The sequence below is a fragment of the Callospermophilus lateralis genome, chromosome 6 (assembly GCF_048772815.1).
Source record: "Callospermophilus lateralis isolate mCalLat2 chromosome 6, mCalLat2.hap1, whole genome shotgun sequence".
Classification (NCBI taxonomy): Eukaryota; Metazoa; Chordata; class Mammalia; order Rodentia; family Sciuridae; genus Callospermophilus; species Callospermophilus lateralis.
In genome coordinates, this window is record NC_135310.1 from 39,300,336 (window position 1) to 39,372,424 (window position 72,089).

Below are 72,089 nucleotides of genomic sequence, written 5' to 3' on the forward strand. Positions count from 1 at the left end.
TTTTTTAAAATACAGATCTAAAAAATCTTGAAATCTGAGTGTAACTTCTATGTATTCAAGGAAAAGCTGAATCTCACTTATATATATTTCTCCAACGTAATATTTCCTCTCAGAAAATAATATTTAATTGTTATTGCTTGCTTGTAAGTGTCATATAATTTCTGAAAACTCCTTACAAGATTTTGCCTAGTAAGTCATTTCTGTAATTAATTTTTCAATTGAAATTCTTGGGTTTTGTTATCAGTGGCCAAATGTAATGTATTTCAAGAATGTATTATCAGCAGGCAATTAAAACTGACTTTAAGATAATCAACAGTTATCTTCCAAAACAGAAAAGTGTAATACAAAGTTACCTTCCAAAATATACTATTCTCCTCAGGGACCTGGACTCTACATGAAAATATACAAGACCCGACCTACCTAGAGCCCCAGAGCATAATGTTAACACTGGACTTCCGATTCCGGGAGCTCCATCTGCTCCATAATTAGAGACCATTAAAAGTACTTTTTGAGGAATGAAATCAGTCATAGGTTCTAGATAATAGATAGCTGTCCTCCAGAGCATTATTTTAAAATTCAAGAAAGTTAGGAAATATATTATACTCTAATAAAAAGTAAAAAGAAAATATATCTTATGAAAAAATGGGATGGGAAAAAAAAACCCTCTATATTTGTCTAAGTTATTTGATTACTTTGGAACTCAGTTAAAAGGATACAGTTTTAAATTCAATTTGTTGCATCACTTTTTTAACCATATCCAACAGAAATTGAGTTGTACTTTGACAGATACCAACTATCATCTGGTTGAATAAACATAGATATTCTCCTTTAACTTTTACATTTTTAGTATTCACCTATAACTTATTTAGATTCCACTTCCACAGCATAATCTTACCTCATATATTTGTATGTTAGAAAGACTTTTATTGATATAACACTTGGCTAACAAAAAATATGTATATAAAGAAGAGGTAATGACATCTATTTCCCTTGTGTTCAAATTCTTGAAGATTAAAAGATAAATGTTTTATATTGATTTGTCAATATTAATAGATGGAATCTGCAAAATATAAGCATACTTATGAGTTTTCATCAATAATTATTACACAAAAAGGAACGCTTTTTGAGGGCTGGGGTTGTAGCTCAGTGGTAGAACACTTGCCTAGCATGTGTGAGGCACTGGGTTTGATCCTCAGCACCACATATAAATAAATAAAAAGTAAAGGTCTATCGATAACTAAAAAAATATTTTTAAAAAGATGATTTTTGAAAATTACCCTTACTGTGACAAATGATACAGATTTTTAAAAATTGATTATTACCAATATAACTACCATTTTTCTAGGATGAAATAGCGCATGTCATCAATTCCATCCTATTTTTTCACTTTTATAAATACAGCATTGGAGAAAACATTCATAAAATAAGGTGATGGGACTAGTGAGACTCCACATCATGCACAACCACAAGAATAGGATCCTAACTAGAATAAGTTATACTCCATGTATGTATGTCAGAATATACTCTACTGTCAGGTATATCTAAAAAGAACAAAAAATTAAAGTGATGGGAATGAGTAAGTTATTTTCATAGAAATGTCACAAAATTTTTGAACTCCATCATCACTTCATGCCAAAATTTACATGATCATCTACCATCAGAACTTATCTTTAATGGTTTATCCATTAAAAACAAGATTAGGGTTTTCTTCAGTTTTTATCTGTCTTGAAAAAAAATAAAACAAACAAAAAGGGTCTAATCATGTAAAGGAGCCATGTGACCAATTACAAAATTGATATAAAACCAAAAGATTCATTCATTCATTTATATTCAAATTCAAAAATAAAGTCTCCTATATGTTTCACCCAGAGAAAGGAAAAATAATGTTAACTGCAACAATAGTTACAGAAACAGCAGCATAAAAATATAAGCCAAATAATGTCCAATTATCTGCTTAAGTTAATAGTGATTAAATAACTTATTTAAAATCTTTATCATTATGTGTAAAGTATAACCACTGTTATATTGAAAAAAGAGATGTCTTCATGAAAGCATTTACATTAAGGAGGAAATGTATTTTTATAACATATTTCTAATTATAGCTGTGTTTAATTTAGTCCATTTTTTCCCCAGGAAAACATAAATCACAAAATTACCTCTTTTTATTATAGAAACAGTGGTTTACAATATGCAAACAAGATTCTTTTATGAAATTCCTTTTTTTCTTTAGAACTACCATGGGAATTGAAAGTAAAAGCAAACCAAAAGTTACATAGCTGAGTTGAGCCAAACTAATTCCAAGATGTGCTTGAAACCTAGAGCTGACAATTTTTTGAGTGAACTTTTAAAGTTGGCAAAATTACTTCTCTTCCAATTAAGAACAATGAAATTTGACTCAGGCCAATATTTTCAAATATTCTTGTTTTATGACTAATTCATATTCGTTTACTTCCACTTCACTACTAGAATTATTCATCTTATTGATAATTAAAAGCACTTTTTTTTACAATATTTAAGAGGGAGGACAGAGACTCACTAGAAAATGGAACAATAAAGAGACATTTTTAAAATAAAATAAAATATGTCAAAGAGAAGTAAAATCAGAAGAAATGTGGCAACATGAAAACCCATTTCCTTCTATGCCATTGTGCTCAAATTTCTCAAATTAAGAGCCCTTTGTGTTATCTTCCAATTAAGTTCAAATCTATATGATTAATTTTATTGAATTCTTTGCAGAAATCTAATAAAATTCATGTTGCAGACTCCACTAGAATTTTCAGTTTCTAAGATTAATAAAATAAATGATAAAAAGCAATAATTTATTATTAATTAGTGATTGTAAAGTCCACATTTTAAGAAATTGAAACTTTTCCTCTGAACTGAAAAGCAACATAATTGATAACTTGGGGCAGCAGTAGTGGTGTATTTCTTATATTGTTTATGTACTTTCCTGTAACTGGTTAATTTTAAAGGAAATTTTTTAAAAGAAAGAAAAATACACTGCTTTTCTAATACTTGAACATATCTTAAGACACACCAAGCACACATATGCATGCACACAAATACATGCATAAACACACACAAACACACATTGAAAATAATACAAGAAGAAGAGAAAGCTTTTAGATTTGGGGAGATAAAGACTTAATTTGATAAATTTTCAAATACTTCACCATAAACCTGTCTAGGTTTGTATCTGTCTATAAATCCATTTGATGTTTGTAATTGTGACACTAAATGGTGTTATCTCAGCAGAGGCTCAAAATTGTTTTTTTTCTGGGTGATACATGAGGAAGATGTTAATTAGATCAATGTACGGAGTGTTGAGAGATATATTAGAATAATATACCTTTGAGAGGTAGAATAGAAGAAAAAATAAATAGTTGTAAAAAGGAGACATAAAGAAAGATCAAGGTCGAAAGATTTGAATTCAGAAATTCTTCAAACTTTTCTAGATGTGTCGCTCCCTAAGTCAGTCTTGTTACTCTCAAATAACCTGTTACTCTCAAATTCCTGGGAAATCTGTAAATCTACCTGTGCACCATTAATTAAACCCCAGTAATCTGAACAAGTAGAGAGAGATGATATTTTGAGAAAACTATAATTTAGGGGACTATCCAGCACTATCTATTGATCTGAGAGTGAAGACCACATCAGCTTGAGGATCCCGACTGACCACAACAACAGAAACCATCTTGAGATCATCAGAGTAGCATTCTGATGTACCTTGCCATATCCATCCTTCACCACGCTTTCTTTAAAAGAATATCAAGGAACCTCCAAAAGGCATCACTAATTCTCCAGTTGGCAGTGTTCTCCCTTGAATGCATATTCCTTGTCTTACCCCAGAAGGCATTTGTCTCTTGAGATTACCCACCTTCGCTCTTTAATATGTATTTACTTTCCTAAATACATCTCTGTCCATGCCATTACAGCACATGCTGAATGTCTTTTCTGTCAGGTATGACAAAAACTCCACTGGGCCTGAGAGGAGTTCCCTTTCTCTACGGGAACTCCTTAGACCCCTCTTCAGAGACACCTCTTCTTTCATAACATATTGGAGACTACCTTTTTAATTGATCAATTTATTAACAGAGGGAACCCATTATATGTAGCTACTATTCATTTGACGTGTGGAAAACTAAGAAGAATAAATTTGCCCAAAGCTCATTTTAAATTTCAGTTGTTGGAGAATATTTAATAGTCTCAAAGTACTCAGAAATGTAAAAGAAATGAATGACCTGTTACAAAAATTACATTACTCATAGAAATAGTTAATGTAAAATGTAGAACCCAAGTATGAACTAGAATAGAGCAGGAAAGGTACAAATGTAACTAAATTTTGGACTTGATTTCAGAGTAATCTCCAAGAGTTTACCTAATTTCATTTTCAAAACTCATAGCCACAGTCTGGAGATGTGGCTTAGAGGTGGCATACTTTCCTAGCACATGCAAAGCTCTGCATTCCATCTCTAGTACTGGGGGGGAAAGAAGTTTACAAAATTCATAGCCTCATTTCTCTTCACAGATGCATACCCCACAAAAGAAATCATTGCAATTTTTCTTACCAAAAAAAAATGAAGAAGAAAGAAAAGAAATATCTCACACCACAAAAGAGATCCAAGGGCCTTTCAATGATTACTATATTTCAGAAGTCATGAGAAGAGAGATGGATTTAATTAAGCAAAGTAGTTCTATGTGTTGACTGGCTCCACCAATCTTCTGTAAGTAGCCAGTCTTTAATGTTTCCAGAAAGAAAAACAAAAATCTGTTCAGTCTTCATGAAAATACATTCAGTTCTGTGTATCTTGGTAAGCACTCTCAAAATATTTAAGCTTGATGCCCTTCCAGACACTTTTTGACCTTCTCTGCTCCATGGGCTTGATGGATTTAAACATAGAGGCCTAGGAGCAAAAGGAAAAGGTTTTCAAAGTTATCTGAATTAAAGCTTTAAACTAACCAAGGTGAGATTATTTAGCTTCTCAGAATTATTGTGAAGGATAAGGTTTGATATCATTATGTTGATTTTTATTGTTGTTCATAGTTTTTCATCAGTCATAGATTATGGTAGGAAAAAAAAAAACCCTGATCATGTTTTCCTGCAGAGTTCTAACTCATGTCTTCAATAATCCATGTCATATGAATAAAACACATGCACTAATTGAAAAATAACTAGGACAATATCATTAAATTTTTATATGAAATAATTTCTAGCTGATAACACATACTTCATGTATAACTCCAGACTCCCACCAAACCAAAGAGATGTCCCAGCAGGGGATGCTTGCTTAACAGAGAAAAGAACACTTTAATGACAGCACATAATGCATACCCCATGCACAACCCACAGGGAAGTCTGATTTCTTTTAACCCCGTTAGATAACATTCACTGTCAACAGATAAGTTGTTCTTGTATGCTTCTGAATTGAGACTTCTCTTAATTTTATCCTCTTATTGACTCCAACTTATAAATATTTTTCTGTCTATATTTTATAACTCTACAGAAATTCCAAGCATTTAAATAATGGAAGACTTTTACATGGAATTTTAAATCCTAATAGCAGGGTATCCCCATTTACTTTACTCTTTATAAATGTTTTCTATTTCTTTTACTCTTTATTTCTTTTACTCGTATTTTATTATTTGTATAAAGAGTAAAACACACATGCACACATATATGAAATAGAAGAATATCAAGATTTAGCTTCCACAGTGTCGCAATTCTAGGTGTTTAAGAATATAGGTTCAATTTACAAACATTAGTTGGACTCTCGCTTTCTTCTTCCAAAGCTGCTTGACCCTACATAATTAAGTTAAAGTCTCTACATCTTAGTTTTTGTGTTCAGTGCTGCCAGAATAAATAAAAAAAATGACAATATCTATATAAAATGACCATCATAAAATTCAAAACGTAATAGAAGTTTAATAAATATTATATGTATTACAATCATTAGTTTAAACTTAAAAATATTATTACTCGTTAAATGTATACATTATTTTATTTAGTAATAAATATTAAGGTAACTATTCCCACAATTATTTCTATTCTGTTGCTACAATTAGGCTATACTATGTTCAAGGTATAGTTGATAATTCTGCTCCCATAACACTATCTGCATGAAGAAGTATCTATTTTCATGACTCTAAAATATGCTGGTGAGGATACAGAGGAAAAGGAAAACTATTGGTGGGAATGGAAATTAGTATAGTCATTACTAAGAAAATTATGAAGTTTCCTCAAAAATTAAAAATAGATCTACCCAATCCAGCAATCCCCCAGGGTATATATCTGAAGGAAATGAAATCAGCATACTAAAGAGATATGTCCATGTTTATTGCACTATTCACAATAGCTATGATATGTCTTCAGTCTAGATGCCAATCAACAGATGAATGGACAAGAAAATGTGGTCTATATATACAATAGAGGATTATTCAGCCATAAAAAGTGAATACAATGCTAATTTTCAGCAAAATGAATGGAACAGGAAAACATTTTGTTAAATTAAATAAGCCAGATACAGAAAAACAAGTACCTCTCTCATATATAGAAGCTAAAAAAATGTTGACCTGAAAGTACACCAGTGATTACTGAGATGGGCAAGGGTATCCTGTGATGGTGGTTCGCTTTATGTTTATATGGAAATACCACATGGAAATCCACTAACATGGATAATTAGTAAATGCTAATTTAAAATGATGCCATCATAAAAAAGATTAAAATAAATAGAAAAAATATATAGATATAGATATACATACACATAGTTTGTCTGGCTTATTATTTGCTATAATAAAAGTCGGAACAACTGACTTCTCTATTCTAGTTGACAAAGTGTATTTGGCTACCATATGTTCTATTTACCTTGCAAAAAAGGCCTGGGGTAGAATTGGGTGTGAAAAGAAAAATGGTAATTATCACACTGTGAAGAGTTAAGACTACATTCCAAATCCTAAAAATGGTAAAGTGGTGCAAGACCTGATTTAAAATGTCACAATTGTACAATATGTTATCTTTGGTACCAGAATGACACCACCATAAGGTTACTTAGCTGTAAACAATTTCCTCATTTGCAGGGTAGTTGACTTGAAGATATGAAAATCCTTTAGTATTACAAAGAAAAACTATTTATCTTGAATAAAAACTGGCAAGTAGGACAGCTTTGAATTTGAGTTCCACTTTTGACACTTAACACTACACTTTTTATCTCAGTATTTAAGTACTTGTGAAAATACATCATTGATACAATGGCAAATAGTAGAGTCATTGGCAGCCCTATGAAAAGGGTTATAAGAAAAGCAGAAGAAGCCTATCCTTGGTACTTATCTCTCTCCCAAGGACTTTTAAATGCTTTCTGTCTTGTTCAGGACTGTGGTGTCTGCTATAATGAAGAGCAAATATTTTGTCAAGTGTTTTGAAGGCAGACCTATTAGATCACTCAACTCAAACCAGAAATATCATATGACATTATTAAGGGTTCTTCTACTTTTACTACCATGTACACTGAGTTGGACAGACATACAACCTTCAAAAGTTTAAGTTATATCCCTAAACGGTGGCATGTTACTAACAGCTTTGAATTCACCAATGGTGGCTTCAAATGGCTCTCAGGAATATCTTAGGAAATGGCTCTTAGGAATATCTTAATTATATGATTCTGTTTGATGATAAGGAATGACTAGGCAAACAAGAAGTGCCACTGTGGTGAAATTCCACATTTAAGTAACCTTGCACGCTATCATCCCTATTACCAAATGTGATGGGCCCCTTCTTAGGGACAATGTTCTTTGAGAATATCCCCTTTCCTTGACCATATATCATCTATCCTATTAAATATGCAAAAAAGCAACAATGAGTTATTACATGAGGAAAATTTATCTGAGTACACACACTATTCTCTATACATATAAGACTGAAAATCATCATACTACAGTGACACAGCAACATCAATGTTTGTAGAGCTCAATTCAAAATAGCTAAGCTATGGAACCAATCTAAGTGCTCTTCAACAGATGAATGGATTAAGAAAACATGGTATATATACACAATGGAATATTACTCAACCATAAAGAAAAATGATATTATGGCATTTGACAGTAAATGGATGGAGCTGGGGAATATCATGCTAAGTGAAATAAGTCAGTCCCCCAAAACCAAAGGCCAAATGTTCTCTTTGATATGTGAATGCTGACACACAATAAAGGGTGGGGGGAATGTGGAAAACAGAAGTTCATTGAGTTAAACAAAGAAGAAGGAAAAGAAGGAAGGGGGGACATGAATAGGGAAGACTATAGAATAAATCAGACATAACTTTCCTATGTTCACACATAAATACATGACCAGTCTAACCTTACATTATGTACAACCACAAGAATGGAATCCTAATTAATATAAGTCATACTCCATGTATGTGTGTGTATACATTATATATATATATATATTATATATATATATAATATATATATATATTCAAATACACTCTACTCTCATGTATATCTAAAAAGAACAAATAAATAAACTTAAAAAATTGAAATGGAGCCTATCTATGTCCTGGTGAGATGTTAAATAACCATCACAGCACTTGGAGTTCCTCTTGTTCTCAGTCCAAACTTGTCCTTGTATAACCATACCAAAAATTCTCATTCTTCCAAAACTGTCCTTGTTTCTATTCTTCCACTCCAGTTATTTCCCTGCCTCCCTCTTCTCCTTTTCTTCCTCCACAACACTGTACATTAAGAAATTAACCATTCCCTTCATTCTTTTTTTTTCTTCCCAACTTTCATCCTTCCCTTCTTCCATCCGTAAATTAATGGATATAGCTCTAGATTCTATGGATAGAGAGAATAGCAAACACAGAAATTTCCACTTTATTTTCCTGGCTGGTGTTAACTCCCCGAGATTTTCACAGACTTCTCTAACCCAAGATTCTAAGGCTAGATGAAAGCATGGAGCCATAATTCTATTGGACTCATCACCATCCTCGGGCCTTCTTTGAGTATTAACTATGTACCTGGCTCTCCACTGTACGCTAAGTATATAGAAATTAATACCATACATCTTTTCCCTCAAGAAATTCATAGTATTATAGAAGAAACAGGTACTATGTCTAAATAAATTTGTTAAGAACTATGGAAAATTAGATGAGAACATGTAGGTATTAAGTAGGGATCATGCATACATTTTTAAGGAGATAATTATTTGATCTAAATCTTAAATAATAATAAACAATTAAATTGAGAATATTGAGTTGAATGAGGAAGTAATAATATGCAGGAGCATTATCCACAGAGAAGATAGCATGAGTGACAGCATTGTGGAAGGGAAAAAAATACCACAATGCCAGCAATCAGAGAAGTAGTTGGGTATTACCAGTGCAGGTTAAAATTTGATAAGCCATGACCCACTCTGTTTAATATTTGTCTTATTTTTTTAATAAAAACAAAAATGAATTCTTTAGATGGAGTTTGTACACTTAAAATTACTACATTCCCAGACCCCCTATTTCTTCTACTGGAACCACTTTTCTTGTTTAAATCTAAGGACCCTGTCTAGGCCCTGAAGGCAAGTATTTGTAAACTTGGAAAAATTTTAAGGTAGGAAATGGATAGAGATGAGGTTGGAATGATTGACAAGAGCCAGATTTGGGAGAGTCTTGCAAACACTGAAATAGTCACTTGATTTGATCTTTTAAGCAATGCAGAGATTTCTCAGATGGTAAGTGATATGAATAGATGGAATAGAAAATTTGGTTGATTGTAGAAAAGATAGACTAATGATAGGGAAACTAAGATTCCATTGACTTTGCCTCAACTGGAGAAAGGTATGACCAGGGTGAGAATTAAGGCAATGAAAGGAGATAAAGATAGGAGGATCTCTATTCAAGGAAGGTATTGAGAGTTAACTTTGGCAGACTTTGAATGAAAAGGGAGGGCAAAAGAGAGTCAATTAGAAGAGAGAATAGGAAATTAAGAAGTAGTCACCATGGTCAGTTTCATTAAAAGGAAGAATGCAAGAATCAATAAACAGTATAGATTCAAACTAAAAAGCTTCTTCTCAGCAAAAGATACAATCAGTGAGGTGAAGAGAAGGAAAAGAAGGAAGGGAGGACATGAAAAGGGGAGACTATAGAATAAATCAGACATAACTTTCCTATGTTCACACAGAATGGGAGCAAATTTTTACCACATGCACATCCGATAGAGCACTAATCTCTGGGATATGTAGAGAAAGCAAAAAAAAAAAACATGGAAAAACAAACAACCTAATCAATAAATAGGCTAAGGAACTGAACCATTGAGGTCCTGAATAGAATAAAAAGTTCAGGAAGGGTTCAATTCATTCATATTCTGTCATTTTCTCTCCCCCCTCCCCTCTTCCCCACATCTGCCCCATGCCCTGCCCTTAAGCTAAAATGTCTACAATCTCCTGTCCTTTGACATCAGAATTCCTGGTTCACAATTCTTCAGACTAGGATGAAATTATACTTCCAGTTTTCCTGAATCTCCAGCCTGGATTCTCAGTCTTCATCATTGTATGAGACAATTCCTATAACAAATCTTCATATATATGATATATATATCCCCCATTGGTTCTGCTCCTCTGGAGAAACTAACATAACTGCTTTGTTACTTATCAAAGCTAGCTTCCTCCAACACACATTAACTTCTAACTTCTCAGTTTCATCTTTTGCTTCACTAATAGTTACACAAAAACTTTGAGCTTTGAGTTTGACATATTGTTCAACTGACAGAATTCTTGCCAAATGTATACCTATTTCTAGTTATCATACACAAACACATTCACTTTTTGGGGGGGAGGGATATAATTAAAGACAGCACCACAGAGATGTACCGTGACTAAATCCGGCCTGATAGTTGAATAATCACTTCAAAAAGTTTTACTAAAGACCTCCACAATTATCATATTTTAACAGCAGACAAATAGGTAATAAAATAAGTCTAATGCACTTCTAGGAAGTTCTCTTTTAACTTACAGTGATAATGTGTTGCCACATCTGATTAATATTACCAACCCTCTAAAGAACTCATTATAGTGTTAAAAGAGAAAGTCAAATAGTTCCTATTTTATATGGAGATTTCAATCCTAGCCAAAAAAAAAAAAAAAAATTAAGTGGGAGGTATTCACAAGTTCATGCTGGATATAGCTCCATTTAACCATTACAAAGTTCATAAAAAGTACAGGAAGTGAACTACTTATTGCTTACATTGAAAGAATCCTTGGTATACTCAGTCCCCTCCCAGATAGATGGCTAAGCTGCAGAGAAAAGGAAATAAAGCAGATATTTCTAATACTAATTAGATGGGGCTATATAAACACTTCATACTGAGAAAGGACTTTGTCATTTGAATTTAGGGACATTTCAAATTTAAGGCTCTTATTTAAAAACTTATTAAAGAGAACAGTCTTTGGCCAAATACCACTATTTGTTTCATCCTTTCACTGAGGGTTTTCCTGTGCGGGGCTTCATGACTGATGAGTGGTGTACCACCCTCTGTGAGGAACCAGATTATTCATACTGAATATATAAAATTAAATGGAAATGTCATTAATATCCATTTCTTTGAAAGATGGTGATCCCTAGGACTTGCAATTAATGATCCTCAGAAAGTGGAGGCACACTCCTCGTGTTGCTAAATAGGTTTCTCATCCAGTGACAAATGGCAAAATGCTGATTAGTATGACCTATGCAAGATCAAATTGCATAGCCCAGATTATTCAGAAAGGCAAGAGAGATTTTCCAGGGCAGGAGCAGCCTTTTTCCTTTCACAGACGGTTCTAGCAACATTGTGATAAATCCACATTTATTTATAAACTGTTGATACAACCTCATGTTTCTCTCAAAGTACTGGACATCTCTTGAGATAGTTGCTGGAGCTTGTGAAATGTTAGTTTCAACTACTGTCCTTATCTAAATCCAAGCCAATGTCTTCACGAACTTGATCCTTAAATCTGTGAACTCTGGGCAGCCATTGTCTAGTTACATGACTCTCAGTTTCCAGGTCAAGTCAGAAATACTGATATGAACAAGCGCCTCTGTGTTTCCTTCATTTCTGGCAAGAATTTAGGATGAAAAAAAAATGGACAGGGTAAGATTAGAGTCCCTTTGAACCCCAGTATGATCTGGGACTCTGGCCTTTGGGTGATGATGTCATTTACACATCAATGTCTGTCTGTCTCTCCTGTTATCATTGTTCCACAGGGACTGCTGCTGTTAGAACTTCAAAAAGTCCATATGGCACAAAAGTATATGGAACCTATCAACAGCCAGTTTCCTTATTTGTCCTTTTCTCCCTCAGCTTTTTTTTCTTGTCTTGTCTATTACATTAACACAGATGAGCTCACTGTGTAGTTTGGTTCTAATCATGCTAGCACACTCTGCTGTACACTGGTAACATCACAACGTGCTCAGTCACTGAGTGCTCTTGATCTAACTTGGAGCCAATATTCATCCTTTCTTCTACCCCAGCAACAGTAAAGCTGTTCTCCCTTTCTCTCTCCCCTCCCCCTGGCCAAATAATTAAGTTTCATAACATTCCCAACATGATTTCTTGGACATTTTCCCCAACATGATTTTTTGGCATTAGATATAAAAATGAACTCAAGTCACTATAGGCATTTAATTCACCTTATTTGTTTCATCTTCTTAATAAGATATACTACCAACCAGCCCACTTTTTGTTTTATACCTCCTTTCTTTCATCTATTTTTTAGATTCCTCATCCCATCCAAACCATTTAAGAATTCCTTACTAAAAGAATGTCATAGCTGGGTGTTTTGATGCATTGAATTAAATTCTATTAAAATTCTTAATAATATCAAGAAAACATAATCTAAAATATTCAGGTCACAAAAAAAAAACAATTTTTTGTTGCCAAACAATTATTAGTTACATATTGAGAATGCCTATTGAGTTTTTCAAGGAATACAGATCTTTCATAGAAATTACCATAAGTCGTTAATAAACACATCTAAAAATAATCCTTCAAAGATACTGACCAGTACTTCAGTATTCTTCCCTCATACTTCTACAGGTTGTGAAGAAGAAAGTGAGAATGAGATAGAAAAGATGTTGTGAGAGACAGCAGACCAATGGAACCATGATTTGGCACTTCTGAAGCACTATTCCTGGAACCAATATCATCACAGTCTCATTATACTTGGGAACAAGATCTTTGTTTAAGGATGCTGGAGTAGAAGGGAGTGTGGTATAAATCCCTTTGATATGAGGTCACTCTACATAGAACAATAGCATATATGCATTCTTATTGAATATTTTAATACATGAGTTTCAAAGAATAAAATTCAAACTACTTGTTTAGAAGAGGTAAGACAAATAACAAAATACAATGCATCAAAAATTATTTTATCTAACAATCACCAGCAGGCAGAGGAATCATTGCTGAGTAAACTAAGGACTGCCTCTGCTGTGGCTTTGACAGTGCCATGTAGTACTAATCTGAAGAGGAGATAAAGATGTTTCATCGCCTCCTTCTGGAAATTCATTACAGTTCATCTACTAAGCATTCTCATCTGCAGTAGAATAATATTTTAATTTCTTACTTGCCATATTAAAACACATGCAGTATCAAGGAATCTTTTGTTTTTCAAGTAACAAAAACAATTATGACATAAATAGGTCATTTACGATCATAACCTCAAAATTTCACCATAGATATTTATAGAATTAAGATACTAAAAAGATTGATGGTAATTCACTTGTAACCAGAAGAGGTAACAAAAAGGGCAGAATTACTCATGCCTAATCAGTACTGTCTGAGTTGATATATACACAGAGTCCTAAACATGTGCCCTGACTTAAAATCTGACTACCCCCCTCCACCATCTGAAACAGCTCCTAAAAAACACATATTAAACTAAGAAGAGATTAAGTAGGTTTGTTTCTTCCTAGTCCAATGAAATTAAATAGCTTTCATGTTTTGAATTATTTTTTGAACATAAGGTTTTCAATTTAAAAATTTGAATTGAGTGAAACAACTGAAATATGACCTCATTTATAACAGTTAGCAATTAGAATATAGTTTATTCGCTGAGAATTAACTCTAAGCTCCTTAAATGACATGATTTACTCTTTACCTGTAAACTTGGACTTAAATACATAGAGGCCTCAAAGATTAACAATTGTGTTAAAGTAGTTAAGAAGAATGATAGGTAAAGAAATGAGGAAGTTTTATAGGAAGTTAGACATTTCTTAAAACTGCAATAGAGCTTTCCATTAACAGAATGCATTTTGATAAGAATCTCAGCCTCAGGCAAATTGAACCATGAAAAATCAGCTCCCTGAGCGTTCCTGTCAGAGGCCAGTGATGGAGGGATCCCTGTAAATTCTTAATCTGCCTTTTTTTCAGGGCAGGACAATATAGCTCTACTGAAAGGAAGGTCGAGCTGCTGAACCTCCACAGTAGGTAACCCAGAAAGCAATCAAGCTGAGCTGGCAGGGAGTAGATTCCAACTGAACTCTGTAGTGAGGTCTTTTCTCTCCCTCTGCAGGTACCATACAGAAGGGAAGATTCCTCGGACTTGTGGCTTAATTTCTCTGGCTACCACACTAATCGCACGCATCCCATAATTACTGTCTTTCTTTCTTCCTACAGACTGTGATTCTTCTGTCTCTTAGCTCCATCCCACAGGCAGACAGTGTCCACACAAAGGCGAGCTAGTTAGCCAGCCACCTGAGGGAACTCCATGGCTCCACTGTGCTTCCCCCATCCCCTTTTTTTTTTTCTTTTTCCCCTTCACTTGTCACCCCTCCCATCCTCACTACTAAAGAATATTTAATTTGCATTCTTTCCCAGATAAAGCGCAGTAAAGGGAATTGCTTCATTAAATGAGAAGCCTGTCCCGAAAAGCCTAAGAAATCTGTGAACCAAATCCTAAAGCCTATAGAAATCATCACACGTACTCAAGGTATATTCAGCATATCACAGAGAAATACCCTAGACACTCTGCATCAGCATCAAAGCTGCCGCAGCTAAGTTTTAAATATCTTTACAGGTATGTGACAAGTAACTCTCTCCCCAGACCGAGTGCTTGACGTTTTCTGGCATCAATTTTTGGCTTTTCAATTGCTGTGGTTAAGGTTGTTGAGAAATCTCTAATTATATGGTCAGTATGTATAAAGTTTAACAGAAGAAGAGGACCAGTGTCTTGCCCACCAACCTTGGTTTGAGTATCATGAGCATCCTTTGAAATCCCTGTAAACATATAAAGAAGCTAACAAAAGAATATTCAAGAGGCTCTGCCTTGGAAAGTCATACATATCTTTTAGTATGTCTTCCTAGGACCCTGGGGTAGGTGTACTAACCACTTATGTACAAGATTGATTGGTTTCCAGTCCTGGAGCATCTGGAGGCATTGTGGAGACAGTTTATGGTCACCCTGGAGGTGCAAAGCACCTCCTACCATGCTGAGGTGACCCCATCAGTAAAGTGTTAATTGGCTCTGAAGGGAGCCTCATCTGGTCAATCCAGATGGAGATGCAGATTTATCTCCCAAGATTGAGAATACCACAAAAATGCCAAGCCACCTTCTGAGAAGAATGGAATTGATGCTAGGCAATAACAGATTGTCAATATAATGAAAGGTTAAAGAGCAATCAAATGACTTGTACTTTCCTCATTTACTATAATGAACAAAGCTGGACTGCTAACAGAGCATAAAAGCAATTTAACTTATCTGTTTTGTTTAATTTTGAAAAATATTTTAAATGCCCATGACAATCAATTATTGGGTTGCAGCCAAATTAGTAAAGTATATTCAATAATTATGAATAAGTCAGAAGGAAAAGAAAAGCATGCAGATATAGTTCAGTCATTGCCTATATGTCTTAGGTCAGCAATGCAGTCCTCTGTTAGAATATGTGTGTATCTTCAGAAAATTAATTATTAAAGTGCATTAACTCTGGTTCCCCCTAAAACCAAGCCTAAGAATTAATGACTGTTTTTTTCTCAGTTTTATATATTGTCATCTTCTTGTTAAACATCTAGATCCTCAGGTGTGGGAATTATATAATAAAATGTCTGCCATATTATGAATAAAAAGGAATATAAAAGAGTGATATGTGGTACTTGCTCAGTATATGAAAGCTGCCATCCTGATGCTTAAAAAGAAGTTATAGGAAATAGGTAACGATTTTTTAAAAACATCTTCTTTCATTGATAGGATAATGCATCTCATTGTGCTCATAAGCTTGTTATCATGATTTGTAACTATTTTTATTGCTTATTAGTCACTGTGCCTGGTATTTTCTGTAGGTTTATAAAATCCTTCACTTCACAAACATTCTGAAGAGTGTTATTAATCAAATTTGGCTATGTAAGTGTCTATAAGGGATGAATATAGAACAAAATGTTTCAAAAATGTATATCTTTAAATAATTTGTTAATCTGGATTATATGGAATTATTATCTATGACTGTACAAGTACATGTCTGTTTTGTTTTTTTCTTTATTAAATTTATTTTAACTGCTACATTAAGATGTAAATTTTTATATATTAATGGGATACCATGTAATGTTTAAATCAATTTAAACATATCTATATCTGAAAATACTTACCCTTTCTCTTTAGTAAAAGTTTTCAAAATTCTTTTTTTCTAGCTTTTTGAAATATACAGTTGTTACCGATAGTCACTCTACTGTACAATGGCACAACAGAATTTCTTTCTCCCATCTAACTCCATTTTAACACCAGACTGAATATGTGGGAAAGGAGCCACAAGTTTAATCTTTACTTAGGTGACTTGTGAACAATACTCACAATAGAATAAGCTACATTCAGCTCTTGGAGACAGATGGGATCAGCCACCACAAAGAGAATAGAGACAAGTTGGGACACAAAACCTCCACTATCCCTTTGACCCCTTTGATGTTCTGTGCACTCCAGCTTGGATTTACACACTGAAAGGGCTGCTACAATCATGTCTATTACTGCAGCTTCAATATGCTTAAGGCAGGCTGGAGAGGAAATTTTCCTCACCTTGACTACTCCATTGAATAAAAATAAGTGGAGAAGTTCTTGCTTGAAAAGATGATATGAAAACTAGATCAATATGTGAGGCTCACCACAAAGGCTTAATTATTTTGGTTTTCTGGTTGTTTCTGTGAACAAAAATATTTTTGTCACTTTTTCTCACAAGACAACCTCAAAAGCAGAATAATGACTTAAGAATGGGAGAAAGGAAGGCTGCATTTTCTACAAACTCTTTTCCCCTCATCCTTTTAAGAACTTGTTTTAGAAACAGTTTTGTACTTCTTTCCAGAAATAAAGTGTTGATTCATTCATCTAAGCAATCCTGAGGAAACAAGTATTTACCATCTAGTTGAGTGTTTTACATAATTAATGCTTACATCCATTAAAGTCAAACTTTCTAAAAGCAGTTTTGATCAACAGTGTTCTAAAATCTTCATCTAAATAATGAAAACTTTTTTCAAATTAACTTAAGTAAAAAAAAGAATGCTTATAGATGATGTCATATTTTTGTGAAGAATTTCTAAATTCAAATTGGATAAATTGAATCTACTTTTCTCAATTAAAAAATAATAAAACAAGGTAGTTTTACATCCTTTATCAGAGGTGTGCTATTAATTGAGACAGAAACATAAGCATTATATTTATCAAAGATTTAAATGTAAAACCTGATACTGTGAAACAAGAAAAAGTGGGGGAAACATCATTAGTTTGGGCAATGATTTTTTTTATATGAACCCAAAAGCACAAACAGAAGTGAAAATACACAAATAGGATTACATAAAAGTAAAATGCTTCTTCTGCACAGCAAATTTAAAAATCACCAAGTGAAAAGACAACCTACAAAACGGGAGAAAATATTTGCAAACCATGTTTGATATGAGGTTAATATCCACAATATATAAAAAGCTTATCTCAGTAGCAAGAAAACAACTCAATGAAAAGATGAGCAAGGAATTGGAATAGACATTTGTCCAAAAAATATATGCATATTACTAGCAAGCCTATCATAAAATGTTTAACATCACTGATGATCAAAAAATTCAAATAGAAAGCACAAGATATCAGCTAATACATGTTGTAATGGCTATTAATAATAGAATGAAAGGTAAACGTTAGCAAGAATACTGAAAGAAGAGATCCTTACACACTGTTAGTGAAACTATAAATTAGCACAACCATTAGGAAAACCAATATGGAGGTTCCTCAAAAAAATTAAAAATAGAACCACCATATAAGCCAGTGAACCTACTACTGGATATATACCCAAAGGAAAAAGAAATCATTGTTAAAGAGTTATCTGCACTCCCACATTCATTGCAATTATTCATGACAGTTAATATATGGAATCTACCTATGTACCCATCAATAGACTGATATATTAAAAATATGGTATATATACATAACACAATATTATTCAGCCTTTAAAAAAAGGAAATCCTGTTATTTGTGATCATATATATGAACCTGCAGGACATTACACTAGTGAAATGAATTATGCATTAAAAAGATAAATATCACATGATCTCACATGGGAATTAAAAGTATTGAATTCATAGAAATATTGCAAAGGTGAGGCCTTACAGGGTAATGAAAACTTCAAAGTACTGACCCTGTGCATTGTAGATATATGCTGTTTCAATTCCTACACAAAACTTTGGACAATAGATTTTTTACTTATTTTTAAGCACCGAGAAAACAAATAACACAATCAACAAATGGGCCAAGAACCTGAACAGACCCTTCTCAGGAGAGAATATACAATCAATCCACAAATATATGAAAAAATGCTCATTGTTTCTAGCATTCAGAGAAATTCAAATCAAAACTACTCTAAGATATCATCTTATTCCAGTCAGAATGACAGCATGCTATTATGAAGACAAACAATAAGTGTTGGCAAGGATGTGGGGGAAAAAGTACACTCATACATTGCTGGTGGGACTGCAAATTGGTGCAGCCAGTATGGAAAGCAGTATGAAGATTCCTTAGAAATCTGGGAATGGAACCATCATTTGAACCAGCTATCCTCTCCTCAGACTATAACCAAAAGACTTAAAAAGAGCATACTACAGGGACACAGCCACATCAATGTTTATAGCAGCACAATTCACAATATCTAAACTGTGGAGCCAACCTAGATGCCCTTCAGTAGATGGATAAAGAAAATGTGGCATATATACCCAATGGAATTTTACTTAGTAATAAAAGAGAATAAAATCATGGCATTTGCATATAAATAGATGGTGTTGGAGAAGATAATGCTAAATGAAGTCAGGCAATCCCCAAAAAACACAAATGCTGAATGTTTTCTCTGATTATAAGGAGGCTGACTCATAGTGGGGTAGGAAGGGGGAACATGGGAGGAAGAAATTAATTCTATATAGGGAAGAGGATAGGGAGGGAAAGAGAGGGAGCAGGGGATTAGTAAGGATACTGGAATGTGATGGACATCATTATCCAAAGTACACATATGAAGACACAAATTGGGTGTCAAAATACTTTATATACACACAGAGATATGAAAAATTGTGGCATATATGTGTAATAAAATTGTAATGCAAAAAAAGTACATGTATAAAGACATGAATTGGTGTGGACATACTTTATATACAAAGATATGAAAAATTGTGCTCTATATGTGTAATAAGAATTATAATGCATTCCACTGTCGTGTATTTAAAAAATAAAATCAATCAATTAATTAAATAAATAAATAAAAAGAAAGAAAAAAATCCATCTTTTTGAAGATGGTACATGAATATGGAAAAAATTTACTCTAATGATTCTTTTTTTCAAGGAAATAAACATCCTTAAATACAAAGAAAAAAATAATCCAAAAAAATGAGTAACAGAAAATTGAGAATTAGAAAGAGAAAATAAGGAAAATTTAAACGTTTGAAAGTTGAGAAATATTAAATTATGACAAAGACAAAAAACAGTTGAGTAACAAAGAGAAAGGATATGACAGAAAATTTCTAGGCTCAGTTATGGTAAAATATAAGTTCTTCATGATGTTATACTGCTAGAAATCCACAGTAATGTGGAAAAAAAGTGTTAACATAAAAAGAATTATGAATATTTTGCTGAGATTTCAAGAAATTAAAGTTGACATCTGGAGGAATGGGAACGAAAAAAGAACCTGAACATGTAGAAAATCTTTAGTTTGTATAAGTGGTGAAGTTAATTTTGAAATAGCAGTAAAAAAGAATAACCCAAGAGAACTGGTGTTAAAGTTTATATGGCAACAGAAAGGATCATGGGCCCTCATGGGAGGGAATTTAGAACACACCAACTAAAGGACACACCCTTAGTGTAATGATGAACAAGAGGAATATTTCTATCACCACAGGAAAATACTGAGTTTTTTCAGTCATAATTCTGAATGACCAAAATCAAACAACAATGGCAAAAGCTTGCTTGAGAATTCTAACTCTGTGCCTCATGTCAATTTCAAATTTGAAATCATAATCTCCTTATAATCTGAGAAGCCTAAAATGAAGATGTTAAAAATTTTATTTAGGTTTGATGATACACTTAGGCACCTGGTAGAATATGAAATCAATTCAGAGAGGATTTAACTCATTAATTCAGGTCACATATGATTCCCATTGATACAGTCATGCTAAAAAATGAGTTCACAATTAAAAGTCACAAAATTTGGAAGGAAATAATGAGAAGGTAGAGTTAATAGTAAAAACAAAATACTGGAAACTCAAGAAGTTAATAAGGAAAATAATCAGATATTATAAAATGTGTTTTAAGCAAAGGTATAAACAAATGAATTGCATAAGAAAGTGCACAAGTACACACAGCTCAAATAGGAACAATAGGAAATGAAAAAAAAGAAAAGTACTGCAAAAGAAATACATCTTGTTGAAATTTTAAAATAAATAGCAGTATAGATATGGCTGAAAAGAGGATTAATGGACTAGAAAAACAGTTCAAGGAAATTATACTGATTGAAGTATAGGAAGATTAAGATAGAGTCAATGAAAAGAAGAATCCTAAAGATGTGGAATTAAATTGAAAGGGCCAATTTACTTCCAGTAGAACATACAGAATGTGGGAAGAGATAAACAGTAGAAAAGACAATATGCAATGAAATTATGGCCCAATTTCAAGAAGGACCACAGCTCTAAATAGAAGAATTAAAGTTAAATTGATTTCTAAATATATTGTAGTGAAACTACTGAACAACAAGGGGAAAGAGATCTTAAATCTGAGGTAAAAGAAAGATTATATATTACACTAATAAACAATTCCTTACAAAAATAGTAAATAACCAAAGGCAATGGAAAAATAGCTTTAAAGCACTTCTGAAAGTACTTGCCAACCAAGAATTCTACAACTATATAAATTATCATTTACTATTGAAGGCAAAATTGAGATATTTTCAATGAAGACTGAGTTTGCCCTTAATTTTGATCACTAGAATTTATTAAAGAATTTAAAAATAAACAGAATGAAAATTCTAATTATAAGAATACAAAATGAAAAACTGGGAAGTATCTACAAACACAGCAATTAAAATAAATTCTATGAAAAACATGTGCTCTAAAATTGATTTTGACAAATCCAACAGAATCAACACAGAGACACAGAAAACAGTGTAAATTTTCTAAATTTAAGAAAACTTACGAAAATTAATCATCTCACAAATATTACTATTCCTCTCCATCCTAGGTAACTATGGAGAAAACATAATAGAAAATAATAAGTTGCTATTGTGTGTAATAAAATATAAATCATCTACAAATTAATCCAGCAAAAATTCTCATAAAGAAAAAATTTTAAATTTTTTAAATGGCATAGTATTGAATCTGGACAAATGGATGATATACTGGTCATACAAAGCTATTTATTTTTTCTTTCCCAATAGCCTGACCCTCTGCTTTGTATTTTTGTGAGTGTTCAATAAATGATACTATTCTTCAGCTTGATATTTAAATTTTTACCGGGCTTTATAATTTTATTATTTACCCATGTTGAATCTTACAACTTGCATACATTAATTTTAACTGATGTATAGCATTCAATTACAAAAAAAAGTACTTCTAATTATGAACCACCAGCCTCAACTCAAAATCAATGTGTTAAAGTTAACTTGGGAAAACTGACTTAATTCTAGGTACATTTGTATTAGGTAAATTAGTATCTTACTCTGACTATAGTATGGTCCACATTCTTTGCCAACACTTTAAGTTTACAGACTTATTTGTTTTGCCAATTATTCAAATAGTGTTTGTTTGATTACTGGTGAAATTAAATAGCTTTTCACATAATTATTGGTCATCTAAATTATCTCTTTATGAATTGCTTACTTATAACTTTTGCCCATTCTCAAAAGGAGATTTCAGGAAGCATTCTTTACATATCCTGTGTAGTGGTCCTTACTTGGTCATATGTAATGTAAATAAGTTCCTCTAGTTTATGGCTTATCTCATAGTTGTGTTATTATATTTTTTATCAAATAAAATTTTTTAATTTTAAAATAGAACTCAATACCATTTTAAAGCTTATGCTTTTGTATTTAAAAGCACTCAATATTAAAATATTATATCCTAGAGTTTGCCTAAATTATTGTATTTTTATTTTCACATTTACTTTTTAAATAATTTTGAGTAGTATTTTGTGCTTTGAATAAAATATAGGTGCAATTTTATTTTTTTTAATTTTGGAAAATCATTTTTCTCAGTGTCTTTGACCAAATAATTATATTCCAACCAATTTTTAATTCTTACACAGTTATATATCAACTTTCCATTTAACATCAGTTTGGAGAATTCTTTCCATTTCTGTTGGTTTTATTGTCTATGCCTAAACTAATGCTCACTTAAATAATTAAGATATCCTTCAGAAAACTCTAGATATTTCATCACAAGTACTCTGATCTACTTCTTCTTTGTTCAAAATTATCTTAGTTATTCTTCATTCTTAGTTCTACTCTATAATCCCCAAACAGTTCCTTTTTGATGTATGGCAATAACATTTAATTTATAATTATTAATCATTTATAATTATTAAAGAAAGAACTGGCATCTTTATCAAACTGTGTTCCAATTGTGAACATGATATAGCTCTCCAATTTTAAAATCTTCTTTAATATCTTTAATAATATTTTATGATTTTTCTATAAAGGAGCTCAGAGATTTGTGAATGATACTTATCTCTAACAATTTTTAATTGTTTATTTCTAATGTTTAGTAATTTGATGATTTTTAAAATGTGTTTTATGTTCAATTTCTTAATAGTTCTGATCATTTATCTATGAGTTATCTTGTATTTTTTATAAATCTTTTTAAAATTTTTTTTGTAGTTGTGGATGGATAGAATCCCTTTCTTTTATTTGTTGATTTTTTTTTTTTTTTTTTTTAATGTGGTGCTGAGGATCGAACCCAGTGCCTCATGTATGCAAGGCAAGTGCTCTGCCGCTGAGCTATAGCCCCAGCCCGAGTCACCTTGTATTTTTAAGTAGATAATTAAATTATCACCAAATAGCTTTTTTCTCTCACTTTCTAATAAGTTTCCCTATTATTTGTTTTGCTTTGCATTTCTTATTTTAGCCAAGACCTACAGTGAAATATTTAATAAAAGCAAAATGACAAAAATCCTACTATTGTTTTTGCCTAGAAGTCTTCTCCTTGAAATTTTTCTAGTGTTTCATCATTAAATACAGTAGTTTTCTGATATTTTAATAGATTTGATAAGTTTTAAAACACTTTATCAAGTTAACTCAAGTTTTTGAACCAAAAAGCTACATTTAAATTCCTGAATTTGTATATATCTTTGTAGAACATTCTTACATAAAATTCTGTAAACTCTTACTAATATAGAACAACAGGAGAGGTAATCAAAATAGACAAATGTATTTCTTATTTTCAAAAACATAAAAGAAACTATTGACGCATTAAGTTAATTTCAATTAAAACCATTGCATTGATTATTAAACAAAAGATTTATATGGAAAAAAGGGAAGTTATGACATCTTGAAAGCACTATAAATTACCTTTACAAAGCAATGCTACTTATTTCCTTTATTAAAAAGATGCTAAAAATATCAAATAAGCAGAAGAATAGAGACATCATACAAGAGAATTTCTGCCAAGCATTTCACTTGTTGGTGTGTGTATCAAGGTAGAAAAGTATGTATTGATAGGCTAGATGGGTGGATTTATATTGGGCTTAATGGTTTTTACAAAAGATATGAATAATGCATTATTGTCATCTTGAAAGGAGGTCTCTTGAGATCCCTAAACATTCGTTTTAGTCCTGTTCTGTCCAATAATTTTATCAATAACTCAAAGAGAGAAATAGCATGTGTATCATTTATAGACATTAATTACTTGAAAAAGGGAAGAAATATGTTGAATCACATTCATCCAACTAGCAATTACAGTTTTGTTGGTTTGCTTTTTTGGTCTAAGTAAAATAATGATTTAATTATTTCAGAAATAGTTCAGGTAATTAGAAATTTTGAGCTAAATTCATATGAAATTAAAATGATAAAAAAGTCTTATAGTTAGTCTACAAAGAAGTACAATAAAACAAAAACTATACTTAATGAATTATTCATACCAAAAGCATTTCAGGTGAAAAGAGACAGATATTCTGTTTCAATGAAAAGCCACAAGTGAACAAAAATCTATTCTTTCCTTTATAAATTTGTTTAATGCAATACCAGGACGTGTATTTGTATCAGTCGGTAATACTCTGGTTATAACCATTTGCAATAATAATATTCTTAGTATTTCTCTTTATAAATGGAGACATAGAAATTAGAGCTCAGAGGGGAAAAAAGAGAGAAGCCAAATTATTTTTCTCTAAGGACAAGATAGAGCAATTATTGCTATTAAACCTAAAGGAGACTCAGATGGCATGGGAAAGAAAGCAGTTTTTAAATAATTAAAAGACAATTGAGAAGCAATTAAATCAGTTATATATATCTCAAGAGGACTTAAATTTATGATCAAATGATGTAGCATTATTATGAAACAAAATTTGATTTGGTGTACAGAACTAAGATAAACATTAGCTATATAAAAAATGAATCAGCTGTGTTAAGTGGAAGTGACTTCTTTATCACTAGAAAAGGTTATCAGTTATACTGTAAGATGAACCCAGGCTAGGAGTCAGACCAGAGATGTCCACGGTAAATTCTAACTCTAATATTTTTTCATTTTTCACAAGGCTTTATTTACCCATTGATTCCCCCCCCCTTTTGTAGTACTTTTGTTTTCAATTGATTGATAAATGCCAGGAAAATTTTTATGATTTCATATTGATAATTTTATGATCTGGCTATCTTTTCATTATCAAAGTTTAAAGAGGGGGAAAAAGTCACCATGTCTCAGGCTATGTTTGAGAGCTAAACTTCTGTTTTCTTTCAGGTTTAGCTTGAAAATATTAGTATGTTAAGGTTTTAAATATTTTAGGTCACCAAATTATCCATTCATCTGTTGCCAGAAAAATAAGCTCCTGTTTTTTTAATTTTTATTTATTTTTTAGTTGTAGTTGGATACAATAACTTTAATTTATTTATTTACTTTTATGTGGTGCTGAGGATTGAACCCAGGGCTTTGCCTGTACTAGGTGAGCACTGTACTGCTGAGCCACAACCCCAGCCCCAAATAAGCTCCTATTTTAAAATTAATTGTGAACTCTGATCTGAAATAATTTGTGAATCAATTTAGTTAAGTTAAACTATAAAATAATTCCAAGTTGGCAATTTTTAAAGATGTGTTAAAATCACTTTGCTTTATGGAAATGGTGTTTTCAATTTTTAAAAAAATTAAACAATGCAAAAAAGTAATAATCAAGTTGACAAAGCTTATCTAGAAATACCTGTCTCACATACATAGAATTATGGATGAAGGATACATGAATGTCTGGATAGATAAATAAAATTATTCTTTTATAAAATGTAACATTATATGCATTGTCAGTAATAAAAATTAAATTAGTTTTAACTTATGGGAATACAAGATACCTGAAATAAATATGAAGAAATTTCTGAGTACTCACATAAATCTGAGAACATTTAGTAGCTCCTGGGTTTCTTTCTCAGTTCTGAGGTTCTATTAAATGTTTTGTACCAGATACTGCTTTTATCTATAATCATTTCCAGTAAAAAAAAAAAATGTTCTTTACCAAGTACAATGTATAGTTCTAAAATCTTTACTTCCTTTCAGTAGTTAACCCTGTTGGTCATTTCAGTACACAGTGTAATGATTACAAAGGTGGGCTCTAGTATCAGATTGGCTGAGTTCAAATCAAACTTCTACCATTTACAAGCTGTATGGTTTTTGGTAACTTTCTCAAAAAAATCTTTGCCTCAGTTTTCTTACTGCATAAAGGGAATAATAATAGTACCAGCGTTTCTGACAAAGAATAAATGAGGTATTTTATTTAAAGTACTTGGAATATGTCTGTACAATGTAGGCACTGAATACTAGTTGCTTTTTTTGTGTGTTTGTTTGCTATGATTCATTACTCCTTAATGAGAAAGTATAAAAGATCAGAATATTGTTTACTCATTTCAACTTTCAGGGGAGGACTAAGGGAACATTTTCTGAATTTTTTTGACACACAGGTAAAGTTTGTGAAATGCAGAAGTGTAAGGGAGTCAGGACCATCAATTTTGTTCCACCATGAATCATATGTTTCTGACCCTGGTGATACTTTTTAGTTTTATGAAATTTGGCTGCTTTTTTCCCTTATTAGGCTTGTTTACTTGTAGTTTTATCATATTGTTCTTATTTATTTTATGGAATATGGTTGAAGGGAAATTTTTGTAATATAGTTGTAGTTTGCTGTTTTATCACAGTATCCCATCAACTCATTTTAAGACAAGTTTTAATTGAAAATATTATATATACATATACAAGACATAAGCAATAGCTAAATGAATAATCAGAAAATGATAAATAACTAAACTACCAATCAAATCAAAAGAGAAAAGATTGCCTGTGTTCCCAGAAAGCCCTCCATAATCCTGAGAGTAACTAGATTCTTTCCCACATTCTTCACAAAGACATCAATATCCTTCCCAGTGGTAACTACCACCTTGACTTCTAATACTTATAGTTTATCTTTGCTTGTTTTTTACTTCATATGAATAAAATATATAGGACATATTTTGGTTTCTCTTCATTTATTCAAACTCAAGCATAATTTTGTATCTGTCTTCTTTTATTCAAACTTATGCTTGCAAGATCATTAATCAGTTGCATATAGCTGTATTTTATTTATTTTCATCACATCAAGTAGAATATTATATAATTATATCCCCAATTATTTATTAATTTACTGCTCATAACCATACAGATTGTTTCCACTTGGAGATTATTACAAATAATAGTGCTATGAATATTTTATGTGTATCTTTTAGAAAGCTATGCGTATATTTTTAATGGGTATTCACATAAGAGTATATAATAGCTGTGGCATAAAATACAAATGTGACTTAAGTGAGACAAATTTTTCATTGTGACCATCACAATGATCTATACTGACATGGAAAAATCAAAAGCAAATTTAATTCACTCATGTGTAATTCAGTGTCACACAGACAATACCTATTAGCTCATAGCATAACAGGCTCCCTTTCCTAAGTAAGCCACTTGTAAGTAGTTGGTTCAGAAACAAACAAACAAAAAAAAAGACACCTTTCACATTGTAAGGTGAAAAATAATAATAATAAAAAAAAGAACAGCACAGCATCTCTGGGAAGATAGAAAAAAAAGAAGAAAAGAAACAGAAAATACAAATGGAAAAAGAAGACCTCAGTGTGATATAGAAAAATGTGGTCACGCAGAAAACAAATTTTGTGAGCAAATATATTGCCTGAAATTTAAAAACACAACACAATCATCTTGGTAAAACAATAATACAAATGAAAGACACAAAAGACATGGAAGATGTGCTAAATCTTCAAAAAGAAATGGGCCACATTTTTAAACTATCAAAGAAATACAGTAAAATTAGTAGTAAAATAAAATAGACATCAATCAAAGAGTAAATAAACAAAAAACCCTCAGAATTTAGAAAAATAAGTAGTATTAAAGTCAATGGACAAAGAGTTAAAAAGGATATGAAGGTTAATAAGAACATATAAATAAGCAATGAAGACCTCACATAATATTCGTTATTAGTATACAAGACTCAAAAATAATTAAAAAAATATATTTAAGAATACTGAACAGAAAAATGCCATGCATCTAGAGGTTAAAATAATATAAAAGCATGGCATAGTGAAAGTTAATGACAGTCTATAAACATAATGGTTTTCAAAGAAAAAGACGTAATTGCTTGTTTATCAAGCTAAAAATATGTGTACACATGTGTTTGCATACATGTGTGTATATGTGTGTGTGTCAGGGCACATACTGTTGACAGTTTGTCAGATTCAATCAATGGCAAGTTGAATTAGAGTAGGCTGGCCTCACACTTAAAATCTGGAAGGAAAAAGACAGTGGAAGAGTGGTTACATAACATAATGCAAATGTTAAAATATTTAAGGGGTAGTTATTAAGGAGAGTGGGAGATAATCAATATTGGAAGTAGGCTGGTTTCCTTTTTCTTTCTTTTTTTTAATAGTCAGAAGTCAATCCAATCAATAAAGGCATGAGTATAGTTGTTCTGCTATATTGCAAGTAAACTCAGAAGTGATTGATAAACAATGAAAGGACATTGATAGGTATGGAAATCACTTGGATCATAACTGTTTCTCACAGGTGAAAAGAATACAAGAGACAAGAATACAATAAGACATTTCAGCAAAGAAATATAAATAAAAACTCCAAACTAGCTTGGTGGTAGAAGGAAACCTCATGCATATTTGAAGAAAATTAAGAATGAGCATTGAAACCCTAAAATGGACACACTGTATTGTTTGTATGACTGTCACTTTGTGGTAGGTTGCAATTCTTCTCATGCAAAAAACAATGGTAGACAAACTGACTCAGAGCACCATTCCAACTGGATTGTCACAGTACCTTTAAATCCTGCTGGAATTAAAGTGCTAAAGACATTGTCTTATTATTTTTTGATGAATTTAAATATCTACTATGGTAGTCTCTTGTCACACTGAGCTGCTTGCCTCTGTGTTATAAGTCATGTCATCAGGAACTAATTTTTGTTTTCATTAGTCCTTCAGTTTTGCATTGGTTTTGAGTTACCTTCTTTTAACTAGGTTCTTTTCAGAATGCTTGTGGTTTCTAAAAACAACTTTGCAGAACACAGTTTTTCACAATTAAATATAATGTGTCATAGCAAAAATTATGGTGTATTTAAAATCGTAAAGTGAAGCACCAAGAACAATAAGGTAATCAATTAATAAGTGGTATTTATGTAGGAGGAAGGAAGGGAAATTAAATCTGTCCTTGACTACTGGTGGCCATAATTTACTTCTAAGTAAATATAGAATTACTTATGCTTTCTATGTTATAGGTGTAAAAGTAATCAGAATAAAAATATATGATGCTCTTATCAGAAGGAAGGCATGATTAAAACAAAAAAAATGAAAAGCACATAATTCATAAGGAAAGATTTTTTAAAGTGAAAAAAATTAAGAAATTGCTCACATCAATAATATGGGTGAAAAAAAAATCACTGTATTAAGAGGACTCTAGATTTCCTCTTCTGGCTGCAACATACCTTGTAACAAAACAAACATTCCCCAAAAAATACCTGGAAAAAATGGGTAAAGTATACAAAATGCCTAATTAAAAGTAATAAAAAATTACAGTGAAAGTCTTTGAGAGTTCAAAATTTCATGGAGAAGTAAAGTACATTGAGATAAACTTCATATTATTTTTTTTGCCATAAGGCATTTACACATTCATAACTGAAATATAGCAAGAAGCTAATGAGCCAAATGGAGAAATAAGCAGAAGACAGTAGATAGGCAGAGCTTTCAACACTCTCACAATATTGGACAGATCATTCAGACAGAAAATTAACAAAATGTTGGACTTAGCACTTTAAGCCAAACAGAACTAATACACATATAGAGAATGTTAAAAATAAAGAAAAGGAAAAAAAGCAATAGAAAGCTAGGCATTGTGGTATAGGCCTGTAATCCCAGCAGCTTGGGAGGCTGAAATAGGAGGATCAAGAGTTCAAAGTCAACCTCAGCAATTTAGCAAGGCCCTAAGCAACTCAGTGAGAAAATACAAAAAGGGGCTGGGGATGTGGATCAGTGATTAAGTGCCCCTGGGTTAAATAATTGGTACTGGAAAAAAAAAATAGAATCCACATTTTTAATTTTTTTTTATTTTTTTCTCAATTGAACATGGGTGTAACATTCTTCTGAACAGTCATGTTAAGACACACACAAAAAAATCTTAGCAAATTTAGTAAGATGGAAATCATATCATATACTTTTTCTGACCATAATGGTATTTAACAAGGAATCTCTAATAAAAGAGAAGAGAGACCTTAAATAAACAGCATTACTCCTCCTGGAACTACAAAAAGAAGAACAAATTAATCCAAAAGTTAGAAGGAAGGTCAGAGGACAATAAATAAAACATAGACTCCAAATACAATGTAAAAAAGCAACAAAACTAGGAATTGGATTTGGTGGAGTCTTTTGTTTGTTTTTTTGTTTTTCTACTGGGGATTGAACCTATGGGTGCTTTATTACTGAGCTATATTTCCAGTCCTTTTTATTTTTTTCAGTTGTTAAGACAAGGGACTTGTGAAGTTGCTGAGGCTAGCCTTGAAATGGTGATCCTCCTGCCTCAGCTTCCCACACTCCTGGATTACAAGTGTGCACCACCATGCCCTGCTGGAGTTGGTTTTAAAGATAAATAAAATTAACTAACTTCTAGTTAGACTAAAGAAAAGACTCAAAATTAGAAATAAAGACATATAAGCACAGAAGTGAATTAACTAAAAGATAAGCACACAATAGAAAAAATAAACATAACTGAAAACTTTTAAAATATTAATTTAATACATCAACATTAGATATTATGTTATACATTTTATATATAATAAAGTGGTATAATAACAATATAATATAATTGATTAAAAACCTAGGATGACTGATGAAGAGAAAAGAAGACAAAAAACAGAAATTATCAATATTAACAATGTAAATAAGTCATCACTACAGATCTTACAATATTAAAGAGATAATAGAGGATCTTACAAACTATTTCATGCTGATAATTTGAATAAAATTAACAAATTCCTTCAAAAGCACAATAATCAGTCTCATAGAAAATATGAATAAACAAGTATCAATTCAAGAAATAAATCTACAATTTAAGTCTTTCCCACACCTAGATAACAATTCTGGAAAATTCTTTCAAATGTTTAATGAAGAAATAAAATTTTCTAATTTGATAAAAGGATCCATAACAAATATAGTTAGTAGTACATTATGCAATCAAACAAGAATAAGAAAACAATGTCCATTATCAGCACTTTCATTCAACATTTCACTGGAGTTCCTAACTAGTTCAATAAGGCCAGAAGAAAGAAAAAGAAGATAGGTATGGAAGGCATTATTCAGAAATAACTTGACCATGTTGGTATAAAGGTCAAAAGACTATAATTATTAAAATTAGTTAACTTAAAAATAAATGTTTCTATTGCAAGATCACTGGAAATAAAACCAAAATGACAACCAACTATATTTATTTATACTAGAAATAATTGAAAAATTAAATTTCATAGAAAAGCAATATCGTTTTTAATAACATCTAAAGGCATCTACTACCTAGTTATACATACACAGAAACAGCACAAGACTTCTTCCCTGAGAACTATAAAACCCTGATGGAAGAAAATTAAAGAACACTAAAATAAATGGAGGAGGATGACCTGTAGATTGCCTGGAAGACCCAATATTGATAAAACATCAATTATCCACAAATCAATGCAATCCCTATCCCTATCAAAAAACCAGTGTCTTATTCTGTAAAAATTAACAACCATATTCTAAAATGTACATGAAAATATATAGATTTAATATAGCCATGAAAATGCTGAAAAATAAAAACTTAAACTTGAAGACTTATAGTACTAAATATGAGAAGTTATTATGAGGCTAAAAAAAATTAATAAAATGAGGAATTAGTACAATAATAGATAAGTAAACAAATGGAATAAATTAGAGAGTTTAGAAATAAACCCACTGAAAAATACTTAAGTTGATTTTGATAAAATGCTGCTGCAATTCAACACAAAAGGAATTTTCTTTTAATAAGTAATTGTATAGTAGTATGAAATAAAATTAACTTTAAAATTTATGTAAGGCCATATAAAATCTGATATTCAAGACCATCGTATACTCTAATGTGGAAAATGAAGCAATAGGGTGTCTAGAAGTAAGCACAGAAGATGATGGTCATGTCCTCAGGTTGAGCAATCATTTCTTAAGACATAGGCAGCACTCACCAAAACAGAAAAGATTGAGATATTAAACTGTTAACAAAAATATGTTATTCGTCAAAAGTCAGCATTATGAGTCATAGATTAAGAGAAACTATTTTCATTATATACCTGCCTGACAAATAATCATATTGGCATATATAATGCATATAAATCAATAAGGAAAAGATACAACACAGAAAAATGAGCAAAAGACTGAATTGTCCCACAATAGTATATCTAAGTAATCAATAAGTATATGAACAGTTAGTAGTTCATTAGTCATCTAAGAAAGGCAAATTAATGCCAAAATCTAATATCACTACATATCCATCATAGTTAAAATTAAAACAATGATTATACCAAATGTAGTAAAGACACTGAATAACTGGAACTCTCAGATGATGATGATGGTTTTTTTAATTGGTATATCTACCGGAAAGATGACCATTTTACAGTAAACATATGCATATCAAAAAGACACAGCAATTACATTGCAAACATGCATCCAATAAAAAATGAGCACTTACTTACATAGACTATACAATCCAAAGTATTAAAAAGTCTGGATTTTCATGTTTGTGATCAGATTATCTTAAACTAGAGACTTCAGTGAAACCTATCTCACCAATAAGGGAAAAAGACAGGAGAGCACAAATACAATACTTTGGAAATAATGACTAAAGAAGTCCCTTAAACATACTGTTAATGCATGGATGCAGAATTTGTGCAAACTGAGACTGAATTAATTTGACCCAATGATCTTATTACCACGTTATGTGTGGTAATTGAGATTTTTGGCATTCTCTTGTCCCCTGGGATAAAAGACTTTAGTGTATAAATGTTTCATCTCTGGCAAAATAAAACACATTGAATGCTAATGTACTTGCTGGAAGGCATTCATCTGGCTTTAGAAGATATCCTTATTTTATTGAGCAGATCATATTTTGCCCTCTGAAATGTTGGACTAAGAAAATCAAATTTGATCAAATAGCCCAAGAAAACTATGGCATCCAAAAAAATTAAGAAACCAATGTAAGTCAATGTTTATTCTCTGAAATAAACCATTTGCTACCACAAAAGGAGCTATTCTTTAATGTTAGCATGTTTCTTCCACATTTTGGGATGTTTTTAATGAGTACTTGTATAGTGTTCACCTTCCCATTCATTTTGTGGCATTTGAGGTGATCTATCAATAACAAATTAAGTCTATTATGATTCTAAAGAAATCAGCATTTCTTAGGTTCCCAAATAAACCTTAGTGCATTTATCTGGCTAAATTGTCACTCAAATTAATGATTTCCATATAAACTAGAAGTCATGAGGTATGTGAAATGGAGATATGTATGGCCACCCACAGTGTTCCTTTTCAAGACACTATTAGGAAATTTTCCAAAATCCCTATCCCATGTTTATAGACCACAAGACCATGTATCATAACCCAAATTGATGATATTAAGTATTGTAATCTTTTTTTTACTTCCTCTAAACATTTCTTGGACACTCTGGAATTTCTTATATTATTCCTAGTTTATTTCTCTGAGTGACTGTTATAAGATTTGAAAAAATAAAACCATATTAAATAGCAAACTGGGTCTTTTTTGCCCTATCATTTTATCCTATAAAGATGATAGGGGTAGGTGAAGGATAAGAAGAGCATTGTAACCACCATCAACCCTCAGATGCTTGGGATGGGCATCTGGTTCACACCCATGGATTCCATGCATGGTGGGAGGTCAGTTTGGTCAGAAGAGTACTTATTTTAAAGACATTGAAAGTTACATATTAAGTGGTTGCATAAGCAGTTAGAAAAGGCAATGGGAAAAATTTCCCAGAAGGTTAAGAAAAAAAAAGGATAAAAATAAAATAAAATGATGAAATCTGGAAGATACTTCTTAAAATTATAGTGTTCTCATGTAACAAATGGAAGATTATATATTATAGGAAAAACTTGCGAGGAATTAAAAATCCAAATATAAACCCTTGCTTGCTAACAAAAAAATCAATCCAGAAAATAGGATTTGAAAATGTAAGAGAAAGAGATCTGTGTTCCCTTTCCCTCCACATCACTAGTCTTTCTTTGTACATTGAAGAATTCTTAGTAGACGGACACATTTTAGAGACTGATTTACTATGAATCTAGTAATAAAAACTAAGATGTGTCCCAAGCTTTTTTATTTGTATGGGGACAATTAGATGCTTCATATATACTATGGGTAAGAGGGGAAATTTGAGAGAAAAAAAAAAGTTAACACTTTAATGAGGAAGAACCCAAACTGTCATAGAATGCTTGGGAGATAGCAGGTAGGTAAATGTGAGGTTATGGTTGTCAGGACAGAGGTCTGAGTTGTAGATAAAAGTGGGAAAGATATTTGTTTATATGTATTATCTAATGACATAGGGCAGAACGGAGTTACCAAGGTAGGAGGCTAAGTGGAACTAGAAATGGATTGATGGCATTAGGCTCTAGAACAATAACCTTTTTCGGGAAAAGAGGGGAGGAACAGACTATAGTTCCCCAAGAAAGAGAACTCAGAGAATAAAGAGACAGAAAAGAGAACCCAGAGAACCAAGAGATAAAACCAAGCCAGTGTGACCCATAAACAGAGGGCAGATTACTCCATGTAGGAGGAAATGTGGGATAAGGCTGAACTTGATGTGTACTGAACTGTCTAAGGGGGCTTTCGGCATGCACAGGAGAAGCCATCTCTAAAAAATTTTTGCTGGAAAGGCCTCTCTTCATGTGAGCATCCTACCAAGATAGAAGTAGGGAGGAAACACGAAGCCAGCTATGTTTCTTTCCATGCCCAAGTTACAAAATGAAAAAAACTCAACTGGACTCTCTTACCCTTTTGCATATCACCTGGCTGTGAGACATAATTTTTAATAGTTATATCTCTTTTGGATATTAGAAAAAATTGCCCTTACCCAGAGGAACTTGGATTATAAGTCTTAAATGTTATCGGATCAAGAAAGTCGGGAATTGAAAAGAAAGAATTAAGTAATTACTTATCTTAGTCCAATTTTTGTTGCTGTGACGAAATACCTGAGACTAGGTAATTTTTTGGTAATTTTTTGGGGGGGGAGGAGTAGTCCCTGGGATTGAACTCAGGGGCATTCAAAAACTGAGCCACATCCCCAGATCTATTTTGTATTTTTTATCTAGAGATAGGGTCTAACTGAGTTGCTTAGGGCCTTGCTTTTGCTGAGGCTGGCTTTGAACTCACAATTCTCCTGCCTCAGCCCTCCAAAGCTGCTCAGATTACAGGTATGTGCCACTGTGCCTGGCTGATACAGGGTAATTTACAAAGATTGGAGGTTTCTTTTGCTCACAGCTTTGGAAGCTAAAAAACCCAAGAACATATCATTTATGTCTTCCAGGCGTCTGGTGAAGGCCTTGTACTACATAGTATAATGATTACTATAACAGGAAGTAGAGGGCAAGCAGAAACATGCAAAAAAGACAAAACACAAGACAGCCTTGCTTTATTGTTATAAACCTGCTCTTGCAGTAACTAATCCAGTCCTACGAAGCCAGCATTAATCCATTCACCAGGGCTATACCCCCATTACCTAATCACCACCTCTCAGTACTGCCACATGGGTTATTAATTTGCCGAATATGAATTCTGGGAGAACATATTCAAACCATAGTATTGATCACTATTCATCTCTAGACAAAGAAGCGTAAAGCAATTGTGGGAATAAAAGACAAATGGCAGTGACATGGGGAATAAATTATAGGTGAGGAAGTTAAATGACTTTAGAGAGAACACTTTCTGGAACCTAGAATCTTAGTTATGAAAAGAAAGAAAGCAAAAAGGACATGAAGAACAAAAAGACAATATGGGGGAGTTAACTTAGAGGTAGTAAAACGTTATAAGTAAAAAGTTTCATAAAATACTTGCCATCCTACTACTTTTATACTTCAAGCTACAGAGTCCATTAGTCTTTATTCAAATCCTAGATGCACAAAATTAAGCAAGTCATTTAACCTCTTAATGATTATAAAAATAGAGCCTCTGTCTTTATGATGAAAAAAGATTATCTAACTTATGATGTTTCCTTCAAAAGAGGTTCATATGTGCTGATCTTTTCTCAGACCTAGATACTATAAACACTGTAATAAGTGGGGAAATCTTACATAAAATCCCAAACCAGAATTGCAAGTTCTTTGGGAACTGTAATGAGTTTCTAATGAAAATGATTTTGCAATAACCAAAGTAACATATGATGTGACTGCTCTAGTTAAAAGATATACAAACCATTTTAATGTAGGATTATGAAACCAAACACACAGTGATAAAATGTTGCCTCCAGATAAGCCAAACACTTAAGGTTTTGGACAAAAAGGACTGATTTCTCATGATTTTGAGTCAAATGGAGTTATTTTTTTCATTGATTGCTATTAAGTTTAATTAAAACAAAAAAATTTTAGAAAGTTTCATTAGAAACAAAGGACATATTGATCCTTACCATGACAATTTAAATTCTTCTTTGTTATTGTTGCTGTTGTTGTTATTATTATTATTATTGGTAGTAGTAGTAGTAGTAGTAGTAGTAGTAGTAATAGTAGGGATTGAACTCAGGACACTTATAATTGAACCATATATCCAGCCCTTTTTTACATTTTTTACTTTGAGATAGGGTCTCACCAGATAGATGAGTTTGGCCTCATACTTGCAATCTATTCTCCTACTTCAGTCTCTTTCTAAGAGCTAGTTGTCCCTGCCAGATAACATGAACACATTTCTACCAAATAGGAAAAGTGGAAACCCTGAGAGGGAAAAGTAGATGGCTTGATTTTTTTTCCCTTCTATTAGAAAACTAGAAAAAATGTATCAGTGGTCAGCAGAAAAAATGCAGAAATTACAGCCACTGACTTAAGTTTTAATACTATATTATTAGTTCACTGTGTGACTTTGGATAGCTCTGAAGGTAATGATAATAATCTTTCCATCTAGGTAAATAGGTAATGTCTAATATTTTTAGCACTATGATTCTGCGTAAAAAGATGTCAAATTCATCAAGATTGGTAGAAACCAAGGAATGCATAAGCAACCTCAGATATTGTAGACACACATATACAGTAAGAGCATTTTTCAGTGCTTTCAGACATACTGTATTAAAGACTTTACATATATTATTATAAATTTCTCTAACTATCTTTCTGAGTAGTTAATCATCCAAATTTACAAGTGAGGGCACTTAAGCAAGGTTAAGTGACATAGTATATTACTGGCAAGCAGCAAAACCAGACTTTTAACTTTAAACTGCTAGATATATTGCCATTGTTTTTGCCAACAAACCAAATATTCTGCACAAGTTATGGGCTGTTGACAAGACATGACTAAAAATAATTCTTCATATTCCAGCTTTTACATTGAGAAAATAAAAGTGAATTGCAACTTTTACATTGAGAAAATAAAAGTGAATTGCAACTTTTACATTGAGAAAATAAAAGTGAATTACAACTTTTACATTGAGAAAATAAAAATGAATTCATAAAATCTTTACATTTCTTGATGTAAGAGCCCATGTTAATTACAAGTAATATAAAGATAAGCATCTAGATAATTGGAATTATTGGGAGGACACTTTCAAGTTTTATTTTTCAAAACATGTATGTTTATTAAAATAAATTCATGTTAAAATAAAAATAATTTTAATGATCTTGAATTTCAGAACTGTTAGTTGTTTTTTTTTTCTTTTTCCAGAAACAGATGTTCAAAAGAAATGGTGGCAGCTGCAAAGTATTTGCCTTCCACATGCCACTTATAATGTGATTATGAGGCTTGTAAGATGTACGGGCTGGTGTAATACAATCTTTCCCTTAATAGCATGCACCTAATATTTGCTTTTGTATGTAGGAAAATAAAATTTATGGAACTGAATAATGTAACAGTTTTATTTCAAACTGCTTTATTTTTACTAGCAAGGACTAATAAAATCTTCAATGGATTCCACGTTTACTTTTTAGAAATCTTTACATGCCACCCTAGGATAAAGATCACAGGTGGACAGAGAGAAAAACAAGTAAGTCGGAGGAAATAGATGTCTGGTATCCTGAAGAGTAATAATATCTTTGTAAATTAATAATATCTTTGTAAATTATTTGCTTTCAAGGGTGATAAAATATTCTGGCCAGTTTAAGAATGATAGTAGCTTTGAAGAGAAATAGAACTTTGCAGAGATGATTGTCGTGTGAAATAAAAGCTAAGAACTTTTTCTATTGTCTATAATAATTCTCTTGGGAACTACCTGTTACTAAAATATTTTAAACCTCTTTGCTCTTGGCCACATACAAGCAAATATATATATATATATATATATATATATATATATATATATATATATTTAGAAATATGAAAGTGGGTCACAGTGTGAGATCAAAATAATTGATTCAAGCCCTCTCCAGAATTTTTGAGCTTTAAACCCATGAGATTTACATGTGGAAAATTATATTTTTCTGGATCCTTAGCAAAATGTAAAAATTTCCAAAAGCCTAATTGCTCTGGCTATAACTTTCAGTACTATATTGAATAGAAGTGGTGAGAGTAGCATCCTTGCGTTGTTCCCACTCTTAGTTTGTTTTTATCCATTAAATATGATGTTAGCTAAAGGCTTTTCATATGTGGTCTGTATTATACTGAGGCAATTTCCTTCTATTCCTAACTTGTTGAGAGTTTTTATCAGGAGAATGCATTGAATTTTGCCAAATGTTTTTCTACAAATACTGAGATAATGATTGGCTTTTATTCATCTTTCTGTTAATGTGGTATATCACATTAGTAGACTGTCATATGTTCAAACATTCTTGCATGATAAGGATAAATCCTACTTGATGCATGATCCTTTTAATGTATTATTAAATTCAGTTTGATAATATTTTGTTGAGGATTTGTGCTTCCATGTTTGTCAGAGATATCGTCCTCTAGTTGTTTTTTTTTTTTCTATAGTATCTTTGGTTTTGATATCAAGGTAGTGCTGGCCCAGCAAATGAATTTAAAAATAATGTCTCATCTTTGGTTTTTTTGAAAGAGTTTAAGGATTGGTGTTAATTTTTCTTTAAATGCTTGAGAGAATTCACCAGCAAAGCTATCTGAACTTGGGTTGATAAAGAAAATGTGGTATGTACCTACTCTGAAATATAATTCAACCTTAAAAAAGAAGAAAATCCTATAATATATGACAACATGTACATGGAGGACATTATTCTAATAATAAGCCAGTCACAGAAGTACAAATACCATGATGTTCCACACAGTAAACTTCACTTGATCATGATATGTTATCTTTTTAGTGTATCAATGGATTTGATTTGCTTAGTAGTTTTCAGTTTGATAATTAACATCTATATTCATAGTTATGGATGTTTGCTTTTCTTATAATATCTACATCTGGTTCTGATAGCATGGGAATTCTGACCTCAAAATATAGACCAGAATTCTATGGGAAAAAAGTATCTCTCTTCTTAAATTTTCCAAGTGTTTATGAGGAATTGATACTATTTCTTTCTTGATATTCAAGAAATTCACTAGTGAAGACATTGGGACCTGAAGTTTCTTTGTAGAAAGTTGTTCTACAATTTAATTTTGTGTAATAGATACAGGGCTATTCAAGTTATCCATTTCTTCTTGAATGATTGTTGGTAATTTGTGTCTTTCACAGAAGACGTCCATGTTATCTAAATTACTAATTTATTAGCATAAAATTATTTAAGCATTATTTCTTTGTTTGTTTGTTTATCTCTTGCAGTGCTGGGAATAGAACCCAGAGCCTTGCACATGCACAGCAAGCATTTTACCACTGAGCTGTACACCAGAGCTCAAGTATTTATATTCCAATATCTATAGATTCACAATGATACCATCTGTTAATTTCCTGATGTTGGCAATTTGTGTCTTCTATTTCTCCTCATCAGTTTTGCTTTATCAATCTTATTTACCTCCTCAGAGAAAAAGATTTGGGTTTCATTAATTCTCCCTATTGTTTTTATGTTTTCCATTTCATTGATTTCTACTTGATTGATATTATTCCCCCTGTGCTGCTTAATTTGGATTAATTACCTTTTCATTTTCTTGAGAAGATAATAATCCATAGTCTTAGGGAGATAAGGCATGTCTTCCTTATTTCCTAAACTGTAATTCTTAAAGTCAGAATGTTCTTATCAATAAAATAAAAAAAATACTTATAAGTCCCTATTTTACCTGCCTCTGGGTACAGCCTAGGCTCTCTAAACTATCGAGGGCTTTGGGGTCCCTATGGATGCACCCCAAGGAGAATAATGTCAGGGGAAGAAGGGACTTAAAGATCATATAATTTAACATAAATAAGAGAGGAATGTCTCTTTATCATGTCACACATAAAGTGGGAACAGAACCATATTTAAGACTAATGATCTCGGGTTTGATATTTAATCTTTCTAACATATTATGCTATTACTTATTCTTGTTTTATTAAGTTGGCATTTATAAACTAAATCTGATATCTTACTATAAAAGAGAATACTTTATGTGAACTGATATCCTAATTTATAAAATAAAACAAATTCAATTTATTATATACTAAAAATGTGATATCATAATCCCTCTACTCAAATATAAATCAGCTGTTCATGCCAGCAGTTGAATAAATTCTATGAGCATTTCCTCTTTTAAATCTGTAACATGGCTGAGATTAATTTATCAGTTACAGGCAAAACATGTATATACTACAGTAGAAGGTGATTGCTATTATTTCCTTTTAAAGAGAATAATTTTGATGGAGCAGAGTACTTTGTATATCAGTCTCAGTATGTGTAGTTTTATCCTATGTATGGTAGTGCTCAAAGGAACCTATTAGTTACTTTAAGTTGAAGGGATTTGAAGAGTGAGAAGGAGAAAGGGAGAAAATATACACATAACAGAAAGAAAGAAAAAAAGGAAAAGGATGAATGAAAGGAAGGAAAGAGAAAGAGCAAAAGAAAAAAAAGTTTTCCTTGTTCTGGAAGCTTTCAACATGAACTAAAACAGTATTCAACAATATTCTTTAGTATTTCAGAGAATCTAAACTGAATCAATAAAATGATTCTTCAAAGAAGCTAAAACTCTTGAACTATATTATTATATTTTATAAAATTTTTTGATAGTAACACTAGAAATATAACTTTTCTCATGAATAGATGGATATATTAAATTGTTTGACTAAGATAACCATTTCATTATTTACATCAAAACATCATGTTGTACACCTTAAATATATAGAAAAAAAAATGTCCCTCTTGCTCAAAATTATTTCTTCTTCTGAGATCTCAGTATTATGAACAATCAACTTTTTATCAGGCTTTACAACATCCCATCTCCCCCTCCCATGTTCTTCCTCCATTAAAAAAATTCTCCTACGAGGACAATAGGACACTAAGTTCCTATTTTAATAAGGAAGAATTTACTGGTCAATTTACCCACTATATAACATTGTGAGAAATCAACCTGCTCTGGGTTATGATTTCTAAAGATATCTGGGGAGTATAATTCAAAAATGTTAGTATTAGGAACATTAGAGATCATGAAATAGAGTCTTCTAAATTCATAAATAAGAAACACATCTTTTAAGAAACTGACTTAATGTCATGTAGTCAATGGAAATGTTTCATTGCACTATAGTTCTCTACTATCCTTTACAATACAGGTCAGAGCTGCATAATAGCCATCATTTTCTGTGTGGGCAGAAGGCCCTCACAGTGCAGAGTATGCTAAATGAGATAATGTAGTAAAGTAGCAAGAATTAGCCACCTGAAGGTATTACACATATACTTTTCTCACATTAAGAACATTAGCTAAGTGTGATCCCTATTTTAAAGGTGAGTAAACTAACAGTCAGAAACTACTAAAATTGTGCATGGGTATGTAACTAGTATCAGGGTCAGGATTCAAACCCAAGTCTGCCTGACTTTAAAACAAGAGCTTGCTCCCTCTTTTTTTTTTTTTTTTTCCTTTTGGCAGGGGTAGATACTAGGGATTGAGCCCAGTGGTGCTTTCAACATGAACTAAAACAGTATTGAACAATATTCTGTAGTATTTCAAAGAATCTAAACTGAATCAATGCAATGATTCTTCAAAGAAGCTAAAACTCTTGGATTATAGATTTCTATTGGTTTAAACTTAGTTTATACAAGCAAAATTTTGTGACAGGAACAAAATCTGTTTTTAGTACTTTAACTACTATGTAACCACTGAGCAACATTCCCAACCCTTCTTATTTTAACACAGATTTTTAAGACAAGTTGCCTTGTTAAATTGCTGAAGCTGGGCTTGAACTTGTGATCCTCCTGCTTCATTCTTCCACCTGGTTGGAATTACAGGTGTGTGTCACCAGGGCAGACTATGTAATGCCAGATTCGTGGGACCCCAATAGACCTCCAGGAGCCAAATCCAACGCAATCGCACAAGAATCTTTATTGCAAGCTTGAGCCTGGACTCACAACCGTTCCCAATGCAGGGAGTGAGTCCTGTTCCTTTGTTCAGTGAGATTTTATAGGTTTTTGGGGATACTCTATGTGTCACAACATCACACAGCAAACCATTTCACTCTGCGGGAAAGTCAAACAACAACTCTAACATTGATTAGCACATTCAACTGGTGGGAACAAATTGGGTAGGGGTGATTGGTTAGTACAAGAGGGGAGTTACTTTGAACTGATTGGTTTAAGCCATGAGGGGTTTACATGCTATACTAAGTGTTTTCCCAACATGTTATCAACCGCCATAAACTACTGGAGCGTCATCTGGCATCCCAGGTATTTTCCCTGTCTCATGCTGATTGGTGGTTGCTAGGGAGTTGCTATTGGTCCTCACCTAGCCTAACTGAGTCAGGGACACCCTGGCGCCTCAGATCTCTTCTGTTATTTGCAGACAAACAACTCAGCAGGGTGACTATCTGCCTAGAAGTGCTCTGTGGGTTTTTCCAAGGACAAGGGCATGCCCCCTTCCTTGGACAGGCTTTGCTCTGAGGTAGAGACTGGTTTCTCAAAAATGGAGTCATATCCATTTCTCAACTGGAGCTCTACCTTTGAAAGAACTTTGTATTGGGGACATAAACAAGTATTTGCTCTGCAAATGCCAATATCTACTCCCCATTTTATTCCCTCAAAAACATTTATTGAACTCCTTGTATGTGCCATTCACTATATTAAATATAGGAAAAGTGAATATACTGACCCTTTAAGGAGAGTCCCCTGTGTAGTGATGATATTGGTCTTGAAAATCAGGATCAGATCCTCACCTGCCCCCACCTCACCAATCCCCAAGGCAAAACTAGATAGTAAATTTTATTTAAGAGATGGGGTGGGGGAAGAGACAGAGACACACACATACACATACACACACAGAGAGAGAGAGAGAGAGAGAGAGAGAGAGAGAGAGAGAGAGAGATTCCCCTCCAAAGAGGAGGTGGGCCCATTGCTGGTGCCTATGGAATAGAGATGTTCTGTATTTTTATAGACCTCAAATTTATTTCTTCTCATGCCTACAGCACCAAAAGACGGGAAAAGAGCCATCCAGGGGTGCTTGCTTGTGTTGGAAAGTGCAATCCTTTCCCTCCCCCAGAAGTGTTAGCAACCTACTAACGGGGAAACACTACCTACCTATTTCCTTTTCTTTGATAATCAGCTACCTGTCCTTTGCCCAATCTCAGTGACAGATTCTCCTTGACTAAATGTTAAGTCAGTCTCCTAAACATTTTATGCCTCACTCTTGGTGTCTGTCTTTGTCTGGCCTACATGGCCTACTTGTAGTGAAAATTTTGCTAAGTTAGTTTAGACACAATCCTCCATGCTTGATAATATCTTTTCATTCTCAATATGTGACGAAATTCCCCAGTCCCTACATTTACTCCCTGATCACCTTGATCTGCCTTCAGCAGGATTCAGGTTTATCCAGCATTCCCTCTTTCCTCTGATGTTTCCTCTCAGTAGTGTCCCATCCTTTGACCCCACCCCAACGCTGCTCCTTGGTTATAAATTCGCACTTATGCATATTGTTTTAGGAACAGAGCCCAATTCTATACTGAGCTCTCTTTTCCAAGAGATTTAAACTGAATAAAATGAGAATGAAATCTAAAAAGAGAACGAAATCTGTTTTTAGTATTTTATCTATTGTGTAACTCTGTTGTTGTCCTCGTGGTTGTTTTTAACTCTGGTAAGAAGACAACGATAGAAACAAAGTCTAAAGGAATTTAATAGTGGAGAGGAACATAGCTCTTTGAAAGACACTGTTGTCCTGAGTGGGTAGGATGTTCAGAGTACTGACATTTGAGGCTACAAAGATAAGGAAAAGGCTCCCTTTCTTTGAAGTGCTTGCACTGTATAGGAAAGAAATTATGCAAATGTAAATAACAAAGTTAAATCCCATGATTTTCAGGCTAAATTTTCTAAACATTAATTTGATTATTAAAATGTTGAGAACAATGTTGTCCACATTGGCACTCAACAGGAAAGATTCTAAAATCTTAAATTGAAGGTCTCAAGTGTAATTCAGGATTCCCTCTTCAAGTAAATATAAAACAAACCCATACCCCCTGATCCAAATTGTTTCCACATTAACACATGTGGTTTCAAGTTTAGAGACTTTCATGATAAATATAAATAATGAACTAAGTTACCGAAAATTTGGTTTAAGCTTTAAACTCAGAATTGTCATCACTTGAATATATTTTTGCTCTAGTTTTGAATGTGAATAGCAATCCTGCATCTTTGTTTATTGAAAACACAACAATTACCCACAAGAATGGGATTTATTTGTTCAAAAGCAAATAATTAAAATTTAACCACCAAAGAATAAAGCTTTACTTAAAAAAAAAAAAAAGTGGTTTGGAAGAAAAGACATGTTGATGTTGGCAGGACTTGAGGCATCTAACAGTTGTTAATGCTTACAATTAGTGTTTCATTCTGAAGAGATAACCATCCTAAAGTTCAAGAATTTCAAGGTAATTAGTGAGGAGCATAAAGTTTGGAAAAAACAGAAACTTTTTGATGGTCTGTTAAGTAATCTCTTCTAATACTCTGACATATGTGAAATGAATTTGTCTAACAATGTACATAGTTCACTGATTTACTCCTGAAATCACCAAGATATTTTGATTACTCTAACATGGAATGTGGCAAGCTAACGGGAAATATACAAGATATTTTTAATACACCATACCTTATTTCATACAACAAATATGTACTTCAAATATGATTTTAATTTTTTATAGGTTTTCTTAATAATTCAACTGAAAAATTATTATGTGAATTCTGTATTTACAAATCTCCTTTTAAGGTAAATAATGACCCATCCTGCCTTAAACACCTTAATTGAGATGAATCTAATCTTATTTCATAGATCAACTTTGAAGATAAATCATTTGCATTCACCAGTTATTAACAATTTTTTAATCCTTCCTTCTCATCATCCTAAAGTTTATTACTTCTTCATCATCTCACTTGACATTGCTACTGTCTAAAATATAAACTCTATAGCAAAGTTTCTTCAAGAAATAATTGAAAATCTGAGTAGAGAATAGCAGGTCTAAAAAGAAGTTAATAAATCACTTTTGAACCAGTAGAATCAAAACAGAATCTGGGGATGAAAGAATTAAATGGCAATAAAAGGTGGTTTCAGAATAAGTGACAAAATTCATGCACAAGTAATAAATGTTATAGAAATTTAGCCAGAGTAGAAATCATGGTATAGAAGAATAACTGGAGAAAACATCTTAGAGAAAGTGTTGTCACTGGTCCATGAGGAACCCTGGAGGACAATATGAAACCTTTCTTGAGAAGAGTGAGAGAGCACTTGGAGTAGAGATATATAACTTAATTGCTTGAAAGTATTAAGATTCCCCCTTGAAAATCATGACCACGTCTTTAAAGTGAGACCACTCAGGATAGTTTTGTTTTCCTACAGCCACATGTAGCTGTGCAGAGGCCAATGGGAAATGGGTAGAGAGGCAGATTTAAATAAAAGTGAGAGTTTGTCAGAAGACTATAATGAAAGAAGGGCAAGGAAATGTTTTTACTGATCATAAAATGTAAGTAAGCTCAGTAGAGGAAAAAGAGGTGGTGGTAGAGATTGGCATTCTCAGTGAGGCCAAAGGAAAATTGAGATAAAGATTCTTGAAAGACGAGAACTGGAAAGGGGAGGAAGGGGAGGGAAGGGCGGGCGTAGGGGTAGGAAAGACGGTGGAATACAATGGTCATCATTACCCTAAGTGCATGAATGAAGAAAAGAAGGATGTGGCTTTATTTTGTGTACAACCAGAGATATGAAAAAAATGAAAAAAGAATATGAAGTGACGTTTTTATGATCTCATATGCATACTAAAAAATATCTTACAGAAATTCCAGTCAGTCAACTATAACAGATACGACTTGTTATATATCTAAAATCCTTTATAAAATTTGTCCTGAGTTAGCAAGTTGGAGATTGTGTTTCAGTACATGCATCTGATTTTAGAAGCCCATTCTTCCCCAACTTTGAGTCTGATGACAGATATATAGAATCACATTTTTCAGATATGACTGTAAGAATGGCAGCAGAAGAAAGGTTTTTAAATCCATCTTCCTAATAGGCTCACCCTTAATTGAAAATGCCTTTGTATTGGAATTTATATAAGTTTCATTATTACTCCTGGGTCAAAAGCAGTGCTATTTCATTTTACTAAAATTTCCTCTATTACTTTTATCCCGAACAACTCACTGTGCAATATATTCATTACCAAATCTATAAAATTTAAAACAGATTTATAGTTCTGTACAAGAGAAACTAAAACACAGTACTTAATTGACTACTGTCTATTGTAATGTGCTGTTATATTCTTACTTTAGATTAAAGATCATGGTATACTGGCCATAATTTCCATTGCATGTACTGCTAATTTTGGTTTCAATTGTTATTTATGTTAATGAATTTTGAATGACAATTAGATTTTAATTAAAGTGAATTTATATTTTATTCATTTAGGAATAAGAAAATAAGAGAAAAGAAAAATAAAGTTAACCTCATGGTAAAAAGAGAGAGAGAGAGAGAGTCTTAGCTAGGCATGCGGTGGTGCATATCTGTAATCCCAGCAGCTCAGGAGGCTGAGGAAGAAGGATCACAAGTTCAAAGCAGCCTCAGCAATTTAGCAAGGCTCTGAGCAACTCAATGAAATATTGTCTTTAAATAAAATACAAACAGGACTGAGGATGTGGTGCAATGGTTAAGTGCCCCTGAGTTCAAACCCTGGTACCAAAACAAAACAAAACAAAACAAAAAAACAAAAAACAGAGTCCCATGCTTGAAATTGAGATTATTGATTGAGTGGTTACTTCCAACTCCTAATTCTTTAATCCACATATTCTTGTTATGAAGTAGATTGTACTATAATATGGTCTGAGTCTAATCATGTTCTGTTTCTTGGAAAAAATGAAAGGGTCCCCATTATTTCAGAGTGTTGTGTTCCAGCTGGAGCCGAGTTTTTAATAAGCCATTGCATTTTCAACTTAGGCCGGCACGGCACTGCCAGATGACGATGTAGGTGGTAAAAGCAGTTCATTTCAAGGACCGGATCCCATCACTGTACTTTGCTGTAAAGTGAGTTCTTTGAACTGACATAATGATACCTGATAAACCTTTTCTGAGGGTAGATTCCCTTACTGAAAGATGCATTATAGGAAGAGAATGCTAATTACAGGAAGGGAGAGCCCCATACCAGAATATGCCTCTACTCCAATGGGAGGAGTATATGCCTCCTTTATAAGGAGGAGCTCCAATACACTTAAAATCCCAATAGGTTGATCGTTCAAGACTACTTTACCCAGGAATGGTGCCATATTGGGGTTTCAGTGTGGTTTTTTTTTTTAGGGAGTTTAGACATCAATGGTATCATTAACTAAGTAATGCTTCCTGCAAGTTTTTTGTTCAAGTATTACCTTCTCATTGAATTCTCTCCTGACGGCTCTATTCAAAAATCAACACAAAATAGATAAAAGACTTAGATATATAACCTTCCTCTATGAAATTAATAGAGGAAAACCTAAGTGAAATGCTTTAGGACCCTGGGATGAACAAGAATGTTTTTAGATAAGACCCCAAAAGTACAGGATACAAAACCAAAAAATAGACAAATGGGATTACATCATACTACAAAACTGCACAGCAAAGCAAACAATCGGCAGAGTGAAGAGACAACCTATATAATGGGAGAAAATATTTGTCACTTATCCTTCTGATGAAGAAATAATATTCAGGATATATAAGGGACTAAACTCAATGTTTACTATCGAACAGATAAAAGAAAATAAGTGCCTAGCAAGAATGTGGAGAAAGGGAAGCCTTAAACACTCTTGGTGGGAATGTAAATTAGTACAACCACTATGGAAAACAGTATGGAGATCTTCAAAAAATTAAATATAAAACTACCATATGATTCAGTTACTGGTTGTATATATATAAAGGAAATTAAATCAGTATATCAAAGAGGTATTTTTACTCTATGTTCACTGCAGTACTATTCACTGTAGCCAGGGAATAAAAACAACCTAAGTGTCCATCAAATGGCGACTAGATAAAGATTATGTAGTACAATATATAAAATGGAGTACTACTCAGCCAGAAAAAGATGAAATTCTGTCATTTGTAGCAGGCATGGATGGGACTGGAAGTCATTAAATTATATGAAATAAGCCAGGCACAGAAAGACAATTACTGGATGATCTCACTCACATGGAATCTAAAAAATCTCATCTAAAAGAAGTTGAGAGTAGAAGGTGGTTACTAGCAGCTGGGGAGAATAAGGAGGAGCAGAGAAATGGGAAGTTGATCAGTTGGTACTAAGTTAGTGTTAGATAAGAGCAAGAAGTCTTATATGTTATATTCACACATTGAAAATCCAATCAAACAAACATAATTTTGCTAGGAACTATCAAATGTATTTTAAAGACTTCAAATGTAAAGGACAATTTTATTTTCCCAGATTTACCATGTCTGTTGCTCTTCCTTATTTCTAGGGCTAAAACTCCCCTCTACATCATTACCCTTAGGGTGAGGAATTGCTTTCCCAGTTCTCTTAAGCAGGTCTTCTGGAAGCAGCAGGCTTGCTGACTGCTCTTTGTTTTCCTTAATCTGCGAATGTGTTTATTTTATCTTTATTTCTAAAAGAAGTCTTTGTTAAATACATAATTCTGAGTAGACATTTATTTTCATTATTTTAGCACTTTAAAATGCTTTTTAACTTGCTTCTGGTATCCCGATTTTCTGATGAGAAATCCACAGATAGTCAAATCATCATTTCTCTATAAATAATACATCATTTTCGATTGGAAAACTTTAATAGTTTTTCTTGGTGTTTTGCTTTCATCAGCATGATTATGTGTCTGGGCATGTATTTCTTTGTATTGATCATGATTGAAGTCACTGAACTTGAATCTGTAGGTTTATGTCATTTGCCAAACTTCAGAATTTTTAGCCATTTTTCTTCAAACTTTTAACAGCACTACACTCTGTCCCTTCTTTGGAACTCTTTTATTTATTTATTTTTTAATTAATTGATTAATTAATTTTTTTTTTTTTTTGGTACCAGGAATTAAACCCAAGGGTGCTTTATCATTGAGCCACATCCCCATCCCTTTTTATTTTATTTCATTTACTTTGAGACAGGGTCTCACTGAGTTGCTTAGTGCCATGCTAAGTTGCTGAGGCTAGCTTTGAATTTGTGATCCTCCTGCTTCAGCCTCCCAAGTCACTGAGATTACAGGTCTGCCCCATTGAACCTGGCCTCTCTTTGGGACTTTAAAGAACACACATTTTAAGTATTTTATCATTATTCCACAGAATCTTGGGTCTGTTATCATTTTCTTAAGCCTTTTACTCTTGTTTTTCTAACAAAAATTGCATAATTTCTATTTATTTGTCTTCAAGTTCACTGACTCATCTCCATTTAGTCAAATCATTGTTCTGCTTGCTAGCCCATTTGGTGAGGGTTTGCTTAAATGTTATTGAGAATATTAACATTACTGTCTATTTGGCAATCAGTTAAGTTCAGGCTGCGAGTTCTAATCCGTCCTCTGTGAACTTTCATTCCAGTGTCAGTTTAGTTCTCAAAGTCTTTGTAGATTTGTTTGTATCTGTCCCACATGTGTACCAGCCATGATTAGTCTGTGACTTGGGTGGTGATCTACTGGTGAGTTTATTTCTTTAAAAAGTCTTTGATTTTTTTTTTAAACATACTTTTCTTAAAATTTTTAAAATTTATTCTAATTTGTTATATATGACAGCATAATGAATTACGAAAGCCTTTGTTTCAGGGTTTAGGATCAGATCCACATATGCACAGCTCAAAAATTAGTTCCAGAGTTAATAATCAACTTATGGAATTATTTTCCTAAACACCTTCATCTCTTTGGTTCCTCCAATACTAACCAATTTTCTTGGGCTCCTCTTTTTCTGTTGTTTTTAATATTTACTTTTTTAGTTATACGTGGACACAATGTCTTTAGTTTACTTTATGGGGTGTTGAGGATGGAACCCAGTACCTCACGCAAGCTAGGGGAGCGCTCTACCTCTGAGCCACAACCCCAGCCCTGGGCTCCTCTTTTCATACCTCCCAGATTTTATTTACTTCCTCTATCATACACTTCTGTGACTCACACCTACATCTGAAGCCAAGTGGCAAGAGGACAGGGGTCAGGGAGTGAGCAATGGATAGTGTTTACACCATCTTCTAGGGCCACAGTTCCACCAATCATAAAAAGGTTCTCTTCCTCAGAATTTTGTCTCCTACAGACTCCCATTGAAGCTCCCTTTTCCACCATCATAGGCTTTCATAGGAGCTGGAGTGCAGGAAAATGGAGAAAAGAAAAAACCAAAACAAACAAAAAACCCCAGACATTTTGTATTCTATCTCTGAGATTTAGATATCTTTCTCTTTGAGCTTGATCTAGAAGACTTCTCCCAGATATCCTCTGCATCCTGGGGCCCACAACCAGGCTTCAAGTTGAATATTCAGACCATAGAATACCAATGAGTAGAAAAATAGTAATTTTTTCTGCCTATTTAGTGGTATTTTGAATCCTACTCGTCTTCTCAAATATTCCTGTTAATGCCTTTTAGTAGTCCAATAGTTTTTCCATGTATTCTGTCCAAGTTTCATAGTCACATTCACCCTAGGAGAGACAGGGTGGGGTGTGCTTATCCTAACTTATTGAAAAACAGACTCTCATTAATTTTTAATATAAAAAGTATACAGAAAGATTTCTAACATTTCAATTTGATTATACTCATAATATGAATCTCATTCAAATTTGGCACTTTTTTTTATTATTTGCTAAAATAGTATAACCAATATGCCATTTAGAAAATTTTGCATCTATATTATAAGTATACTTGGCACTTAATTTTGTTTCTTATGCTTGTTATAATATTCAGGTATTAGAATTTTAGCAGCTTTGTAAATTGCTTTTGAAATATCTCCATTCATTTTTCTGAAGTAGTTCAAAAAAATATAAAATTATTTATTCTCTGAAAATTAGAAATTCATCATTAAGACTTTCTGGGTTGCATTGTTTATTTTTCTAAAATTTATCTCCAAAAATAAATCTGTGTGTTGAGGCAATAAAGTTGGTAATTTTTAGATGCAGCCACCGATGGTATAAAATGAATTATGTAAATTAACATAAATGCATTCTATAGACTGAGCAAATTAACTTGAAGAAAAGTATAGAGAATTTATGCCACTATAGAAAAAAAAATGTCCCATGTAAACATGACTTTCTGTGAGTTGCTAGTTATTTTTTATTTAGATTGTAACAAATGCAATGGGAGGGGGATGGTAGAATATCAGCAAAAGCATTTTTCTGCTCAGTTTATGTGATACAAGAAAAAAATGGAATCATGAACAAAAGTCTTGGATGAGAAAACAATTCTATTCTTTACTAGTTATATGACTTTAGGAGACATGAGTGTATCCAGACTTCAGTTCTCTCTTCCAGGGAAAGATGGTTGGGACTATAATTCTCTTTTAGTAACTTGGCATAAAATTCACCTTGAACTCTTAGTAAAATTTTTGAATTTAAGGGCTACATCCCAAGAGTCTGATTCAGTAATTTACTCCTACAAATTTCCATTTTTAAAGAGCACAGTCTGGTGCATGTTTTTAAACAACTACAATTTAGAAAATACAATTGTATTACTCAGGATTCTCCAGAAAAACAGAATGAATAAAATGTATATAATTATATGAGGGGATTTATTAGATTGACTCATATAATCTGAGGCTAAATAGTACCACAATGGCTACTTGCAGGCTGGGAAATTGGTAGCCTAAGAAGCCTGTAGACTTAGAATAAGAGAGGCCAGTGAAACATCCTGACCCTCCCTGGCACATGCAGAAAAACCATTTCTACAAGTTCATATTCACAGGCTAAAGAACATGTAGTCTTATGTCCATGGGTGACAACTGCATAATACTACACCTGCTCAAATTGCTAAGCACCTGTAAGAGGTAGATAGTTTGGTCCATCTAGGCCCCCACCCCATAAGATGGTGTTGCCCACAGTCAGCACAGATCTTCCTCATTCTATTTGTTTATCCACACATCAGTCTTCTCTAAAACATCCTCACAGACACACCTAGCAGTATGCTTTACCAATTCTCTAGGGCATCTCTCAATCCAGACAAAAATGACAATTAAAATTAATCATAACAGTCCAATTTCCTTCTGGTTTTATCTTGAGCCTTTTTACTAGGAAAAAAAATAAAAGAGAAATCCAATTTTTAAAAAAAAATTCACAGAGCTTCTAACCATCAGTGTCCTTAGCTTAGAGTCTTGGTTTTTAAAACTCATGAATCTCCTGAATAGCACTGTTGGAGATGACAGAAATTGCCATATGCTTTGAAGTCTTTTACTTGAAAGTCACCACTGGGAAATGTGATTTCAAATAGAAATAATATTCTTGGGAATTGCAAAAAATTATTGTGTTAAACCATAGGAAATTGTTAATATTCAATCATTTTTCACCTATAAAAACAGCAATTTCCTATTATTTAACTTAGGTCATTTTCCTTTAGTTTGTTCTTTCTCATAATTTAGTAGGCACCATTTCTTTCAGTATTTCTGTTCTTTTCCCTACAGGGTGAGTAAGGTTATTTATAAGAAGGCTTGATGGATAGGAAATAATTATGAGGTTTTTAGGTCATTAATTTTTAAGAGTTGAGAAGGTTATGCTTGTGCTGAGGACTAGATCAACTTAGTTATTTTCTTTGTGAAACTATTTACTAGTTTCACCTAGTCACATTCCCTTCTGAGAGAGCAGAGAAAATAGATAAATCTGCAGAGGCCTGCAATAGCAATCCACTAGCTTCTTAAGATTTGTGTTTCAAGTTGTTTTACCAGTTGGCTGGAAGTTTGGTTAGAAACACACTAAAGAGACACAGGATGACCAAATTTCATCTTGTGGAAGTATGAAAAAGAATAAGAAGGTAATTCTTTTCTTATCCTATAAATATTTATTGAGATTTTGCAAGGCACCACTAGGCATTGTAGGGATTTCAAATAAAAATAAGAACCAGTCTTTGTTCTCTAGAGGCTAAAATTGTAAGTGGGAAAATAGACACATGCACAAGTAATTACATTACAAATTAGATTGTATGATAAGAATTATAATTTTAATAACATCTCTAATGAAACAAATATGTCCACTTATTTAAACAGCATCCAGTGGAGTATGTTTGTACTCATTTCTCTTTATTAAAAAACTCAATAAAATGTTTTATCTTTAAAAAGTGATATTTTTAAAAAAGATCAAATCAGGTTTGCTTTTACACATATTTAGTGAGGTAAATATTTGCATCTTTTATCTCTAATGATAACATTGTATTAGTTTGACTCATTATTCATACATTATAGTTCATGGAAATTTATAATAATGACAGATAAGACATGTGTAACTCAGCAGAGCTTCTGGGCAGCAGCAAGATAGTTCAAATGAATATTCAGCTCAAATATTTAGTTTGAATGAATAATGAAAGAATACATATGGGTACTTTGTTGTTTCTTATGGATATAGGCTTATACAAACAACAAAGGACCCATATGTTTTAGTTCTAATTTTGGTTTGTATGTCTTGTCTTAGAACCTGATTTTACAGTGGAGTCATCTTCCCAGGGAGTTATGTGAATGTCATGGTAAATCTACTATAGTACCAGTGATGGCAGAGCCTCAGATATATGGATGATTCCGTGACCCTGGGATTTACCAGGGGATCTCAGCAGGTTTATGTGTATTAAGCAGTCAAGCCTCAAATCAGCTCTGAAACATGGATATTACACAGGGCTGGTGTTATTCACAATAGAGGCAAGGAGTGAAATGTATTCAAACTGAAAATCTTTCAAGAACCATCAAGCTGAGACTGAACAGTACAGACCCTCATTTGAATGCAGTACATGTCTTAGTGCAAATATTTAACTGTCAAACCTAAGAGCTATTGAGGCAACTTGTTAAAAAAAAAGCAATTATCAGACATGTACTTCTGAAACCTGGATATTTTGTTATAATACTAGTTCTGCTTCAAAAAGTCTGAGATCAAATTCTATTTAAACACCAAAATCCAATAGAAGCATGGTCCGAAATCAGTAAGTCAGAGCAGGAACTACCTTGCCATACACAGACTCTGTTCTACTCCAGAGAGCCTAATTCAATAGATGAGGGTGAGGCCCCATAATTGACATCCCTAAAAAGCACCCAGGTGATGCTGGTGCTCTGTCTGAGGGTTGCATTTTGGATAACACTGATCTGTATTATTCTACAGAACTGCTTGAGTCATAGAGGTCCTATTTTTAACATGAACCCCTGATAATTATAGTGCATTGAAAACTTTGAGACCCGTAAAGAGAGACTTATCTGGCAATAGCAATATCCCATATCCCCCAAAAGCAAAGTGATACTTCAGCCAATACCAGGAGAACAGCACAAGAAGAGTGCTAGTGGAGGTAACTAGTGGAGGTAACATGGGTTGCAAATAGGAAGAGGGCAAACCTTAAGTCTAGTTCCAAGGGGCCTAGCACATTAAGGCACTACCTGGTTTGGTGGCAGTAGGTAGAGGAAGCAGGATCTGTCCAAGGGGATGGATGGTAACTTAACCAAACCAGTATGAATTGTGGTTAAAGGAGGGGAGCCAAAGGTCAAGGCCAGTTCTAAGACTTCTTAGGAGATTAAAAGAGTCATGGAGCAATAAGTTACAAAATCAGGAACAAGTCAGGGCATTAAATATAAAGTAGTTCAGAGAAAACTGCTCAGGACAGATGTCCAATTTTATGTAGTGGCTAGCCTGACCTCTTGGAAGAATTGAAAGAGTAGGCACGGACTTTAAAACTTTGTGTCTATTTAGACACTAAGGCCTGCATATCTCTCCTGTTTTCACTTGAAAATAGAGCTACTTTTGGTTTAAAAAACAAGCTTCCATTTTCTATTTAATCAGTCTTCTTTCTTCAATCATTAAGCCACCTGCTATTTTCATAATTATTTGTCCCAACTCTTTTTTTTTTTTCCAACCACCATTTGAAGCACAATTGCTAATTTTCTTTTTCAAAAAGCAATTATATTCTGGATGGTCTAATTCCCATTTTTTTTTAGATTCTTTTTCTGAGATCTAAAATTTTAATGAAGTTATTTATCGAACTATGATCTGAAGACAGTCTGCAGGATCTTATGTTTAAATGCAGATTCCTAGGCAATACTCAGCCTCCCCATTCTGGAACTCAGGAGCTGAACCCTTGAAACACAGATTCTTACAAGATTTCCCGAGAAATTAATGTACACTCAAAAAGTTGTAAATCAATGTACTTATTTCTCTTTTTCATTTTCCTCCCACTGTGGATAGGTCTCAGCTCTTTAAAATTTTCTAGTTTAGGTTACTCCTAGGTGAATAATTCAAAGTAGTTTCTTAAAGGCATAAGAGCTATATCCTTCCTGGATATTCTGAAACTACTCAAAAATAGAGGGAAATAAATCATTTAAGCATGATTTAAAAGTTTCCATTCCATTGTAAAATATAAAATGTAAAGATTGTATTGAACCAAATCCTTGTAATAACAAACCAAATAGAATTGTACTAAAATTAAAAAAAAAAAAAAAGCTACCTGCAGTGTTAATTTGAAGTAGCCCAATCAATGCTGGTATCTAAGAATGTGATAAATAAATACTTGCAGATAGAAGTTTGAGTCACATTGTCCTCTATTTAATAACCTAGAACATCATGTTCATTCATTTATTTATTTTTGGTTAGGTTGGAAGGATAAGCCCATCACAGTAGCCTCTGGGCACATTTACAGCATTTTAGAAGGACATTCTGCAGTTTCTGTATAAATTCTGAGCAGCTTAAAGTGAATACTAGCTCTGTTATTTAACAGGATTTCTGGTTTGTTTCAACTTGAAAGTGATTTAATAGGAGGCCCACAGAGAAAATCTTTCTCAGTAATCAAATTATAACAAGTAAGGATTAAAAGTATTAAGAAGTTTAAGCAAACTTTTCAGCTACCCTGTTTTTTTTCGGGGGAGGGGTCACTTGAAATTGGCTGTGGGAATAAGTACAACAAAATTATAAGAAGGAAAAACACAAAAACTACTTAAATTGGGGGTTCATTATGTATCTCCAGCAGCAGTGTTTTTCAAATGCTTGGGTTTGGCCAAATCCTACCAGCCTTTTTCCCAAGGACTTTTTGTCTCCATCAACTACTCCCTTTCTGAGTTTACAAAGTCAACTATATTTTACAGGTAAATTTAATTAACATGTTCAGATTCATTTGTATTTAATTCATCAAAGTGTTTTGTCATGTGTGCCACTGGTTTTGGAGAAGACTTGTGATCTTTTTAATAGACTTTTGGAACCTCTTTTTTTTTAATTTTTTTCCTTTCTTAGAAACAGGAAGCCACTTTAGCCAAAAGCAAACAAGGTTAAACTCTGGAGTGTTAGACTTGGGCTTGACATTTAGAAACCACAGATCCAAATGGGTCTTGAGCTTGGCAAAACATTCCTTCCCTTCTTTATTAGGTGAGAAGAAAACATTTAAGATAAAAGCAGAAATGATTAAAATGGGAATGCATTCCTTAGCCTTTAAACAGCAAAAATAAATCCACATCTTTTTTTTAGATGAAAAAGCACACATATCTTTTTAAAAATTGTAAACCAAATCAGTTTATTATATGTTTTTATCATATATATTGCACAGAAACGCATCTATATAGTAAATTTGTGTGTGTATATATATACATATAAACATATCTTTCTATTAGTTAAGAAGTTATTTAGCTATTACTTACTAAAGTAACTAAATTCTATATATGGTTGTATATAACAATGACAAAGGACCTTGACAGAACATATGGTTAAATTAATAAATTCCTGATGGGTCAATATACCAATACACTGGGATTATTAATTAATATAGCTTTTAAAAAATATTTTAATTGTTGATGGACCTTTATTTTATTCATTTATTTATTTATTTTTAATATTTATTTTTTAGTTGTACACAATACCTTTATTTTGTTTATGTATTTATATGTGGTTCTGAGGATTGAACCCAGGGCCTTGCACGTGCTAAGCAAGCGATCTACCACTGAGCCACAACCCTAACCCTATTCATTTATTTATAAGTGTATTCAGAATGGAACCCAGTTCCTCACACATGAAAGTACTCAACCATTGAGCCACAACCCCACCCCTAATTAATCTGTTTTAAAAACTCTTCAAGGCAAAAAGAGTTTGAATCCTCATAGAGTTATATAAGATGAAACAAATTACTGGTTTCCAGTAAGATAGTATTGGCCAAGATGGTCTGATTTTTGTAATCTCCAAATCTCCAATAAAAGCAGTCAGAGAAGCTAGAACAACAAAAACAGCAACAATAAAATTTTATGACCAGTATCTAAAAAAAAATCCAAAGAATGGGTATTTTAGTAACTCTAAAAATTGAACTTACTATTATGTTCACATAGTATCAGCAACTGTATGAAAGAAAGTGAAGGAAAAATAAAAGCACTTCTGATAAGTCTGAGATCCAGAAACCAAATTCCTATCAGGTGTTTTCTTCTCAAATTGGGTGTCCTCACTAGATTGAAAGTTCAGTGAGCTTATTTGAAAACAGTAGAAACATCTGGGAAGGATACCTAGAGGCTGTGATTTATATAAATAAATAAAACAAAGGTCCATTGACAAATTATTTTTTTTTAAATGGGCTGGGGATAGAGCTCAGTTGGTAGAGTTCAAGGAACCAGAGAGAAAACAATCAGGACAGGAGTGTTGACACCCAGAACCTTCCCCACCGACCTGGGCCTAAGTCCCCTTTAGGAACAAATGCCCAGGAGGCAAGCTTAGCTGAAGCAGGGTGGAAACACTAAGGGAAAAGCAAAAGAAACTCCAGAATAAAATTGTGGAGAAGCCCAGAGCTATGAAGCAAGGAAAGGTCACTTGGCTCTCTTTTCCTTCTCTTTTAGAATCAGGAAGAGGGTTGTATTGTTAATAGCTCTCATGCAAAGTTTTTATAAAGAAAAAGAATAAGGGGCAGAATAATCTTCATGTGAACAATAGAGACATGCCAGAAAAACAGATAAAAAATACTTCTTCATATTTCAAAACAAGCTAAAAGTATTTAAGAAAATAACAGAAAGAATACCAGAATTAGAAACAGTTGAATGAGCTAATGGGGAGGGGGAAGAATATTTAAAAAGAAAGAGGACAAAACCCAGGAAAGACTTAAAAATAAAAGTTAAAATCATTTCAGAAATGATGACTGAACGAAAAAGAGAACAAGAACAAATCAGTGGATTTGGAGAATGGTTAAAAACCTTTGGATACATGAATAATACCTTTTGAATAATAGAATATATGAAAGAGGAAATTAAAAGAAAATATAAAAGTAAAAATATAAAACAATAAAAACTTAAAACTAATAGACAAAGGCAAGCAAAATCCATCATCTGTGCCCTAGATGTCCCCAGTGACACCTACGGCAGCATGGTAGAATCCACGGTACACTGAGCAAACAACATACCTAAAAAAATTTTAGCAGAAGAGACAACATTGAGACATATTTACATATTCTAATATTATGGAGTTTTTAAAAGAAAACAAAGTTTTTTTTTAATATCTAGATAAAAAGAACAGATCACCTTCTATAAGAAAAAAAAATCTGGATCTGGGGTTGTGGTTCAGTGTTGGAGCGTTTGCCTAGCATGTGTGAGGCACTGGGTTCAATTCTCAGCACTACATATAAATAAATAAAACAAAGATCTATTGACAACTGAAAAAAATTGAAAAAGAAATGGGCTGGGGATAGAGTTCAGTTGGTAGAGTGCTTGCCTTGCATGCACAAGGCCTTGGGTTCAATCCCCAGCACCACAAAAAAAAAAAAAAAAAAAAGAAAGAAAGAAAGAAAAAGAAAAAGGAAGGAAGGAAGGAAATCTGATTGCAACAAGTCCTTTTTAACAGCAATGCTTTTATGACAGAGACAATGAAACATCTTCATATGTTTAAGTTCCAAGAGGTAAAAAATGTGAGCCAAGAAGCTTAGATGTAGTTTAAAAAAAAAGACAGTAATAATAATAACAGCAGTAATATGGCCTTCAAATAAATATGTTGAATTTTTCCTGAACAGACAAGAACTTAGGAAATAATTGTCCCATGGGGCCCTCAGAATTCTACTGTGGAAAAAATTTCAGACAACCAAAATGACTGGACAATAAACAATGAGAACTATGCTGAAGAAGTACTAATGAGAATTGCATACACATTTTCCTGTAGAACTAAGACCAAATAATGAATACAGGAAGAACAGTGTAGTGTGTAATGGCTCTATGTGCTGATGATGTGCACAGGACACAGTATTAAGAAGAGTAGGGAAAAGAAAAAGAAAATACAGAAAACAGTTGCCAGTCACATTAGATAAGTTGTCAGACAATAAGCAAAGTGTCATGGAGTTAGGATATCTCTTAATGAAAGAGTGAACGTAAAGAATCATTTTATTTTATTTTTTTTAGAATCATTTTAAATGTCAGTTAACACCTTAAAGAAAAACAACCATACAACATGTGCCTTCTGATAAAAGTACACAACATCACCCACGCAGTATCTTCTTAACAAAAGAGAAGAAAATCAAGCCTAAATTTGAAAAAGTCTCTAAATCCCACTAGTGTACAGAAAGAACAACTTATTAAATAATCTTAAAGGGAGATAATAAGCAAAACTCAGACTGTGAAGAATTCTTCAAGACAAATTACTCAATTTCTTCTACAAAAAAGTTGCAAAGGGGACTAGGGGAAGGAGTAGGTTTATAGACAAAGAGACTTGAGACACATATCAAGCAATTGCAGTGTACACACTTGGAAAGCCGTTTTGACAGAAACTAAGTCTTTAAATTAAAATTCTGAATCATTTGAAAAAATTGAACACTGTAAATATAAGGAAATACTGGTATTTTAGTAAGCTTTTTTACTGCTGTGACTAAAAGATTTGACCAGAAAAATTGTAGAGGAGGAAAAGTTTATGAGAATTTCATATATTTTCATATTTAGGGGCTCATGGTTTCAGAGGTGTCAATCCATAGAAGGCTGGCTCCATTTCTTGAGGCTCAAGATGAGGCTGAAAATTATGGCAGAAGAGAGTGGCAGAGGGAAGCAGCTCACATGATGATGAGAGAGACAGAGAGAGACTCCACTCTCTAGATATAAAACATATATCCCATAGCCACACCCCCAATGAACCACTTCCTCCAGCCACACCTTGCCTGCCTTCAGCTACCACTCAGTTAATCCAATCAGGGTTTAATTCACCAATTAGGTTAAGGATGTAACCCAGTCATTTCTCCTCCAAATCTTGCATTGTCTCCCACATGAGCTTTTGGGGAACACCTCACACCAAATTCTAACAACTAGGGAATTTTAAACATTGTGTAGTCCTATTTCTTAGAAAAAAATAAACAGTTGACTTTACCTATTAAATAGTTTCATTGTTTAACCTATTAATATGCTAGCATAAAATAGCATAAAATTATAGTATTTTACCATATAGGTAGTTATATCAGATTACATAAACCAAATAGAAATGTCATGTATAGGAAAAAAGAACTAAGATAATATATTGGACATTGAATAAGATATATGCTAATAAATAATTCCTTGGCCTCAAATCTGTCGTTTTAAGGATATTCAATGATGAAACTCTGAGTTTAATGATTATTCCAGAAGCACAATTAGTAGTCTATATTAAACTATTTTCATCTCTAACAACCTCTCTGTGACTTATATTTGAACTCATTTCCTTTATTTACCCTTCTTATAAATGATCCTATCAAAGTAGATACAACTTTTTTTTTTTCAGTCCTGGAGATTGAACTCGGGTCCTCACACTTGTTAGGCAAGCACTGTAATACTGAGTTATATCATACCCAGTCCCCAGCCCTTGACGATCATTTTGTCAGTGAACACTGAGTGGTTCTGGGAAAGTTGTCATTTCAGAGATAGATATAGATATAAGGTCTAAATGAGATAGTATTTGAAGTACTGCTATATTAAAAGTATCAAGTAGTTATTAGCACGTAAAAATTGATTCATAGCTATATCATGCTGGAACTATACTAATCTCTCTTTTACATTGAGTTTTACTTCAGGGAGAAAAGAGAGTGAAGCAATTTACAGAATCTGGAAGAACAAAAAATTGATCTTGGATACTGAAGAGCAAAGAACAGAGAATCCAAGAAAATGCCCAAACTTCCATGGGCTAGTCCCATGGCCACATTACAGCTAAACACTATCACCTCGTGCTTGATACTTCAGCCACAGGGACTGGTTGCCAGAAACTTAGGTCCCCACTAGCCTTACAAAAATCAAATGCCTCCAACATACCAAAACTGCCAACTGATAAGAATTTCTCAGCATAAACACTACTGCTCAATTCTATCTACTGATCTCAATTGCGATTATCTGCTTAGCAGAAAATTAAGTCACCAGCAGAAGCTTTGCTGCAAAAGATTCTGAGAAATACAGCTTTAGCCTTCTAGTCTTTATTGTACAAAAGTTACATTAGAAGGGAGTCGGATGCTTATAAGTAAATTCAATGAGTATTTTTCATTGCATTTCAAAAGTATTTAAAATCATCTTGTTTATATTTTTAATATGAGCACAGCTAACCCTTCTATTCTCATCAAATGGATCATTCTTTCTCAATACCTTTAATTATTTTTATTAAGCTTCTCTATAAGATTATAAGTCATTTAATAAAATGCTGTTAAATTTGTCCCTGTATCTAATATGTTCAACTAATGCAAAGTATAGCAGAAAAACGACTTCTTTTGAAGGCATACATCTACTAGAATATCCCACTGTATTCTCACCTTTATGAAAATAAAATGACTTTGCAGATATATGTTCTACTTGTTTAACATAATCCTTTAATCCCTTTTTCTTATGTAGTTATGTATAACAAATTGCATATATAATTAGTATATGCTTCTTTAATTACATCTTGTTTTAGTTAAGTTAGATTTTTTGTCACTGTGACCAAAATACCTTACAAGAACAACTTAGAGGAGGGAAAGTTTATGTGTGGTTCATAGTTTCAGAGACCTCAATCCACAGACAGCCTACTTCATTGCTCTGGGCCCAAGATGAGGCAGGGAAGAGTTTAGTGGACAAAAGCTGCTCATGACAAGATCAAGAGGCAGAGAGAGAGGGGGGGGGGGGGAGGAAGGATAAGATGCACCCTCCCAGAGTTTTTGGGGTACACCTTCTGTCCAAACCATAACACATCTATAATTTGATTTTAGATGACTTTTATTCTGTTCGCACTTCAGAGGAGTTCTTTCTTTAAAAGCCTTTTTCTTTTTGCCTGATAGTCATACATACATATGAAATCATTTAAATATAAGTGAACTTAATGAAAGATAAGGGTGTCTCTTTTCTGAGGTGTGAATAAATGCATTAGCTCATCTAAGTTTGCCTACCAGATATGACTTAGACATTTCATAATTCTATTCACTAACAAAATAGAAAAGACAAATGGAAAAATAAAATCTATGGAACACTAGAGAAGTCTGTAAAAAGAGGAGGAATTGCTTGAAGGCAAGGATAAATGGTTTGAATATGACACAGGACATAATGAAGAGTAAATGGTTTACTAATCCCAAGGGTACAACATAATCTTTGCTATAGAATTCTGAAGTGTCCTAGAGCAGGGGAAGGCAAAAAGTAGTTAGAAATTCTCAGTTTCATTGGCCTAGAGCAAATGTGTTTAAAAATTTCTCAGTTTTGATAAATGACATCTGTCTTCAAGTGGCCAAGATAACCAATGATTTTGGTGTAAACATTCATGTACAAATATTAATGGATTAATGGTCTGTTGTTCAGAATACTGGCCATTGGTTGATGGACTAAAACTTTTCAACCAACATAATAATTAAAATCAAGGTAGAGGAAAAAAACTACAATATTCTTATAAAGTGTAGTCTTCATTTCTCAAGAACTCTGGAAACTACCTTCATACATGTACAACCAAGTTTGATAGGCCAGAAAAATATAGAAGTGTTCAGGCTTCCTTCTTGCTCCAAGCTAATTGGGCCAATGTCAGAGGCAAAATGCAGCCTCTTTCAAGATGGCTGAGAGCAGTCTACAAGTGAAGTTCAAATCTCTGGAGAATATCCCTATCCTTACAATGATATAGGCCCTGCTTGCGTTTATAATATGGACTTATTTCCCAGCCAATCAAAAGATAAGTAGCTTCAGAAAACATATGGTACATATTCCACAATACTTTGGAGGAACTAAATATACAGTGTATCCTCCATAAAATGGACACTTTAACAGAATACAAATCTTCATTATAGTTTCAAGAAACCTACCAGTATCATATTATTCTTAGACACAGTATGTATTTTGTCATTCTTAACAGAGAAAAATTGCAACCTATCCAACATCATTGGTATTTTGCAATTTTCTTCTTTTTAACATTAACAAAAAATACATGCCTTTGCTAGACATAATATATATTCAATGTGCACTCTTTTGAACCTATGTAAGCCACCATCTTCACAGCATGTAATGCAATTTAAACAGTTTTTGTATGTTATGCCCTGAAGAAACTTGAGTAGTGATTCTATCTATTCATACTGATAAATTTGATTTAATTAAAAGTACACCACTATGAAAATGCATTTTAAAATATCCTCATTCATTTCTTAAGTCATACCACATATGCATGATTTAAAATCATAATCTTTCCCCCTGAACACATAATAAAAATGATAGTTACAAAGGCATCTCTGGGTAGTACCCAGGAATATTTATTGGACAAAGTGTGCTTTTGTTCCCAAAGAGAGTGACAAAAATCTCTTTTAATTTATAATGTAGAATAACATGCCATTTAGCAGCAGGATTTTTTTTTATTTTTAGTCCCTATGATGTTTGATTCCCAGATGTAGGAATGTGGCTGTTCAGGGGCTGCTGCTAATTATTGAGCAAATATCCAAATGAAGTCCAGATGTTAATGTGTGATTTTTTTTTCTATCAGCAAATAGATTTGTTGTCATATTGAGATAAGATAGGACTCTTCCTATACATTATCTTAGTCTTTTAGAGCCCTTACTTTAGTATTTAATCAGTTATATATCATTCAACCACATTTTTATTTAAGGTTTATATCTAAATGGAATAATTAAATATATGGTTCTTACTTTGGTAAACCTAATCTAACTTAGATTTCCATTTGAAAAGAAGCACTTATAAAAGGTGACTTATTTGCAATCTATAAAATAAAATGTTGAAAGTAAGCACATACAATATCTGATGAGGACAAAGAGATAAGAGGTAAATGTGGAGATTTTGCTAAGAATTTTGCTAGACATTAACATCACGTTTTCTTCCAGAATTGTCATTAAGAATAGGAGAACAAGCTGGATGCGGTGGCACAGGCCTGTAATCCCAACAGCTCAGGAGGCTGAGGCAGTAGGATCATGAGTTCAAAGCCAGCCTCAGCAAAAGTGAGGCACTAAGCAAATCAGTAAGACTTTGTCTCTAAATAAAATACAAAAAAAAAAAAAAAAAAAAACAGGGCTGGGGATGTGGCTCAGTGGTTGAGTGCCCCTGAGTTCAATCCTTGGTACCCCCTGCCCCCCAAAAAAAGAAGAAGAAGAAAAAGAATAGGAGAACAATATAGTATAAAACTCTCAATTAAGCATAGAGAATTTTAAAAGTTCTCTGTGGGAAGAAAAAAAAAGTCAGTCAGTCTCTCCTGTCTTGTCAGTGGATCATTAACTGTTCATCATATAAAAGTGATTTTGTATTTTAATTCCAGTTTTGTCTACTAAGTCTATACTTCACAGCATTATAATTGTTTTAGAGATAATTATCACAATATTTTCTAAGGGTAACTTAATTCTCTAGAAAAGTTAGCATTATAAACTGGACACATAATACCAGAAAATGTCATTCTAGTTGCTAATTCTCATTCAGGAATAAAATAAAGTTAGAATAAAACAAACATTGATAATTTGAAAAATAAGAGGTCAATGAGCTTAAATTGTTGTGGTAATTGACATACAATCTTTTTTATTCTTAGAAACATTAAAAAACACTTTGTTAAAGTATGTATCAGTTACTCAGTAAATATATAAATTTATTTCTATTTGTAGGCAAAACTGGATGAAGAAATCCAGAAGACACTATAATTTCAAGCAGTATTGGTACTCAAACTGAGGTTATAACATTACCAAGTCTTTCCACCAACCAGCGAGCCAAAAAGGCTGCTTGTTGTCTGATTTGGCTCAAGTTATAGGGGCATGGCCTTGGTCCTCAGCCAAGTTGGTAAAAACCCAATTCCAATTGGGTCAGAGTCAAAATTTGAGCAAAATACTGATATATCTGATTTTTTTTAAAAAAAAAAAATTATGGAATGGAAAGGTTTACTTTGGGAGATATCTCAATGTAGATTGTATTTAAACTATTTCTTTATTTTCTAATAAATTTAGCATGATTTTTGCTATGCCAGGCAATTTTTAGCATATTTGTTCATGAAACTTTTCCTAAAAATTTTTAATCACCTAGAGAAAACTTTTGGTATAAAAATAAAACAGTCACTATCTACACACTTAGCTCTGTTGTGCTTAGTTAACAAAAAGTTTTCAATGATTTTAGGTTGACTAAATGTGGTTTACCAATTATCAAGTAAATACTGTGTTACAGTTTGGATATAAGGTGAGCCCTATAAGCTTATGTTTTCAAGAAGGTTTAGAAGAAAAATGATTGGGTTGTAAGAGTCTTAACCCAATGATTGATTTAATCTCCTAATAGGGATTAACTGAGTGATAACTGAAGTGGTAGGGTGTGGCTGGAGGAAGTGGGAATTGGGGTGTAGCTATGGGTATATATGTGTATCTGGAGAGTGGAGTTTCTGTCTCGGTTTCCTGATCACTATGATATGAGCTCCTTCCCTCCAACAACTTCTCCTGCCATGATGTTCAGACTCGCTTGGAGCCCTGAGGAATGGAGCCAACCTTCTATGGAGTAAGACCTCTGAAACAGTGAGCCCTCAAACTCTTCCTTCACTACAGTTGTTCTGTTCAGATCCTTTAGTCACAGCAGTGAAATAAGCTGACTAAAACATCCTGTGACCAAAAAAAGGTCAATACCCGTTATATCTACTTGCATCATGCAACCTATAGAACAGTAAATCTCCAACTTAAAGTATCACTTCTTAAATCTTTATAAATAATGACCATATGAACTAGTCCATTAATCTCGGAGGCAGAAAGAAATCAGGTGGTATATCTCCAAGTTTTATTTCTCTTTCTTTTCCCCCAGTAGCAAACTAAAAGTTCAATAGGAATAATCATTTTAGACTAATCACACAGAAAGAAAAAAGTTATGATTAAATATTATTAAACATGAGGGGATTGGAAATATATCAAAGGGAAGTAAAATTTTTCTGAAGTCATATATCTTTGAAAAGATTTTCCAAAGTTGTCATCCTTGGTATTGTATAAACTCCTAATCTGCATCTTTGCAACATGGAAGTGTTTGCAATATTAGACTTCCCTGCATTGCCAATCAATGTCCAATATTTAGGAGGAAATATCATACCTAAATGATACTAGTAAAACTATGCAGTCATGTTCTAGACAGGAATTTTATGATATTTAACTCCAAATGTGTTCAGTTCCAAGTTGTATGACTAAACATAAGGTTCTTGGCTTTTCATATGATTCTAAAATTAAAATTTGTGGAATCTGCAAAATCTAACACTTTTTGAGGTTTCCCCCCGACCTCATGGTTATTGTAACTAAATACAGTAGAATAGGAGGAACTGCTGTATTAAAAATATTCTTGAAGTGTTAAGAAATGTATTATGAAAAATAATTCTTACATACAATAAGGCTATTCTTTTTATAAGTAAATGAATTACAGAATGTGAGAAATAAAGTGCTGTAGTGTTTTGTGTCTCTGTGTGTAATTGCTTTATTTTTTAGTAAGTAATAACTCTGGTAATAGAACTTGGAATCATTTGAAAAATACAACCATTATTTGAAAGCTCACTGAATACAATGTATATGAATTGGGGAACCTTAGTACTATAAAATTTTCCCAAACCATCTTCCTTGAACCTTAACAATCCCTACCTAAGCACCCCATGAGATCAGTTGGTATCTATTTACCATGTTATTCTAGTCCTCAGTAAAGTATATTTTGAAGTTTTTGTATCATTTATTTCAACTTTCTAACAGTTTTATAGTTCATGTTTATTTTTTACATCTAATATATTTTTTTCTTGGAAATATATTTCTCTTATCCTTTTTTCTCCCAATGAAAATGAAACACACACACATTATCATTCTTAGTTTAATATCTTGAGGACAGTTATATAATAGTCTCTGAGTCTTTTTGTTGTGTAAAAGTCATAATCTCTTCAGTATTGCTTCTTAGATGAACTTTGGTATTTATGTTTTAAATTCTTTAATTGCTTCTTATTCCATTTTTTTCTACACTATACTACATTATTTTAGTTTCTATATTTCTTCTTTACCTCTTAAAAAATGGAATGACTTTGAAATCAACAGGAAGTTAATATCAAGTTAGTAGAAAGGTATTTGGTTTAGGACATCTCATCTGTTTTTATTTCATCCCAGACCAAGCTTTTCAATAAGAGCATGCTAATGATCAAATGATTTCAGCTTAACTTCAAATAAAGTCTCAGATCATTTACTGTCACTTTTATGTGTAGTCATTTATTTCCCATTTTGTACAGGATAAAGCAGAGAACTTGGGGATACACAAAAGTTCTATATCTAGCTCTTAATTTTCCAGAGGTAACTGAATGTATTTTAGTGGTTAATCAGTTAAAATAAAATATACTACATTTATAAAGAGAAAAAATGTAAAACCTCTGCAAATTAGCATGACATTTTCTTATTAGAAAGTATTATTGTTTGTGATTAAAGACTTCAATAGACATAATAAATATTATTCATTTGTTTAAGCCAAATCCAATAGAAGACCTGTCGGAGTAGAGATATGAGGTACATATGGGACACAAAAAAGAGGAAGCACAATAAGAATTTATTATAATGTAGGATAAAAGAAAAGAGGATAAAATTTTTTGGTATCATCCTAAAGAATAAATTTTTAAAGGATAAATGTAGTGAGAACTAAGTATATTTTAGATTTTTTTGGACAGTAAAACTCTTCTGCATGGCGTTGTAATGGCAGAATATGAATCTGAACATTTTTTAAAACCTGGAGAATCTACAACACAAAGACTGAAACCTAATGTAAATTCTGGACTTTAGATAATAACAAAGAATGAATATTGACTCACCAATTTTAATACATGTTCCACAAGTCCCACACTAATACAAAAATGTTAATCATAAGGGAAATTTTGTTGAGAGGATGGGGATGCAGTAAATGAGAATTCTTGATCAAATTCTCTTGTTTTTCCTAGAAAACTAAAATTATTCTTTAAAATGTAATTAATTTTATTTAAAAATGAAATACTGATAAATGGTATAACATAAATGAAGATGGAAAATATTTCAAGTGAAAGGAATCAATCATAAAGAGCCACAATTTGTATGATTTCATTTTGTAAAATATCCAGAATAGGTAAATCCAAAGGGATAGAAGCTGGGTTTGTTTTTTTTTTTTTTTTTTTTTTTTTTTTTTTTGGTTGCTAAGGCTGTGAGGAAGAGAAGGGTGTTAGAAGAAAATGGGGAGCAACTGCTAATTGGAAGTTATTTTTTGGAATCAAAGAACTGTTTTAAATTTGATTATGGTGGTGCTTGTTGCACAATATGCTAAGTAGTATACTAAAAAATATTGAATGGTGAAACTTTAATAATGAATTAATGTTACTCTGTGAATTATATCCAAACAAATCTATTATTTTTAAAAAAGTAACTAAGCAGATGTACACTACAGTAACTCTTATCTGTATTATATGTAGCAAACCTAAAAACTTCTGCCAGGTATGTCTAGTCCTTTCTACTCTCTGTGGAAATACAGAATAAGATAGTAAAGTATGTTCATGCTGTACCCTTTTTCCTGCTCACTTTCCTTTTTTAAACCAAGCACCATTAATTATATCTATTTGCAAAGTGAAAAAACCTTCTGGATAACTTGAAAACATTTAGAATGTAAAGATTACCAAATGATGTGCTAGGAAGTTTTTGAAGAGTAAGAGAATGAATCTAAGAGAATTTAAGTCACTAATCAGGTATTAGTTTTGAAAGAAAGGAGCTATCTACTTGAAGAGGAGCATTTTGGGGCATCACTGAGAAAATTGGATGCAACATTATCCTGATGAATTCCTGAGCTTGGGATCCTGAGAAAAGAACAACCAACTATACAGTAGTATTGTGTTTTTTACTTTTTTTTTTTTTTGGTATTCAAATGTATAATTAGTATTGTCTCAATGGGGGAGAAAGGAAGGAAGGAAGAAAGGAAGGAGAGAAGAAAGGAAGAAATGCCAGAATTCATGCCAGAGTTCATATGTTCGAAGGAGAAAGTCCTAGTATAAATCAAGAATAAGGAAGATTAGAGAGATCATAAGAGCAAAAGATTAGGAAAAAGTGGCAGTTAGAATTTGATGTACTTACCCAAGTCAACAAGAATTAAAAGTTCTACATCAAAATTTTATCAGATGCTTATGGCTCTGGGCTTAGGGAGATTAATTTATATCATGGAATATATTGTAATTCAATAATTATAGATTTTCAGAAAGTAATTGAGATTTTTTATTAAGATAACTATGAAAGGAAAAACTATTAGATTCTGGTCATAGAAGAGTTTATCAAATTGGACATATCAGGTTGAGATGATAAATCAAAGAGAATTAATTGATTTAAACTTGCACTCCATAGATTTATGTACTTTATAAATTAAGCTATAACATACGTTTTTGTGTCTCAAAATATGACTTCATTACTGATTCTTGTATTTAAGCACGAAATTTACCAAAGATAGGCTTTTGGATACACAGAATATAGATTCTAGTAATATTGAAGTTTGATTTTCTTTCTCAATAATCACTCCTAGGACAGATTGAGAATACTGTAAACACTTGATTGATAGAGCCACAACTGAGATCAGTCACTGACAATAAAACTTTTATTAGAAATAAGGGAATCTATGAGAACAGAAATTATGGCAATCTTGTAGTTGGTAAAAGAGTCTTTGAACTTAGAGCCCTTCACTCCATGTCATTCCTCTCAGCTTGAAACTCTGTTGCACTAACAAACTGTGCAAGCATATGAACCTAGGGAATATGATGAAGGTATATAAGGCAATTTAGAAATGGTTTTTTGACATGGTTTAATAATTCACTTCATGCTGGTTTATAAATAGGGTGTTTATCTTTGTGGCTATTAGTTTAAAAGTAGACTAATTGTCCCTAAAGTTTTATCACATGATGAAACTCAGAAATGTTGAAATGTATTTTAAAATAAGTATTTCCAGGAATTTTTCACAGATCAATATGTTCTGATAAAAATAACATATGGTGAAATAATTTTTCAATTCCAAATAAATTCCAGATAAGCTGAGGCAGCTCCACCACCATTCCTGTCAATTGTAGTTAAAAAAATAATTATGTCAACTCTTGGGTTAAAGATTACATAAAAGGTAAGAGAATCAAATTAAAACCCAACAGCATGTGCCTTGGCAAAGGTTTACAAATATCAAAATAGAGTAAGACCTTCTTTTTATTGGTTCTTTTTTAGTTGAACATAAAAGTAGAATTCATTTGGACACAATTATATATGCATGATATACCTTATTCTAATCAAGACCTGATTCTTATAGATGTACATGATGGTGGAATTCACCAAGTTCTATTCATAGATGTACATAGGAAAATTATTCTGGATTAATTTCACTGGTCTTTCCTTTTCCTATCCCCCTTCCTTCCCTTCATTTCCCTTTGTCTAATTCCCCTTTCCTCCCTTATTGTGGGTTAGCTTCCACGCACCAGTAAAAACAATCAACATTTGGCTTTGGGAACTGGCTCCTTTCATTTACCATGATAGTCTACAGTTCTATTCCATTTGCTGGCAAATATAAAAAAAGTCATTCTTCTTTATGGCTGAATAATATTCCATTGTGTGTGTGTGTATCACATTTTCTTTATCCATTCATCTGTTGAAGGGCATCTTGTTTGGTTCCATAG